This window comes from Canis lupus, chromosome 3, assembly GCF_003254725.2.
Source record: "Canis lupus dingo isolate Sandy chromosome 3, ASM325472v2, whole genome shotgun sequence".
NCBI classification, from domain to species: Eukaryota; Metazoa; Chordata; class Mammalia; order Carnivora; family Canidae; genus Canis; species Canis lupus.
Genome location: NC_064245.1, coordinates 54,180,330 through 54,233,552, shown reverse-complemented (window position 1 = coordinate 54,233,552; position 53,223 = coordinate 54,180,330). Strand labels below are relative to the sequence as shown.

Below are 53,223 nucleotides of genomic sequence, written 5' to 3'. Positions count from 1 at the left end.
CCAATACAAACTTCTTTTCTTTTTTTTCCCCAGTGTAGACTTCTGGTGACATCTCCAAATTAGGCCATTCATATAGTCATGTTAGCTGAAACAAGTTCATGAGGAGAGCCCCCCCACCAGGACTTAGTTTAAAATAATAAGTATATCTTACATGTTGATTGTTCTTACACTCAATACAGAAGAGCACAGATTCTACATATTTCAAGAAACCTAATGCATAAAAACAAGCAATCACAGTGCAATTTTTGATATTAATAAAAATGGCTTCTTATTCAATATGGGCTTTACTTGAAAATAAATCCTGTCATTAATCTTGTGAAGAACCCAATATTATAGTATATTCTGTTAAAATATGACAATATAAATCACAATCTGTGTAATCCTATTCTGGCATATTTTCACTTTCTAATATACTAAGAGCCAAGAAAAATGCCATTGGCCAGGCCACCTATGGACGCCCAAGAAGCTCTGCTGAAGATCTTTTCCCCTTCCCTCCTCTCAATGTCATGTTACTGGGAGCCACCTTCTGTCTCTGGTGGGGCCTCCCTTCCCAGCTAACCTCTTCTTGAAGGTAGATTCCAGTTCTTTAGCTCATCAGATTTGAGTTCACTGATATTCCCTTGTCTAGCTCAGAATCTGGCACATAGTAGGTGTTATAGAATGAACTGTATCCCCACCCCCACCCCAAATTTATGTTGAAGCCGTCACCTCCAACGTATTTGCAGATGGGGCCTCTGGGATGTAAGTAGAGTTACATTAGGTCATGAGGGTGGCATTCCCATGATGGGATTAGTGCCCTTATAAGAAGGAACACCAGAGAGCTCTCTGTTTCTCTCTCTCTGCCACATGAGGACACACTGATTGTGGCCATTTACAAGCTAGGAAGAGAGACATCACTAGAAATGGATCATGCTGGCACTCTGATCTTGAGTTTCTGGCCTCCAAAACTATGACAAAATCAATTTCTGTTGCTTAAGCCACCCAGTCTGTGGTATTTCGTTATGCAGCCCGAGCTAATACTGCAGGTGCTCCATTTATATTCCTTAACTGAATAAATAAGCAGTGCATAATCCTGGAGTGGACAGATCACAGATACAGGCCTCATTCTTGGAAAGGATCCTTCCCTATTTCAACACCCTTAATTTCCAGAGTCTTTTACAAAAACCCCAGCCCTTCCCAGGCCAGGGACATAAAATCAATGGCAGTTTGGGTTCTTAGTGTTTATTTCTTAGCACAGGGACAGCAAATAATTCTCTCCTGAAAAGGCACCCTGGATCACTTGGTGGTGAGCTCACCCAGCACCACACTGATGGGGATTCTGAACGCTTTTCCAGATCTAGTGTGGGGAGCTGTGATTGATTAGCAATGTCTGTCATGGCCATGGAAGGGGCAAGTACAGGTGTCTGTGCCAGTCCTGACTTAGGATCCAGTTGAGCACAGGCATCTGGCTCCAGCATCAGTGACTTCTCTGAGCAGTATATGTCTGCTATCCCACCTCAAAGGGCTCCCAATTTCTGCAGGTGCCCAATGAGGAGGAAGGAGCAGTGGGGTGGAGGGAAGGTCAATGACCAAAGAGAACTTAATCTGTGCCTGCACCCCGATCAGAGCAGAGAGCATGTGTGTGGGTCCTCAGGGTGCAGCACACACAATGGTACTGGCAGCTCTAAGAGAGCTTGCAGTTCACTTTCACCAGCATGTATTCATCACCTTTCATGGGTCCAGCCCTGTGCTGACTCTCACAGGTGGAGACAGAATCACTGGGAACCCCGTGGCCTAGGAGCTTACGATCTTCTGGGATGAGCATGCAGGAAGTCCATGGAAGGAGGGTCTCAGTCCAGGTGTGTGTGTGTGTGTGTGCTCAGGTAGCAACAGGACCCAATGGACAGGCAGGAAAGGGGCTGGGGTCTGCCACATGGAGACAGTGGTGCAGCCCACATCAGAGGGTGGCCTGTGACAGTTTGGGGGAGCTGGCACAGGGTAAGTGCTGCAGAGAGCAGGGCAAGAGCCTAGCTGTGGGGTGGGGGGTCAAGCCAAGACTCCAGTCTACAGAACGAAAGGAAAGAACTCAGGACCCGAGGAGAGCCTGTGGGGGTCCCAAGGAGCAAGGCCAGTGCCCAGGGGAACCAAACTCTATGACAGAGCAGAGTGACTGCTGACCAGCCTCAGCCCAGGGCTGGCTGCAGCTGGGAAGCCTGAGGTGACACAGGTGAGTGAGGGAGCAGCAGCTCGGTGGCCACAGGGACAGGTGCATCGCAAGTCACTCAGCCAAAGCCCCTGGGGAAGTGAGAATGAGGGAGGAGCAGCACAGGCAAAAGAGAGAGAGGGACAGGGCATGCCGGATGACAGGGACACCAGGAACAAAGGCTCAGAGGCAGGTAAAAATCAGAAGCCTGGCCCAGCAGAAGAGCAGGTGTGCGCCAGGGAGAAACAGCAGGGGGAGGAGGTCAGGGCAAGTCACCCGACCGAGTTCCTTGAATGCAGGCAGCCTAGCCAAGAGTTAAACACAGCTTGTGAAGCTGCATGACCTGGGTTCAAATCTTGCCTCTTCCTCTTCCTAGTTGTATTACTTTGGGCAAGTTACTTAACTTCTCTGGGCCTCTGATTCCTCAGCCAGGGATAATAATAGTACCTGACTTCATAAGGTTGTTGTCAAGGTTGATTAGAATGTACAAAGTACCCAGAACAGTGCCTGGCACGCAGTGCTATGTAGAGAGTCGTGAGAGTTACAGTTATGGAGTTGGATCATTAATCAGTATCTCCCAAATTGTGTTCCTCGGGGTCCTCAACTAAGAGAAGCTCCCATCAAAAAGGTTCTTATGGTGGCATAAATTTGGAAAATGTCTCCTGTAATCTCTGAATCAAGATTTGAGGAGCCCATAGTAAAACAAAAACAACCACAAAAGCAAAGCCCTTCTAAGTTTATTTAGCCCCGTGTTTTCCAAGCCTGGTGAGTCATGGAATCTTCCAAACACCTTGTGGAGACAGTGTTCCATGGGATACCAGTTTGGGAAGTGCGGTGGGCAAAGGCAGCAGGGGAACCTCCAAAGAGGGTTCCCAGGAGAACCCATCTGACCAGGGCAAGCCAGGGCAAGATTCAAGTGCCAGCAGAAGAAGGGGGAGGCAGCTGCAAAGCCCAGGGGGAGGGACCCCATAACTGGAGGGAAGGGTGCATAGGAGAGACGCACAGTGGGGAGACAGAGAAGACCAGGGTGCTGTGGGGATGTGGAGGGGAGAGAAGAGGAGGCTGAGGTGGCCCCGAGAATTCATATTTCCAGAAGGAGCAGGAAGGGGGCAAGGATTGGGGGGCATCCCTCACTTCTCACCTGCCTGCTCACCCCATCACTCCTTTCCAACTGAGTGACTGAGGGGAGTCTAAGTCCCGTGGCTTCCCCCAGGACAGGCCTGGAGAGAGAAAGGTGGGGACGGCCCCCAGAAGGCCGAAGACGGGCTGTCCCCGCTACGCACAGATCGTGTGGTTGTAAAATCGACAGCAGATGTCCAGAGCCCCTCGGCTGACCTCTGGGTTGGTGCTGAAAGGAAGCGAAGTTGGTCTGGGCTCCCGGCCCGGCTCTGCTGGCCACTGAGTGCTGTGCAGCCCTGGGAACCTTGCTCCGGGACTCCGATCCGCCCTCCTCCCCACGTCTGGTCTCCAGCCCCGTGTCAGCCACAGCCGTAACACATCTAGCCCTTGCCTCGGAGCCAGAGGCAGCCGTGGGGCACTTAGGCCTTCCGCACCCCGTCACTGTCAGGGTCCCAGACCCCCCCGGCCCAGGCCTCACCTCTGGAAGGCCTGGCGGCAGCACTGATACACCTCAAAGCTGCTGTTACTGAGGGTCGCGTTCAGGAGGGTCCTGCAATCGGCTGCAATCCCCCGGGGCACATAGAGGATCCCTGTGCACGGAAGCCAGCGGTGGCAAGGTCCGTCCCCCCGACTCCCCACCCCCGGGAACTTCCAGAGGGGTCAGAGCCCTGGTTTCTGGCCCTGGATGGAGCTAGAAAATCAGGACTCACCTGCCACGCAGGCATTCACCAGGGACACACAGGTCCCCGTGCAGAGTGCCCGGAGCACTATTTGGGAGAAGTCGCTCTTCCGTCGGGGGGCCATGGAGGCTGCAAGAGGACAGGGTGCTGAAGGCCAGGAAGCCATCTGTCCTTCTGCCCAAACTCTGCACCCCTGGGTGCATCTGCTAACTATCCCCTTCCTCTTCTGGGCAGCGAGAGGGACAGATGGTGTCCTCCTGACTGCTTACTGAGTTTGGGAGTCCTCCTTGGCCTGACCTGGGCCCCCAGGGAGTGCCCCACACCTGCCACCAGTGGAGGCAGATGTAGGAAAAGAAGGTGAGTTTGCTGTCGGGCAGACCTGGATTTAACACAGGCTCAGCCGCCAACTAGCAAGTGACTGGGGCCATCACTCCACTTCTCCAAGACTCTGTTTCTTTCTCTGTGAAATGGGATGGTTACAGCACCAGGCAGGGGGACTGGGAGGGGTGAACATGAGAGCTTGGAACTGTGCGAGGCCCTCCTCCCTAGGCCTTGTAGGGCCACCAGTCCACTGTGGGTATAGGAGCCAGCAGTCCAAGGCCTCAGGGGACAGGCCATTGCTGCACCTTCCGTCCCTCCCCAGACCCCTAAGCCAAGGTTGGCCTGCAAAGGCCACGATGCTGCCTCTGGGCCACCCCCAGCAGCAGAGAAGTCCTTTGTCTGCTCAGGGACCTCCTGAGCCATCTTGCTGAGGCCTTGCCCTGGACATACTGGGGAGTGGATCCCAGAAGTTGTTCCAGAGCCACACCCCCAACTGCCCAGGATGCTGGGGAGGCCCCCCAGGACTCACTCAGGCCTCCCAGCATGATCCCAATGGAACTGAAGTTGGCAAATCCACAGAGGGCAAAAGTTGTGAGGATTTCTGCTCTGACCTGAAGATAAAGAAGATGAGTGACAAAGGGGGTCATGGGCCCCCTTGCATGGGCGGGGCACCCCCACATCACCCTGGCTCCCGGGCCCTACTTTGACCCACTTCTAGTATGTCTTTGGACACACTTACTTTTGACTCCCCACTCACTCCTCCCCACCCCCCCGCCCCAGGCCTCCTACACCTGAACTAAGTCAGCTTAGCCTGCACCCCTGAGCAACAGCTTCCCTCCCATTGCCTTCAGCCCCCTGACTTTTTTTTTTTTTTTTTTAGATTTTACTTATTTATTCATGAGAGACACAGAGACAGAGGCAGAGACAGAGGCAGAGGGAGAAGCAGGCTTCCTGCAGGGAGCCTGATGTGGGACTCGATCTCAGGATCCGGGGATCACCCTCTGAGCCAAGGCAGATGCTCAACGACTGAGCTACACAGGCGTCCCCAGCACCAGCCTTTCCCGGTTTGATTCATGCTTGCCCTGCCCTCTGGCATTGGCCCTACTACGCTCTGTGCCCCGGGGGCACTTGGTGAATGGCCCTTCCCAACACGGCAGATCTGAGCCTGTTCCCTTCAGGGCTCTCAGGCATAGCCTCCTGAGGATAGTGAAGAACTGGGAGCCCAGCCAGCTGGGCTCCAGGCGTGTTCCCACCTATGACCAGATTGAGCAAGTCAATAGCCTTTTTCAGTGCTAGTTTCTCCATCTGCAATGTGGGAATAACAGTATCTGTCCAAGGTCACACACTCCAGGTGGAGAACCAGGCAGAGACTAGGTACTTAAGCAAAGTAATTCCCCTTCCCTTGACAATTAAACAGTCGTTTAATTTCCCAGAAAGTGGTGTTAAGAGCCAAATGGAACAATTTGGAATTAAAAAAGTGGCTTAGGTCATACCTCACACTGTAAAAAAAAAATCAATCCTAGAGCTTTGAAGCAGATAAATACTGATATTTTAAACATCAAATAATAGAAAATATAGGAAAATAGTAATTATACTGATATGGTAGCATTATTACTCTTATTTTGGAGAGAGGCAAACAGAGGGTCAGAGAGGTTAAGTAATTGAGGAAGTCCACACAGCAAGAAGGTGGCTGTGTCAGAATTGGAATTCAGTTCCGTCTGACCACAAAACTCATGCTTTTCAATATTTTATCATATTGTTCCAGGAATTTAACACTTACCAGATTTCTGGAATGGAGATAACTTTCTAAGTTTAGAAATAATAGAAGAAATCACAAAGGAAATGATTTGGTGTAAAATCTGTTAAAAGAAAAATCCCCAAATACAAAGTAAAGGGGAAAAAAGACTAGGAAATCTATATGCATAAAATATAATAGAAAAAGGTTAACGTCTTTATAACATAAAGAGTTTATACAAATGGATGGAAAAATATTAAGGTTTCTGCATCCTGCTTGCTCACCTACAATCACCCTCTACATGGCAGCTCATGTAATCTTAAAACGTCAAATGTCAAATCTTTGGGAACTTTCTATGGGTCTTCGGCCTGTGCCAGTCTCTTCCACAATTACCACCTGCTCTAACTGTGCTTCTTTCAGGTCTCCAAAGAAGTGCTTTTCAACCTCAGGGCCTTTGCACCTGTCTTTTCTTTGTCTGGAATGCTCGTCCCAGCTGCACCTGGTCCCTTCTCCTCCCTCCAGGTCTTGGCCTGTCATACCTCAGGGGGCCTTTTCTGACTAGCCTGACCAAGGAAGACTCCTCTGTTTCTTCCTCTTGTTTCCTTTGTAGAACTTAATTCAAATTGTGGTTACTTTTTCTTCCTTCACTTTCTTGTGCTTTTCAGCAGGCCTAAATTTCAGGACCCCAGGGACCATGTCTGTCTACTTTGCCTTTCAATTTCTGGTGCCTAGCAGGGTGCCTAGCCGAGTGCCTGGCACCCTAGAGATCTCAAGCAATACTTGCTACTAATATTTTTAAGAATCAAGTTCTTAAAAAGGATCCTAGAGGAGCATTCCACCCATTATCTCTAGAGGAGCAACTGAGCCTAGGGGTGAGGGCAAGGAATAAGGGGGAAATCTGTGCTTTTGATCTCACACAAACTTTTTTTAAAAAACTGAAGGCTACATTCCCTTACAATTTAAAGCATAATTTAAACGAGAAGAAAAAAAATATTTCCCCTTTAAAATACCTAGTAACCCCAGAAAGGCAAATTAAACAACAAGCTAGGGACTCCTGGGTGGCTCAGTGGTTGAGCAACTGCCTTCAGCTCAGGGCATTATCCCAGAGTCCCAGGATTGACTCCTGTGTCGGGCTCCCTGCATGGAGCCTGCTTCTCCTCCCTCTGCCTATGTCTCTGCCTCTCTCTCTGTGTATCTTGTGAATAAATGAATAAAATCTTAAAAAAAAATAAACAACGAGCTATTATTTGCCTGTGAAAGTAGCACAACTTTTTAAAAGGAGGCTGCTCAGTGCTGTTTAGTGTGTGGTGAAATCAGCGCTCACAGCACAGCCGGGGGTGATTGCAGTCCCTGCTACCCTTTGGGAAAAGTTAGTGGGATGCATGCAACCACACCAGGATGCATGCCATGTGATGCGGTCATCCCACATCTGGGAAAGCTCCCGAGGAAATGATCCGAGAGGAGGGAGAAGTTCTGTGCGCAGAGCTATTCATTTAGCAGCGTGTAAAATAGCCAAACGATGCAATTAACCCGATGAGCCCAACAGCAAGGGATTGGTTAAATATGTCAGAACTTGTACATCAAAAACAATGTTTCTGTCACTAGGTGCGGAGAAAGCTGGCTCTGATACAGGGTGGATGCCCGTGATGACAACTGGAAACTCCGTCTTAAAGAAAGAATGGGAGAAAACGCATAAAACACCTCTAGATGCTATTTTTGGATGGTGAGGGGACAGGTAATGGTTTTATTCTCAGTGATGCTATGTAGAGCTTTGATGTGTTTAGAAACATTCATTTTACAGAGCTTTTAGAGTTTTGTTTTGTTTTTTTAAGAGTGAGAGAGACAGCATACATGCTCGCAGGGTGGGGAGGTGCCTAGGGAGACAAAGAATCCCAATCAGACTCCCCGCTGAGCCAGTAGCCCAACACAGGGCTTGATCTCAGGACCCTGAGATCATGAACCAAGCAGAAACCAAGAGTCAGACCCTTAACTGATGGAGCCACCCAGGTGCCCCTAATTGTTAGAAATAGATTTTCACAGAAAAAGCCACCTCCTGAGCTGAATGCAGTATACTGGCAGTGAATGTGGTGGGGCCTCCCCATCTCGCTCCCTCGGCTCACTGGATGCTCACACGTGTCGCTCTAAGCGCAGCTGTGGCACGGATCACACTGGTTTCCAGTTAGGAGAGGCAAGGCGCCACGGCCGTCCCAAAGCCACACAGGATGGTGGCCCATCCAAAGCGAGATTGCAGGTCTCCCCAACAAACGAGGCCCTTTCCTTGCTGCTCAGCCTCCTAACAGGGCTTCGGTCTGTCTTGTCGCCCAGAGCAGTAGGACTGGGGGGCTGGGCACCACCTCGGTGTGTCCCCTGCCTATCTGGGAGCCCGGACAGCAGCCGCCAGGGGGCTCAGGAGCAGCTGCATCAAGCCCCAGGGGAAGGGACGGGGACACTCACAGAGATCCACTGCTTCTTGGGGCCGACCCACTCCTCAGCTCCAGAGAGGCGGCGCTGCTTGTACTGGGAGAGCCCCTGGTAGGCCACGAACTCGTTCAGGAACAGCTTGATTCCCAGCAGCTCAGCCACCACTGGGCAGTCCTCCCAGGCCACACCCATTAAGAAGGCCACAGGCCGCAGGGCGTAGGAGCAGATGAGCTGAGGCACAAGGCAAGGGCAGCTGCTGGGACCTAGGGCCGCCCGGGGCTCTGTGGGGTGTCCACCCACCCCACCCCACACACCCCTCAAGGGCTACAGGGGCAGCCCCGCTATACCTGGAAACTGAGCTCCTGGACACCCACCATGGCTCCCAGCCAAGAGAGGGCCGCATTGATGAAGGCCAGCAACGCCAGGAAGGCAATCAGGTTGGCTCCGATGTTGGCCACCAGCTTCACAGAGACAGCAGCTCCACTGCTGGCTGCTTCTAGGAGGTTCTGAGCATCTCTGTTTGGGGGCCAAGAAGTACCATGATTGGCCTGTCTCCACAAACAGTGGGGCTCCTCATCCCATAGGCTCAGAGAGGACCCTTGAACAAAGTGTTTCGGAGCAGAGGGTCCTTGTTTTCTTTCTGAGACCCAGGGGGAGAAGGGGGCTGGTCCCAGCACTAGGATGAGACCTGGACTGCTGGCGCGCAGCTGTGTCCACACATAGGAGCCACCAGCCACATGTGGCTTCGGAGCACTTGAAAGGTGGCTGGATTGGATGGTGTTGAAGTATTATAAGTATAAACACTGACCAGATTTCAGAGATCGAGTACCAAAAAAAAAAAAAAAAGAACATGAAATAGCTCGTTAATAATGTTTTATATTGATTACATGTTGAAATGATAGTTTGGACACACTGGATTAAAAATATTTTATTAAAATCAACCTGTTTCTTTTGACTTTTTAAAAGAACAATAGCAGGGGCCGCCTGGGTGGCTCAGTCGGTGAAGAGTCTGCCTTTAGCTCAAATTGTGATTCAGGGATCCCAGGTGGAGCCCACATGGGGGGGGGGGGTCCTTGCTCAGCAGGGTGCCTGCTTCTCCCTCTGCTCCTCCCCCACCACTCCTCTCTTTCACTTTCTCAAATAAAAAATAAATAAAATCTTTAAAAACACAACTACTAGAAAATGTACAATTATGGATGTGGCTCACATTAGAGCTCTACAGGGCAGTGCTGCTGTAGGCCTCCAGGAATTTGTGAGGTTGGAGCTACTCATCACATCCCCAAGCACATTTGTCAAAAGTGGTGCCTTTTCAACATTTCTAACGCTGTAAATGCCGCACAGTGGTTGTTAAGGCTGCGAAGAAGAGGTGTTAGCAGGTGTGTGAGATCCAGGACGGTGCTGGGTCAGCGGGGGGCCTGACACCCTGGTGGTGGGAGCTCAAGGCTCAGGGAACAGGTGGCCTGGAGCCTTCTCAGGACCCTTCCCAGGGCCCACGCAACAGGCTGCATCCCCAGCCAGGGTGTCCCCCCTGGTCCCAGACTGGAAATTAAGATGCAGGACAGGAGTCCGAGTGTTTTGTGACTGAAGCCACAAGTGGGGCAGTGAACCAGGAGAGAGCCTGGGGCTGGATAGAGAGAAGCTGCGGGAGCCGCCTGCGGGGCTCTGCTCCTGCTTCACCATCTCCTGCTCCCTCCACGCCCCCCACGGCCTTCCCCTTCCCCACCTCTCTCCCTCCCTCCCCCTCTGCTCCGCCAGACTCTCCTGCTGCTCTCCCCCAACCTCCCCCTCCCCTTCCTCTCCCCCTCCCTACTTTCCCTCCCCCTTCCCCTCCCTCCCCCGCCCTTCTGTTTCCCCCTTCCCCCTCCCCCTTCTACTGTCCCCCTCCCCCCCATCCCCCTCCTCCCCCCCCACAGGCCGCAGCCCGCGGTGCTCACCCGCAGGTCAGTTCCACCCCTTCGGGGCTCCTGAACTTGGACTCCTCTACCTCGGGGTAGACCAGCTTGGAGAGGGCCAGGGCGCAAGGGGCAGCCATGACGGAGGCGGCAATCAGGGAGGCGGCATCGATCTGCAGGGCGGGAACAGGCCTCCTTACCCTCCCCTCCCGAGCCCAGGGCAGGGGGGCCTGGGGCTCCGCCCCTGCGCGGGGTCCTCGGTACCGCGGGGCTGTGTCCCCTGACCACGGTCAGAATAACCTCTGCGGAAAGGGTCACGGGCTGTGCGCTGGGCACCTCGTGTTTCCCTCCAGCACCTTCTGTAAGTGAGCAGAGCAAGCAGTGTTCCCCCACAGGGGTGAGTGTGACCTGCCCGAAGTGAAGACAGAGAAGGAATTAGAGTCTTTGGGCTCCAAGGCCGAAGTCCTTCCTTCCCTCCTGGGCTGCCTCTGTCGCGGGTCATCTGGAGGCTGGTCCACCAGCGGCCAAAGGGTTTGTGATGGTTCCAGACAAAGCTCACAAAACAAGGGTTGGGATGGAGCCCAGACGTGGCCTAATTTGACCTCATAATATAGGAATGTCTTTCCTCTATAGGATTCCTGCCTTGAACACTTACTGTGACAGGGAGCTCACCACTTCAAGGCAGCCCATCATCCCTCTCCTGTGGTCAGAGAGCTCTTAGGAAATCTGCTGCCTAGGACAGCCATCCTCTGGCCCTGGGTCCGTCTCTGGGAGCCATGCTGTAGAAGACCCTCCCAGCAGAGGACACAGCAACCTAGGTGAGCCCCTGGAACTCTTCCTTCCTGAATTTTTTTTTTAAGATTTTATTTATTTATTTATTTATTTATTTATTTATTTATTTATTTATTTATTTATATTTATGATAGTCACACACACACAGAGAGAGAGAGAGAGGCAGAGACACAGGCAGAGGGAGAAGCAGGCTCCATGCACCGGGAGCCCGACGTGGGGTTCGATCCTGGGTCTCCAGGATCGCGCCCTGGGCCAAAGGCAGGCGCTAAACCGCTGTGCCACCCAGGATTTTATTTATTTTATTTGACAGAGAGAACAAGAGAGCACAAGCAAGTGGAGTAGCAGAGGGGGAGGGAAAAGCAGGCTCCCGGATGAGCGGGGAGCCAACATGGGGCTCCATCCCAGGACCCTGGGATCATGACTTGAGCCAAAGGCAGACGCTTCATGGACTGAGCCACCCAGGCGTACCCCCCCTTCCTGAATTTTTATCCTCACTGTGGCCTCAAACCCTTTGCTTCCCTGTTTTCTTCCCCAGAGATAGATAGGACATTTTCCAACACCATCTTATTTATCAAGGGGAAAAATTAGAACCAACCCAAACATTTAACAAGAGAACAGCTAAGCATTGTCACACTGTCATCCAAAATGATGATCACCAAGGCTTTGTGATAACGTGGGGGTCTATTCACAAAATTACATATAGAGCATAAACACAATGATAGGGAAGGGGGAGAAAACCCCCTCCAAAAACTATGCATGAGAAGACCAGAAAGAAACACACCAAAATGTCAACCAGTTGTCTGTCCCTGGATCATGGGACCAGGGTGATTTTCTCTTCTTTCTGCTCTTTGGTGTAATTCTAAATGTTCACAATACTATTGTCACTATTATTATAGGCAGAAAAATAAAATAGACTTTTTCCTCCCTAAAGTTTGTAACAAATCAACTATAGTTCTTTAATTTTATCTAAAAAGGGGGAAAAAAGGAGAGGAGTTAAGTTAAAGCTACATGTTCAGGCTAATAAAAGCAGAGAGCCAAAGAAGCCTGTGGAGGTGCCAGGGACTGATGATGAGGATCCAGGCCTGGGAGACCCTCTAAGGCTCTGAAACAGTGTGATGTCTGTCCTCCTTCCTGTTCTTTTCAACTTTGTTTCTTCTCAATGGGGAGTAGACACTCCTAAATATGAGTATCAGCACCAACAACCGCCTCCTGCACACCCCATCCCAGATCCTGGGTGGGAGGCTCTGCTCATTGTGGGAAGAGACTAGCCAGAGGGCTGGTGTCCTCTCTGGATGTTCTGGGCTGGGCTTTGGGACATCACTGGCCTCCTCGGGGCTGCCCAGTCCCCACATGGGACTGTGCCATACCTGGAATCTTGGGCTTTCCTCCTCTGTCAGGCAAGACCCTCCCCCTTCCTCTGCTTTGGAGGTTTGCCAACTTGAGCAGGGAATGCATCCTGCAGTTGTCACATTCCTGAGCACCATATGAGTGGGCCAGTCATGGCCATAGCCTCAGATGTTCCAGCTGGTCACTTCAGCTTGTAAGGGGCTGAGTTCTGCCCAGGCTGGCTTCCCTGGGGTGCTGGGTCAGTCCACACACACCTTCTCACTGCCAGCTACTCCTCAGGCCGTGACACCCCCGGTCCTGCTTACAGGCATACAGTCAGGAATGCCTTCTGTCCCAGTATTGGGACATTGGGCTATTGCTGCTCTACCCAAAGGTGTGCCACGTGGAGAGGGATAGAGGGTGTGAGCCCTCCATCAAAAACAATTTTACTGGGGCACCTGGGTGGCTCAGTGGTTGAGCGTCTGCCTTTGGCTCAGGTCGTGATCCTGGAATCCTGGGATGAAGTCCCACATTGTGCTCCCCTCAGGGAGCCTGCTTCTCCCTCTGCCTATGTCTCTCTGTGTGTGTCTCTCATGAATAAATAAAAAAAATAAAATCTTAAAAAAAAAAAACCTTTACGGAAAAAGGAAGAAGAAATCCATACAACTACAAAGCATAAAATGGACCAGTTTCAGAAGGATGGATTTCAGATCCTAATATGTCAGAGAAAGAACTCCCACTTTTTCAACACTGTGCTCTTTCCTCTTACTGCATTTAATTCTTAAACTGCCATGAGGTGGGCAGTAATTCTGCCCATTTTACAGATGTGGAAACTAAGTAGTAGACTCTCGGGTGGCTCTGCTCAGAACCTCACAGACCCTATCCTAGGGGCCCTTGCTCTTGCCCTATTTGAATAGCATCAGTGGCTGATTCCCTCAGTGTGACCCTGCCTAGCCGGTGTTCACAGCTCCTCTCACAAGGGCCCCTGAGCCAAAGGGATGGGTAGAGAGACCAGTTTCTGGGGTTAGTGGAGAGGGCTGGGGCCTGCTTTAGAGTTTTGGGGAACTATGGTGAAAAGGCCGATGTATATGGAGATCACAGTGAAAGAATTCAGTGGAGCCCCGAGGCCTCAGAGCAGGGGAGGTCGAGACCAGTGTTATCCAATACAAATATAATGAGAACCATGTCTATGACTTTAAATTCTCTAGTAGCCAACTAAAATAGTAAAGAGAAACAGGTGAAATTATTTTTGGTAATGCGTTTTACTTAACATATCCAAAACATTATCTTTCCACTCATGTAATCGATATAAAACTTATTAATGAAATATACCCATTTTCTTCCATACGAAGTCTCATAGCACATCTCATTTCAGACTAGATATATTTCCAGGGCTCAGTAGCCACACATGGCTAGTGGTCACTGCATTGGACAGTACAGGTCTAGAAATATCCAGCAGGAGGAGTGCAGGGCAAAGGGAGCCGGTTGAGCAACAAAGAGGAGTGTGCAAGAGGGATATTTCTGGAATTCAAGGGCTGAGGGCTGAGTCAGAGGTACAGTGAGGAGCTGCCTGAGGGAAGGAGTAAAAGGAAGGGGAGAGAGTGGGAAACCCCCCCATTGTCCCCGAGAGCCCTGGGGCTGCTGCAGTGGCAGCCAATAGCCAGGTGGGGGCAGAAGAGAGCTTCTCTGATACCAGATTAAAGGCCAGGGAGGGAAGGAGGGAAGGAAGGTCTTTAGGGTGCTTTTCACCTGGGTGGGCCATGGGGGGGGGGGGGGGGCATGGGGACTGGAGCTTTGTACCAGAGCCTGTGCATGGAGATCTGGTGGCTTCTGCACATTCTGTTGAGCTAAAGGGAAGTGGGCACCAAGGTCCTTCAAGGGAGGCCTGACTACCTGGCCTGGCTGGGCCTGGACTCTGGCGTGAGACAAGAAGGAAAGGAAGCTAAGTTGCAAGGCAAATTGTGGAATAGGGAGAGTTTGCCCAGGATTTGATTTGATATTTTATTTTATTTTTTATTTATTTTATTTTTTACTATTTTTTTTTCCTCCCAGGATTTTACTCTTAAGTAATGGTACCAAGGCTTATGCAGTGGAGTGAATACCATTCTTTAAACTGGCTGTGGAGGGGCACCTGGGTGGCTCAGTGGTTGAGTATCTGCCTTGGGCTCAGGTCATGATCCTGGGGATCCTAGGATCAAGTCCCACATTGGGGTCCCTGCAGAGAACCTGCTTCTCCCTCTGTGTATGTCCCTGCCTTTCTCTCTGTGTTTCGAATGAATGAATGAATAAATAAATAAATAAAATCTTTAAAAAAAAAAATAAACTGAGCAACCAGAGCAATGTCAAGACATGTAAAGGTGCTAAGTCCCAACAACACTATGGGACCTCTTCCCCCAACACACCACCATGAAAAAAGTTTCAGGAACAGAGTTTTGAGTTTCTGTTTTTGAAATATCAAATTCCTTCCAAAATCAATTTGGGGTGGGGGTGGGGGCTGAGGCGGGGCACCAGCCCTGATGGGCTCTCTCCATGCCTTCGTGGTACAAGTGGGAACCAGATGATCTCTAAAATTCTGGTTGGGGGAATGCCAAGTGGAGAAGACCCAGAGCAGGAGGGGCCTTTTGGAAAAGTCACACAGCATCCACTCTGCTGGGGCCTGAGCAGCTCTGTATGTATCTGCAGCTGAGCTTAGCTGTGTGACCCCTGTGCTGAAGGAAGAAGGGACTTAGGGCAGGTTGGCTCAACTCCTTGCCCACTCCTGAGAACAGAAATGAAAAAGACAGGTAGGATTTGGGACCAGAGGAGGGGACAGTGTGGGTTATTCTAGCATCACTCCCCCCTACGCACACACAGGTGCGTGCACACACACACACACACACACACACACACAGAGCATCCCTCAGGAGACCCTGCAGACAGTGGAAGACAGTCCTCATTCTCCATCTGACCAAGGAGGCCCACCTCACTCTAGAGGGTGAGTGATGGTGCATGATATGGATGTTACTTAGGTTGTTGCTCTTTCTTTCCTTTTTTGTTTGTTATTGCAAATAATGTTGGAATTTAACATTTTTTGACCACTTATAAAAATATTTCTTTTTTAAACAATATTTTATTTATTTGACACAGAGAGCAAGAGCACAGGCAGGGGGAGCAGCAGGCAGAGGCAGAGGGAGAAGCAGACTCCCCACTGAGCAGGGAGCCCTAGGTGGGACTTGATCCCAGGACCCTGAGATCATGACCTGATCTGAAGGCAAACACCCAACTGACTGAGCCACCCAGGTGCCCCTGAAAATATTTCTGGGGATCCCTGGGTGGCGCAGCGGTTTGGCGCCTGCCTTTGGCCCAGGGCGCGATCCTGGAGACCTGGGATCGAGTCCCACGTCGGGCTCCCGGTGCATGGAGCCTGCTTCTCCCTCTGCCTGTGTCTCTGCGCCTCTCTCTCTCTGTGACTATCATAAATAAATAAAAATTAAAAAAAAAAAAGAAAATATTTCTGTATCATAATATTCCTAACTGGATCAAAGGGAAAGAGTTTTGTTTTTTTAAAGATTTTCTTTTATCAACTTGAAAGAGAGAAGAGCACAACCTGGGGTGGGGGGTGGGGGGAGGGTGCAGGAGGAGGAGGAGAAGCAGGCTCCCTGCCAAGCAGGAGAACCAGTCCTGGGACCCCAGGATCACGACCTGAACCAAAGTTAGATGCTTAATTGACTGAGCCAGTGGATCCCTGGGTGGCTCAGCGGTTTGGCACCTGCCTTTGGCCCAGGGCGCAATCCTGGAGTCCTGGGATCGAGTCCCGTGTTGGGCTCCCGGCATGGAGCCTGCTTCTCCCTCCTCCTGTGTCTCTGCCCCTCTCTCTCTCTCTGTCTCATAAAAAAAATATATTTTAAAAAAATCTTTAATTGACTGAGCCACCCAGATGCCCTGGGAAACAGTATTTTAAAACTGACAGACGTTCTCCCAAAAGGTGACACGCATTACACTCCTGTCAAGAGTGCCCCCATAGCCTTGCCATTTAGTGGCATATAAAATAATGCATATCTTCTAGAAGAAACAGAAGTCACTATTGTTTTAGTTTCTTTGAACTATCCGTGAGCTGGAATATCTTTTTATGATTTATGAACTATTTTCACCTGATCTCAATCATTTAAACTTATTAAAAATTGTGACTTTCACCATACAGATGTTTTTAATTTTTATTAGTAACTCTGTCAACCTTTTCCTTATACTTCTGGATTTTGTGCCATGCTCAGAATTTTGCAAGAAAAAGGCAAACTGCCTAAAAGCATTGGTAGAATTATCTCATTTTGAGTAAAAAAGCAAAAGCAAATATGTGTGTATTCAGGTACATATACTTAAATGACTACACAGAAAAATCAAGAATGATGTATTTTAAGTCAGTGGTTCTCATCTGAAGGGTTGTTGTAATACAGGATATGGGCCCCATCCCCAGCATTTCGGATTCAGCCAGTTTAGGGTGGGGCCCAAGAATTTGCATTTCTAACAAGGTCCCAGTTAGAGACCTGCCATTCTAATCTTCTAATCTGGTAAAAGCAGTTCCCTTGAGAAGTGGATTTGAAGTGTTTTTTTTTCTTTTTACTTTCTTCACTTCTGCAAGAAGCAAATATTTCTTTGATAGTTAAGAAAAACAGTAAGGTCTTTAAAGATTTGCATGTGAAAGTACAAAAAAGTACAGAGGCTATTACCAGGCGCTCTGCAGGGGACACATTGGGACACATGCAGATTCATCTCTGCTTGCCACGCAGTATTGGAATTGGTGTAAGGGCTCGAGTCACACCATTGGAATTTGACCTAGAAATGTATTGCGCTCAAAAGCTGCACAAGCAATAATTTTGGAACTGAGGGCGGATTTGTACCCAGCAAAGGCGTGGGGAAGAGGAGGGTAGAAGGAGTAGGACAGAGCTTCAGGAACAGCCCAGATGAGCGACTGTGTGTGTGAGTCTTGCAGTCAGACAGATGTGGGCTCGAATCCTGGCTGGGGCATCTCACTTGTTCTCTGAGCCTCAACTTCCTCATCTGTAAAATGTGGATGCTGAGATACGAAGCAGTTTCCTGGTCCATGAGAAGTGTTCAGTAGGTGGAACACTGGGAACCCTTGCCCCCACTGGCCCACATGAGAACCCCGAAGGGTCCAGCCCACCTGGCCGGCCTTATTCTGGAGCATCACCACAGCCCAGGTTCCAGACAACCCAGGAGAGAAGACTCTAGGCTGCCTCTAGCCATGGACTATGTGGGGCTCCCACAAAGGAGGGTTATGGGTTCTTGAGGTTTTCAGCAAGCAAAGGGAGAGCTCTCCATACCCCAAAGGAGATGTAGGCACCCAGCAGACTCCCAGCAATGGTGGCGTAGCCTCCGGTCATGACAGCATGGATTTCAGAGAGCGTCATGTCTGCCAAGTAGGGCTGGATCAGCAGAGGAGCCTCAGTCTGCAAACAGGAAAGATATTAGACAACCAGAGCTGGCCAGGCCAGTGCGGGCACCAGAGTGTCCTCCCTCCCCCCAGGAGTGGGCACGTCACTGTGGGTCCTGGGGATCTCAGGGGCAGGGACAGCAAGGTGGGTTTGGGACCGTGGTCTGTACTTAGTTGGGCCTCCCTGAACCTCGGCATTCATCTGCCTCTATGGAAGGACCCACAGCCCTTCCTGTTGGCCTGATGATGCTCCCCTGTGTCAAATACTCACTACATCCTAGCACCCCCACGAAGTACCCTGCATTCATCACTCATGACCTTCTGAGAAAGAAGTGGTCACCCCCATTTCCCAGGAGAGCAAACAGAATTAGAGAGGTTCAGAGAATCACTCTTGTTCACGCAAAGGGCCAGAAGCAGATGTAACTCTGGGCCTGAGCTTCCAGTAAAGCCATAGGTTTGCCAGAAAGGGAATGGGCATTAGGTGATGTGTTTACTCCAGGGCATCTGAGGAAGCCTGGAGCCACTCATTTATCCACTTAATAAAGTTATTGAGCACCTCCTGTGTTCCAGAATGTTCTATGGAATAGAGATGGTGGGGGTAAACAAGACAGAGCCCCTGTCCTCAAGGAGTTTTTATCCTGGGTGCTGTGGAGGACGGTGGGTTGTAGGAAGAAACAGATAATCAACAGGAACCAAGTAGATAAATAGCATATCTTTGTGCTAAAAGCTATGGAGATATGTGTAGGCGAATACCTAGTGGTTGCAAGGTATTTAGAACTGAGTAACAAGCAAAGACCTTCCTAGGAGGTGACATTAGAGCTGAGACCACAGGCGCCAGCTGTTGAGTTTGGTAGCACAGCAAGGGCCCTGTGGCAGATTTGAGCTGGGCAGTTTTGAGGACCTGGGAGCAGGTCAGTATGGGGTATGGCTGGAGCTGGGGGAGGAAGGGCAGGTGGGCCAGCCAGGGTAGGGAGTGCCCTTGCCTGGGAAGGAGTGGCATGATCTGGCTTGTGGGTTTTTAAAAACTTATTTATTTATATTATAAAATCCTTTTTTATTTGACAGAGAGAGAGAGAGAGCCCAAGCAGGGGGAGCAGCAGAGGGAGAGAGAAGCAGACTCCCTGCTGAGCAGGGAGCCCAATGCAGGGCTTGATCCCAGGACCCTGGAATCATGACCTGAGCCAAAGGCAGATACTTAACCACTGAGGCACCCAGGTGCCCCTCTTTTGCCTCATTTTAAACATCATAAGGGATTCAAGACAATTTATCTAAGAGCACATCTGTCTTAAATGGCTTCAAAAAAAAAAAAAAACCCTTTGAAAGCAACACACTGGTACTATAGCCAAAAAAGATGTAAATTTTCTCCAGTTTCCAAAACTGTCCAGTGAAATACGGCATCCCTGGGGCAAGGATGTCTTTTGATGACTCCAGTGTTGGTCCCATGGGCTAGGTCCCTGGAATGGGCTTGGGAGTCTCACCCCCAGGAGGGCTGGGCCTTCTGAAAGGGGCTCAGGACTGACAGGTGCCTTCAGAGTCACATTTGCTTTGGAAAGTACATTTCAGAAAGAGGCGGGGAAAAAAAGAAGATAAAATGATGTCGTGTAAGGAACTCCGACCAGGAAGGGGAAAAGCTGGATTCTGAGTCCAGGCTTACATTTTGGGGTCCTGGCAAGTTCCTCCTGCCCTCAAGCCTGTTTCTACGGGAAGGGAGGAAGGTGGGCGCCACCTATAGGATTTATGAGTCTCTAAGCTGACCAGACCTCCGAGGCCTAGAGCCGTAGGAGGCACCACACAGAGGCCCGTCCTCCCTGGCATGTCCCAAGCAGACAGTGCACCCCCACACAGAGCATCCCCGGTAGCCACCTTTGGTGATCCTGGCAGAATGTCTAAGCATCTCTTCCACAGACTGAATCAGAGCTCCGGGGACCCAGAACACCCGCCCTCCCTGGGGCTGCTGCTGAGAGCAGGAGGGCAGGAAGCCGCAGTACCCACCTGGCTCACAAAGATGTTCCCTGCCACACTCAGGGTCTCAGTGGCCGTGGTGCCCATGGTGGTCTGCATCAGCCAGCTGATCTAGGAGGCAGAGTGGGATCAGCAGACCCCGAGTTGGAGAGGGTCGGAGTGGGTTGCAAGTACTTGATAATCTTCCTTCCAACTTCCAGCCCAGCAGAGGAAACCCTCGCCTATGTGTCTCCTTCCACACCTCTATTCATGGGGGTTTACCACGTCCCAAAGGCCACCCACTCCGCCTTAGGGTAGCTCTATTCATTATAACAGCGCCTCTAAAATAGCACGTCCTCTGTTTCCATACAGAGGAATTCCAAAGGATTCCCTAGCCCAGTATACTTGAGAATTGCTGTACACACACCTCGGAGGTTACCAAATACTTATCAGCTTAGTAAAGGCTCTGAGAAGCCCTGCACACACACAAAAAATTGTTTAAATTTGTCTAGCCCAGCTTCACAAAGCTATTTGACCACAGGATCCCTTTACCTAGTAACATGTGTTAACCCACTATGGAGCTGGAGTTTTGTGAAAAAGGCTTTGGGAAACATTGTATTAGAAAGTTCATCATTTCAATCAAGATGAAGTCAGCTTCCCTGGAATTTTTCCCCACTGCAGGAATGTCTCTAGCTGCCCTTTCGCTAACCTTCCTTCTATACAAATTTGGAGACAGCTCTCCTACCCTAACCTCCTCTGCCCTAGCCTTCTTTTCCAGGCTCGCCAGCCCTCCTTCCTCCAACCATTCTGTGGAGAGCATGGTGTCTGGGCCTGTCACTGTTCCCCTGGTGCCTCAGTTGTCATAGCCCCTGGGCTAAACACATCCTCCAGATTTGGTGAGAGCTGCCTCCCTCCTGCCCTGCACTGTGCACTCTCACCATAACACAGGTGGTTTTTGCATTTCTGGCAGCCACCCGCTGCTTCTGGGTTATTCTGAGCTCAATCAGCTAAAACCTGACTCACTCACTGCCAGGTCCAGTTGGCATCCAGTGCTGCCTCCTGCATCTTGGATTTGTGTGGCGGAGTTTTATGAACATAAGCACAGGGTTTGACATTTATACCAGCTAAGTCTAGCCAACGTGGCCCACTGATCCAGTCTCTCAAGATCTTTCTGGTATAAGTGATTTCTTTCCCTGACATTCCTTCTCAAGGCAACCTCATTTCTGCAAACTTCCCTCACACAAACACCACATTGGATTTGGTGCCATTTCTCCTGAGTTTCGTGACAAGAGACGCTGCGAAAGATGTTTGGCTAATGGTAGACTCTGAGTGGGAGGGTGTGGGCCTTTGTAGCAGGGTTCTGGGAAGGTGCAGGCTCTAGGGGCCAGGGTGTTAGGGAGGGTTCGGGCTCTGGGTCCAAGGCCTCTGGGAGAGCACAAACCCCATGAGGAGGTAGGTCCTGGAGAGCCCAGGCCATGGCTTTGGGGACTCACCTTCTGAATCACCCACTGCATGAGGCCCACATAGTACAGAACTGACATGACACAGCTGAAGAAGATGACAATGGGCAGAACCTGCCAGGGGGGAGAGCACAGGCGCTGGGGTTAGAGGCAGATCCCCGCATGGGACTCAGGGCCTAGGGGTCCTCAGGCAATCCACTTTGTCCATGGCCTTGCCACTTGGAGATCTGACAGGGTCAAGGAAAAAGCTTCTCATTTCTCAGGACCAATGAGCCAAGAACTAGACTCACAGGGGGCCTGTGGTCCTGTTACCCCGCTTCCAGTTACCAGGCTCGTCTCTGCCTCCTCCAGGCCTCATCTGTTCTTCCTTCATAACTTCCTTCATGTCCCTTCGCTCCCCACCAGTGCCCTGGCACCACCCCACTGCATCTCTGCTGCAGTCTGATTTATAATAGCAAGGATTGCCAACCCAGGGATGTCTGTCGGCAGAGGACTGGTTTCATAACCGCATGACCATGCAGCAGGGGACCAAGAGTCTGGAAACAAGAATGAGGAGGCTCTCCATGGGCAGTTAGGGAAGAATTTCCAAGACAGCATCTCATATGAGAAAGCGGAAGGTGTAAACAGGGTGTACGCTGTGCTGTTCTATGTGTAAGGAAGGCAGGGGGTGGCACTGTGCGTGTGCTTGTGCTGCACACAGTATCATTGAAGTATATGCAAAGGAGGGAGTTGCCTTGGGGAGGGAATAGGTGTTGGTAGGGGAGGCAGACTTGCTTTTAACTACATCCTCTTTTATACTGTTAGAATGCGTTATCTGTTCCAAACTTTTTTTTTTAATTTTTATGTTTTTAAAGAATTTATTTATTTGAGAGAGAGAGCGAGCACCAGCAGGGGAGCAGCAGGCAGAGGGAGAGGAGGAAGCAGGCTCCCTGATAAGCAGGGAGCCCAATGCAGGACTGGATCCCAGGACCTGGGATCAGGACCCGAGCCAAAGGCAGCTGCTTCACCGACTGAGCCACCAGGTGCCCATCCAGTTTTAAAATAAGTTATGCAGAATCAATAATAGCAGGTGTATCCTTAAGCTAAAATATTAAGTGGGGAAACTAGATATTAAAAGAATAGAAAGGCTGGAAGTCAGTACCTCCAAACAGTGAGTAGCTGCTGTGTGTGCTGGGACTATGGAAATTTGTTTTTTTTTTTCTCTGTATTTCCAATTTCTCATCTGCTCCTATCATTTTCTGTAATAGATGGACACCTCTCAAGGGAAGGGAACATGGGTAGAGAGGAGGTTTGGGGAAGTTCATCAGTTGGGTTTTGAACTTGCTGGGTGTGAGATGCCTGGGGAACAGCCAGGGGGAGTTCTCAGTGGGCAGGCCGATAAAAGGGTCAGGAGCTCAGAGGAGAGGTCTGGGCCAGGCCTGGGTTGGGTTGGGACTCTTGTGCACGAAAGCGTAGATTGGAGACCTTGGGACAGATGTACCTCTCCGAGGGAATCGCCCTGAGTGAGCAGAGCAGTGAGGAAGGACAGGGCCCTGGGGTCATGTCACTGAAGGCTAAGAGGGGAAGGTGGGGCATAGGGAGGGGACAGAGAAGATACAGAGAGGTGGGAGGACACCCAGGCCAGCAGTGTGATGGAAACTGAGGACAGCTCTTCAAGTAGGAGGGCGAGTCAGCAGTGCCAGATGCATCAGAGCATTCCAGAAAGGTGAGGAGTGATATGGACCCCTGACAGCTAGGAAATCAGGGGTCCCTGGTGGAGACAACAGGAACAGGCAGCTCCTTGGAGAAGCTTAGCTCTGCCAGAAGGTTACCTCAGGAGACGTAAGGGGTGATGGAAGAGCTGTTTTTGTGTTTAATAAGGGGAGTCTTGAGTGATCCCATTCAGGCTCCCCTTCAAAATGGATTGGGGCTGCAGGATGGCCCCAGACGACGACAGAGCCTCTGACCCAGGCAGCGCCACCAGGGAGGAGAAGCAGGCCCTGCTGGGGTGTTTCCCGTCCCTGCCCAGCTGGACACCGCGGCTTCATGTGGACTGGCTCCGCTCCACGTCCCTGACCGCCCCCCCCCCCAAGCCTCCCTGCGGGGGGTGGGGGTGCTGCGGGGAGAAGCCCTCCTCCTGCCCCGTGACTGCGCTGGCTGCCTGGCGCCGGCACGCCCCCAACACGAGGTGCTGACGTCATCCGCCCTCCCTCGCAGCGAGACCCAGGGACAATCACGTACTGTCTAGACGGCTTGTCCAATTTATCACGAGAGGCACTGCCCGGCGGCGGCCTGACAGGGCTGCAGACATGGCCCAGACCCGGGAGCAGAGAGCCCCGGCCGGCGGGACCTGGCTGCAGATCTGGGACTTTCTCCTGGCAGCAGAGAGAGTTTCTACCCGTGAGACGCAGGTTTTTGGTGCAAGGGAACCTGTGTTTTGCATTAAAGGGTGACTGTCTTGGGAGGGAAGATAGATGGAAGACAAGTGACCTCCAGTTTTCTAATGTGGGACATTTCATGCTAATAAGGTCCCTGAGGCCCACATGATCTCCCAGCCTGAGAAACAACTCCCAGGCTTATGGCACGAGCGATGGCAAAAGACAGGAGAGGCAGCTGAAGGCAGTGTTGCTGTAGTCGGGGAAAAGGATGCACCATTAAGTCCTACTATGTGTCTATATGCAGTCCTGTGTGCGATGTGCCAGGTGCAGTGCCCAGAGTGTGGCAACTCATCGATCCTCAAATCAACTGAGGTAAATGTAAATCCCCTTCACCAGTGGGAACACTGAGAGTGTGAGGTGTTGCTTACCTGCTCAAGGTCACACACCTGCCAAAAGACAGAGCGCTTCCTAGTTGCTGTGCAGGTTGCCAAGACCCTGCCATGACCCTAAAGAGGTTTGCCCTGTTGCCAGTCCTGGACAGGCATTTCTCTGTCTGCGGAGAAGCATTCATCTCCTACAGAAGTGAGCTTCCAGCTGGGAGCAGCCCTAAGTAAGTCCGGACCATTGCACTTCAGAACTTTAGAGCTGGCTGGTCCTTCTAGTACGGATACTCATCAATAACTGTAGGAAGAGGGAATTTCTAGCTTGTCTAGGCCAATGGTTCTCAAAGTATAGTGCCTGGACCAGTAATACCACCTAAGAATTTGCTAGAAATGCAAATGTTGAGCCCCACACCCAGAGTTTCAGATTCAGGAGGTCTGGGGCAGGCCTGAGAATTTGGGCCTTAGAATTGCCAGATGCTGCTGGTGCTGCTGGTCTGGATGCCACACTCTTAGAACCACTGCTCTAGAGTTTAGACCATATAGTTACTCTGAGCGAATGTCAACTTTTTACCAGGAAACAGGCTCTAAAAGGCAGGACCAAACCCACTGAGGATGTGGCCCTGATGCTTCCTCTTCATGGAGGAAGCTGAGCCAGCTTTTAATGACTTCCTGATGAAGAACTCCCACACGCCAAGCCCCAAAGGCCTAAGCACTCCAGAAAGGGCCCTGTCACCAGCCCCACAAAACCCCATAAAAATTCCAAACCACAAACTCCAAAGTTGGTCAACAGTACACTAAAAGGATCATACACCATCATCATTGGGGATTTATTCTAGGGAAGCAGGGATGGTTCAACATCCATGAGTCAATCAACTTGATATAGACATTAAAAAACAAATGATAAAAACACATGGTAATCTCAAAGATGGACAGAAAGCATTTGACAAAATTCAACATCCATTCATGATAAGAACTCTCAGCAAAGTGGATGTAGAAGAGATGCACCTCAATATAATAAAGGCCACATATGACAAACCCATAGCTAACATCATACTCATTAATGAAAGGACGAGAACTTTTCCTCTGAGATGAGGAACAAGACAAGGATGTCTACTCTCACAACTTCTATTCAATATACTATTGGAAGTCCTAGTCAGAACAATTAGTCAAGAAAAAAAATAAAAGGTATCCAAATTAGAAAGGAAGAAGTAAAATTGTCATTCTTTGCAGATAACACGATACTGTATATTTAAAAAAATCTAAATCTAAAGACTCTGCTGAACAATCACTAGAAATAATAAATGAATCAGTAAAGTTGCAGGATACAAAATTAACATACATAAATCAGCTGTGTTTCTATACACTAATGAGTTATCAGAAAGAGAAATTAAGGGAAAACATCCCATTTACAATTGCATCAAAAGAATAAAATACCTAGGAATAAATTTAATCAAGGAGGTGAAAGACCTGTACTCTGAAAATTATAAACACTAGTGAGATGAGGCACTTGGGTGACTCAGTTGGCGAAGTGTCTGCCTTCGGCTCAGGTCATGATCCCAGGGTCCTGGGATTGAGCCCTGTGTTGGGTTCCTTACTCAGTGGGGAATCTGCTTCTTCCTCTCCCTTAATCCCTCTCCCCAGTTTGTGCTTGATCACTCTGCCTCTCTCAAATAAACTTTTTTAAAAAAGGCATTGGTGAAAGAAATTAAAGGTGACACAAATAAAAGATATCCCATGCACATGGATTGGAAGAATTAATATTATTAAAATGTCCATACTACCCAAAGCATCAGAATATCAGTGGAATTTTTCATGGAACCAAAACAAATAATCCTAAAACTTATGTAGAACCACAGAAGACCCTGAATAGTCAAAGCAGTCTTGAGAAAGAAGAACAAAGCTGGAAGTACCATGCTTCCTGATTTCAAGCTATACTACAAACCTATAGTTATTACAACAGTGTGGTATTGCTACGAAAACAGACACATAGATCAAAGGAATAGAATAGAGAGCCAGAAATAAGCCCATGTTTGTATGATCAGTTAATTTACAACAAGGAGGCAAAAATGTCCAATGGGAAAAAGACCATCTCTTCAGTAAATGGTGCTGAAAAAACTGGAGAGTTACATGCAGAAGAATGAAACTGGACCACTTTCTTACACCATACACAAAAATATATTCCAATGGATTAAAGACTTGAATGTAAAACCTGAAACCATAAACTCCTAGGAGAAAACGTAGGCAATGAGCTCTCTGACATAGGTGTTAGCGATGTTTTTTTGGATCAGTCCCCTCAGGCAAGGGCGACAAAAGCTAAAATAAACAAATGTGATTACATCCAATTAAAAAGCTTCTGTGCAGTGAAGGAAACCAACAACAAAACAAAGGGACAACCCACTGAATGGGAGAAGATATTTGCTAATCATATATCTGTTAAGGTGTTAACATCAAAAATATATAAAGAACTTAAATAACTAATATCCCCCAAAGGAACTCGATTAACAAATGGGCAGAGGACCATTTTCCCAAAAAAGACATGCAGATGGCCAACAGATACATGAAAAGATGCTCAACATACAGATCACCAGGGAAATGCAAATCAAAACCACAATCAGAGATCACCTCACATTGGTCAGTTTGACTATTATCAAAACCACAAAGGGGATGCCTGGATGGGTCAGTTGGTTTAGCATCTGACTCTTGATCTCAGCTCAGTCACGATCTCAGGGTCACGAGATAGGGCCCCACATTGGGCTCCACAATGGGTGTGGAACCTGCTTGAAATAAATAGATAAATAAATAAAAATTTTAAAAATTTCAAAAAGTAAATAAGTCACAGGAATGCAATGTTCAGCATAGGGAATACAGTTGATAATATTGTAATAACTTTGTACAGCAACAGATGACTTATAAGAAGACTTATTGTGGGGATCATTTCATAATGTCTAAGAATATCGAAGCACTATGATATATACCTGGAACTAATAGGATATTATGTTGGCTATATTTCAATAAAAATAAAGGGGAAAAAAAGGAGGAAAAAAGAGAGCATGTATGTGTGATACTAACCAAACAGGCACACAAAGCTGGAAGATCCCTCTGGGGGGGGGGTGCCACAATGCCTACTCCACCACTCCCCTTACAGAAAGGCTGAGGGCACTTATTCCAAGGCCATGCCAAGGCCTCCTGACTTCCTGCTGCCACCACCCCTTGCCCTCAGTGCTCTAACCACTCTGCTTCTCATGCCCAACTGCCTGTCAAAGTCTCCTTCAGAGACCTTTGCAGGAATAGAGGGGAAAGGAGAAAAAATGAGTGGGAAATATCAGAAAGGGAGACAGAACATGAGAAACTCCTAACTCTGGGAAACAAACAAGGGGTAGTGGAAAGGGAGGTGGGCGGAGGGTGGGGGTGACTGGGTGACGGGCACTGAGGGGGGCACTTGATGGGATGAGCACTGGGTGTCATGCTATTTGTTGGCAAATTGAACACCAATAAAAAATAAATAAGAAAAAAAAAAGAGACCTTTGCAGATGCCAGGTTCTCACAAGATCTCTCCCAGTCCAATTGCCCTATCCCTCTTCTCCTAGCACCCCACCCTGGTTTCCACTTACTTCCCACACCTTGGTTTCCACTTCCCACACCCTTCCCTGAAAATCCCACTCACTGAGGTTACCAGGGACCCCTTGATTCTTAAATCAACCATGTGCCTTTTAGCCCTTTTCTTATTTGCCTTTTATTTTTGGTCAAATGTGGCATTGCCAACCATGGGGATGGCTGAGGCTGCAACAGGCAGACACACTGAAACCCTTGGGAGATGAAAACATTTTCTTTCAGCTAGGTGGTCTTCAGGGAGAGAACATTGAGCAGTGCTGCTGAGCTTCGTATGTGGGTGCATGTTCCAGAGGCTGGAGCCATGGTGAAGGAACAAGTGAGCATGCGCCACCAGGCCAGCCAGGTCCAGGAAGGATGCAGGAACCTCAGGGGAGGTGACTATGTGGGTGGGAAATTACCAGAAGGGAGATGGAGCCAAGGTGGAATGATTACTCAAGAAGACACAGTCAAGAGGTGGCTGCCACGTCGACGGCGCTGGACTCCAGGGCAGGAGAGGTGGAGGGACAGAGAAGCCCCAGGCAGAGACTCAATTTCCTGGAGAAGTGATGAGCTGGACATGGCCCAGCAGGAAGCAGCTTGGATTTTGAAAATCCGAGTGAGCTCAGAGGAGACTTCCCCAGGCCATCAAGAGCCAAAGGCCTTGGACTCCATCCATGTGATCCATGGAAAGAAAGCAAAGAAAGCTCCTGAGTCTTCCATTCGACTTGGCGCCAACAAAACCACTCCCATCTTGAGGACCAGTCCCAAGCTTAGCAAGTGCCTGTGTGTGTGTGTGTGTGTGTGCATGTGTGAATGTGTGTGTGATGCAGGGAGGGGCGTGGTGCGGGAGAAGCTAATAGGCAAGGGGGTGAGTGAAATTTTGTGATTAATGAATCTTGTGAAGAAGGAAATTCCAGGACCATGGGGCATTTGAGTCCTCCCTGATCTGGTCTGTCTTAGGGAAGGAGGCCACCATCTAATACACTAACCATGAATTTGACCAGAGGACAAGGCCTCCCAGGGGCCAAAAAAAAAAAAAACAGGTTAGCATTTGACTGGGAAATGCTGAGTCTGGCTAATGATAAACTCACCTCCCTTCTTTTTTCTCTCTTGGCTGAATATTCAAACTCAAAGTCTTTAGCAACCATTTAATAGGTTTTAAATTTAACATTAAATTAAGGTTACCTTTTGATTAAGGTTACCTTTTGAATTTGGAAGGGAGAGGTGATGTCCCTGACTTCAACTTACAGTATGAGAAGAAAACACCGCTTGGCTGGTAGTTCAAACACCCTCTCCTAGCCCTCACTCTGCCCTAACTCACTGGGTGCCTGAGCCCAGGCCACTGTTCCTCTGGAGTGTGGTTTGACCATCTGTAATTTCGGTGTGGGGGGCAAAGATCAATGAGCTCCCTTCCAGCCCAACAGTCTTTGAAGCCATGCTTGTACAGGGTGATTTAGGGAGATAGGCAGGTAGCAAGTGTGCACATGTTCTTCCAGAAAGGGAGAAAAGATGGGAAGACACACAACTAACTTTCATGAGATGATGGACACAGCAGCAAGCCAGGGGATCGTTTCAGTGCTGGAATGGGAGAGAAGCAGGGTAGGGACATCCATGGACTGCTGCTTGGCCTGCCCCCGCACCCCTTCCCCTGCTGCTTTTGGTGACAAAGCCTTAGTTTTCCTTTGGGAAACCACCCCCTCCTCCACTCTCACCCAATCGGCTCCAGGTTTGGTGGACCAAAGCCATTTACCCTCCATGGCTCCAATTCAGAGATGGCTTGTACTCCAAGCCAGACCAAGAATAGTCCACTCCTGGATTTCATGCTAGAATTGGTGAAAATCAGGTATGCTCTCTCTCTTTCCCTCCCTCTAGGTAAGGTTGCTCAGTTGTTTGGACGTAAGCCTGGTATCTCTTTGCCACCAGCTCAAGGGAGCCTACCCGAGACCAAGACTGAGGCCAACATCAAGAACATAGAACCAGGACATGGAGCAGGTGGATCCCAGGGGATGCTCAATACGTGGATCCAGCAGGATCTGAGGCCCCTGGATTTCTCAGTTACAGAACTTAATCTTGATTTTTTTAGTTCTGTTTTATTTTGGATTTTTTTTGGCTTAAGTCAATTTGAGTTGTGTTTCTGTCACTTACCACTAAGTCAGGAGCTAAGCACCTGACTGGTCAGGAAGTACGGCCTAGACTCTCAAATATGGCCCTGAGTTGTGGCCAAGAGGGACTGTCATTGCTGTTTCCCCCAACAGGAATGTTAGCTGTCATCTGGGCCCTGCTCCTGTACCAGACCACAAACACTCACTTGGAACACAAGTGCACCCTGGAAATGCAGCAAATCACAGGTCCTATAGGACCTTCTATCACAGAGGAACAGTACTGCCTCTCCTGGGCAATGCTCCTTGGAATGATAAGCTTCTTAGGGCAGCTACCACTCAATCAGAGCACCTGACTCCCTGGCTTTGGGTGGGAGCACAAGACCCCAGTTTTTCCCACTGTAGCATCCCATGCACTGGACTTAGCGTTTGGTCCAGAAATGGTCACATGACCTAAGGCAGAGCAATCTGAAGCTTGTCCCAGGGTTTTCTAACTTGGGTTGGCAGAGAAGAGTTTCCCTCATTCTGGGAGAACATGCTGTAAGAATGAGCACCTGATGTTGCTGGGGGCCAGGGGAAGATCTGGTATGCAAGAGTGAAGCTAATGTCCTGACATATGCAGAAGTATGGGGCTGGGGGCCATGAACCTGACAGCCCAGGGTCCAGCCTGCACTAGCTGTACCTTGCCTTCCAGTAGGCAAGGCAAGAAACAGCCCTCCCTCTCTCCTCCCTTTAAAGCAAGTGTTAAATGGGTTTCTGTCACTTGCAACCAAGCAATCCTAAAGAATATTCTTTTCTTCAAAAACAAAGGAAAAACAAACATCTAAGGTCTGGGCCCCTTTGTTACCACTGTCTATCAAGGAAAATGCTTTGATATCAAGGCACAGAAACTAATAAACAAGAGCTTTGGACCTGGGTTCCAATCTGGATCCCAGCACTCATTAGCTTTGTGGCTTTGTGCAAGTAACAACCACTCTGAACCTCAGTATCCTCCTCTGTGAAAAAGAGGATAATGATAGCATTTCCCTCATGGGTGGTTGTGGAGGCAAAGTGAGTGCCAAGCACATGGTTCTTGCTCCACACCTAGGAGCTGTTATTATTTCCTTCTCCCTGTGCTTTTCTTCTCTGCTCCATCAAGATCTCAGATCTAGAGGTGGACAAAAGGGTTTCTGGTGGCCCTGGAACTTGCTGCAAAGACGCTGTGTAGCTCTTGGCTCCAGAGGGTTGGGAAGCTATGGGCTCTGCTGGGGAGGTTTGGAGAAAGAAGAGTTCAGCGCTGGTCTTGGGCCAAAGGGAAAGCTGCTCAGGACCACACAGTCATGGGAATGGCGGCCCAGCCAGGAGAAGGATCCCAACCCACAGCCGTGGCTCACAGAGTCAGACCTTCCCAGCAGGCACAGAGGGACTTCCCACTTGCAGACACAGAAGAACCACCATTTGTTCCTCAAAGAGCAGTGTCCAGGCGCTGGGCGGGGGTTTGTAGGGCTCAGGGTCAGTTAAGGGACACAAGGATGAGTAAGACCAAGGCCCTGCCCTCAAATGGCTAAATGCAAACACAGCTACAAGATGCGGAACTAAACAATGTGCTTCCTGCAGGCCCCCTTGGCCTCCATTCCCCACAGTGACCTCTCTCCTGCACTGTGGCAGCCTGGTGGCCCCAGGTCACCACATGGGTATGGGGCAGCCTCCTCTGGCACTCTATTCCAAACATCCCAGCTACAGCCCATCCTACCCACTATTGACATGATTACCGTCCCAAAGCTCCAAACAGTCCTTCCCTGCTCAAAAAATCTTCAATAGCTTCCATTTCCTGGGGACAAAACCCAGGTGCCCCCTCCCGGCATTAGGGCCCTTCCAGGTACTGTCCCACCAAACTTCTGGGTTGAGCCCTAGCCTGTGCCTTCCTGCAAATAACTCCCATGCCACCAAAAGGAACTTCGCCCTGTACCTGAGACACACCTGTGCTTTCTTACCTGGGTGCTTATCCCATGAACTTCCTCCTCTCGCCTATCTGCGCATCCAAATCTCTCCTTTCCTGCACATCCTGCAGCCCCACGTCAAACACCGCCTCCTTGGGGAGTCCTCCTCGCTGCCCCTGGCTTAAGCCATGCCTCCCTGCATAGACTCCCCCAGCACTTTCCGTTGTGCCCACTGGACTTGAAACGACAGCCTGGGGAGGTCAAACCACAGAGTGTTGTATGTTTGTCTCTAAAGGAATGAGAAGATGCTGGCTGCTGTCTCTCTGGCGAGCACAAGAAGTCATGCTGGAGCTGGTCTTCCCTGCGTCTCCCTGGAACCTTGGGTGGCCCCCTCTTGCAAATGCCAATGTGAAGGGAGCAGCCCTCCCCCACCCTACAGGGATGGTGTCAGGAGACCTTCGGAGGGGGCTGGCAGAGGCTGCCCCTCCAGGTCCCTCCTCTACACAGAGCTGGTCTGAGAAACATGATGGACAAGCTCATCCCAGGGCACAAGACCCCTGAGAGGACAGGTCCCCTCCTTCATTCGTCCTAGGATTGACATTATTAGAATGCCTTGGATAAAGTAGAAGTTTTCCCAAGAGTTGCTGGCACAGACACTGTGACGCCAAGAGGACCTCACCACAAGCTGGTGGCAGGGGAAGTGGAGCTGGAGATGTCTAGACTCATAATCCAGCTCAACATCAGCCCAGAAATGTGCAGCCAAGCCTATGGCTCAGGCTGGAAGCCTCTGGGGCCCAACACCCACCGTGGGATGGGAAGGCTCTAGAAATAATGGCCAGAGTAATAAAGAACAGAAACCTCCTGAACCTACATGTGGGATCCCGCACAGCAGCCCCGTGGTAACAGTGGTCTAGGGTGTCCTCCAGGAGGCAGCATGAGTTCCTGTCCATGGTGCCACGGCCACAGTGGCAGGAAGTCTCTCTCTCTGCTTGGCATCAGAAGTGGAGCTTATGCCTGGAGGGGGCTTCAGGTTCAGGGTCCTTAGACAGCTTGGGTCAGGGAGGAGGCAGAAGGGAGCCATGCCAGAGGCTCCTTCCTTAGGGAAGGAGGCACGTGGGTGCTCAGGCCACCACCAACCGGACAAAGAAGAAATGCAGCTGCACTTCCACTCAGAACAGTGGACAGGCTGCACCATGGCAAACTCAGCGCAGGCTGCCCGTTAAAGTCAGGGTAGGGGCCCCGCCACACGCAATAAGGCCTTGGGGTCGTCAGTTTCCCCCATAGCATTTGCACTGCAGGAGGCACATTAACAACTGGTTGGTTACTGGAAGGAGAGAAGGACAGAGGGAGGGAAGGAGGGGCTGCAGGCCCAGAAGAGTCCAGAGGAGAGTCATAGCTTGCAGCTGGCCAGCTTCCTGCAGGGGTGGCCCGAGAGGCCCTGGAAGTAGAAGCAGCCTGAGAAGGCCACTTAGGACTAAGGTTCCCTGCAGCATGGTGGGGGCTAAGGCGAAAGCAGGTGCCGGCCCCCTGTCCCCCGCTTCTAGTCCTCAGCCTCACGTGATTCTATCATCTGGGGGTTGACTTTTAAGGAAAAGAATACAGACATATCTTACTTGGCAAATTTTACAAAATACACTGAAAACAGCGGCAGAGGAAAACACTGTGGGCCCCCCACCCCGGCTCAGCACCCCGAGGCTTGTTCTTCCCCAGCATCCAGGCCGTGGCTCCCTCAGCAGGAGTCCTCCTGGCCCACCTGTTTGCCCAGACACCCCCCCACCCCAGCTGGAGGCGCCCAGTGACCCCAGCTACAGGCCTCATGGGCCAAGAGTCGAGCTGACCTGAAATGCGAAGACACCCTTGACCATCGCCTCCCCAAACACGAAGCTGGAACCGACATCCGTGTAGCTCAGGAAGATCTGAAAGCAAAACACAAAACAAAGTAAAAATGGAGGGAGACCAGGAAGCTGGGCCGGGTGAGCTGGGGGGACCTTGCTGGCCACAGGGCTGTCCAGCAGCCCGGGGGTCGGGGAGAGGGACCGCGGGCCTCCAGGGCGTCACAGGGCCTGGGTACCACCTGGCACTGCACTCTGTGAAAGCACACTCACGGGTGCTTGCTCCCCTGAGCATATGCTCCCCAAGAGATCTTTTTCCAGCCACTTCACGGGAACACTTGGGGATGGGACCTTGGGAACAGCCCTAAAGAGGCAGTGGAGGAGGAACTCCCAAGCCAGACGCACCTGAGGGCTCTCCTAGGTGGTGGCTTGTGTGCCTGCCCACTTCCCTCTGACCAATGACCTATCCCATCCCATCCCAGGCTGGTGGCCTCATGTCCCTGTGCGACCACCCTTCTGCCAGAGCTGATTTTAGGTCTTGAACTTGCATTGTGACTACAGGGACAAGTCAGTGCTCTTGTCCAGACTCTGTGTTCCCATCTATAAAATGACAGTCATGACCAGAGCAGCAACGCTGTCTTTTCCCCCACAACCCACATGCAAGTGCCCTTGGTGTGGGTCGGGGGTCAGGGGAGAGGGACCGCGGGCCTCCTGGGCATCACAGGGCCTGGGTACCATCTGGCACTGCACTCTGTGAAAGCACACTCATGAGTGCTTGCTCCCCTGAGCATATGCTCCCCAAGAGATCTTTTTCTTGGGGCAGGAAGACGGCAGAGCCATGGGAGTGACATGGGATTTCTCGGCTCCACCCTCAACTTCCCACCAGACAGCACATGGAAATTCCAGACAGTGAGACCGGGGTGAGTGGAGGACTAACCATGTGCCCTCGATAACTTCTATTTTAAGAAGTGACTCATGACAGTTGCACAACAGTGTGAATGAACTTCATGACACTTAAAAATCGTGAATATGGTAAATTTTGTGCCATGTGTATTTACTACAATAAACAATGGAATAAAAAACATGATTCAGGAAACTGAACATTATTTGTAAGCATGCATGTACACAAAGTAAATCATTTGTATTTTTTTTCTAGCACTTTTAACTATTATAAGTCCCATGTAACTTGTGACTGCCTAGGGCCACATGCCTTGTACCCGGGTATCCCAAGAAGCTTCCTGTCCTGAAATTCCCTTCCACATCATACCAGCCTCTGAAAGGACAGCTCCATCTGGGTAGGTGGTCCCAGGCCTGAGGGACATAGCAGCCACACTGCTTGGCCCCCAGCTGCTCACCCGGTCTGGGACCCAGGGCACACCCACTGTTCTGGTCCCAATCCCCCTCTACGGCCTCACCTCTATTTTCTGGCAACTCAAGACACCCTGGGCAGCTGGATCCTATGCACACACCTGGATCTGGTTGCCCATCCACTGAAATGCAATAAATCCTGGTTCTGTTCTGATGACGAAGAGTCCAAGCACAAACTGTAGTCCAAGGCCCCAGAACACAGCCCTCCAGGACACCTGCCACCGAACAGAAAGGTGCTGGCGAGTTCAGCTCGTTAGGGGACCCACAGGAAACTGCATGGGGTAAAGGCAGAGATCATGGTGCTACTGAGGGGAGGTGGGAGGTTTGGCCCATCTGGAGGAATGAGACTGAACCCAGCCAGAACTCTGGGCCAATGGTAACAGCCCCCTGGAGTCGTAATAGGACACACACTAGCAGAAACAGGCCTGGGGCCGTGGGCAGTGGTGGGGTGAGGTCTAAGGACCCATGCAGGACACCAGCAGTCTCCAGCCTGCCATGGCACTGGGTCCTGGTCATCACTGGGCGGGCATTGTGGCCTCAGGCTCTGGCTTTAGTGTAACCTCCATCTGCCTGGCCCTTCCCCTGCCCACCTCCCTGGGCAGGGCTCCCGACTGCCCCAACCCCACTCCCTTGGGGCCCACATTCCCAACAGAGGGTCACTGATGCCTCTCAGGTGTGCATGAGGATCTCCAGGCTTGACTGGAGGCTGTGGGGAGATGTTAACCACACAGTGAAACAGGGAGGGACCCTGGCTTCAGGGGGTGGTGGCCCTGTCCAGGCCTGACAACTAAGTACTCACTGCATAGTGATGCTTCGAGCAGGCAAAGAGGAGACCGATGAACACGCAAATTCCTGCAAAGGACACTAGCTGCTCAGGTCGCTGGGATGTGTCCAGAATCAGCCACAGGATCAAACCCAGGAAAGCAGTGAGGGCCAGACCCCTGAAGGAGAGAGACAGAAATCTGCCACTCTCAGCATTTCCTCCACCTGCTTCCCACGTCCACGATAGCACCCAGGGCCCCAGGGAAATAGTACTTGGGGCTGGTGGGAGGAGAGAGAGCCATGTGACCTCACAGACTACCTAGGCTTTCTGAGTTTAGTGCCCCCATTTGGGAAAATGAAGCCAAAGATCTGCATGTCTCCAGGCTGCCAAGAGGACTAAATGGGGGAATGTGCGTGCTCAGCTTTACACAGTGCCAAGAACACAGCTCCAGCAAGGGGCAGGAACTCCCACAGCTTTTGGTGATGCTCAGCTCAGCCTCTGACCTTGTCAGGGTGAGGTGGGGCCTGGGTGGCCCAGGACACAGCAGTTGGGACCGTGGGCTCTGATTCCCAGAGCAATAATGTCACTCTAGGCAGGTGAGCCAAGCGCCTGAGATTGAGGCCTGGAAGAAAGCTTCGAGGCCATGCTTCCTTCTCTGAGGCTGGAATTGGCTTATCCAGGAGGTTTGGGCATTGGGTGCTCAAGGTCTACCCCCAACCTGGTCATCAACTCATCCGGAACAACTGATGACAGCTAATGTTCACTGAAAATCTATCTATTACATGCCAGGAACTACACTGGATGCTGAGAGACATATGGTCACTGCCCTCACTATAGAAGCAAAGAAACTGAGGCACAGTGAGTTTCAATGACTTGCCCATGGCCATCTATTTGAACAGTAGCAGATCTGAGATTTTAACCCAGGCACCCGGGCAGCAAGCATATCCTCTTAACTAGCTCCATGCATGGCCAGCAGCTGGTAAGAGGCAGATCCAGGACCAGAGCTCACATCTAGAGTTCACCACTTACTTCGGCCCGTGTCTCCAAGCACCTAACACCCCTGGTCCACGGGCACAGTTTCCACCTTGTCTCTGTACCACTCGCCTTACTGTTTCTCTGGACATTAACTCACTTTATAGACACTTAAGTGCAGGGACACCTAGCTGTCTTAGTCTGTAGAACCTGTAACTGTTAGTCTCAGGGTCATGAGTTCAAGCCTCACACTGGGTGTGGAAACTACTTAAGACAAAATAAAAATAACAAGTAAGTACATGTTTGGGGCTGGGTTTTTGTTGTTGTCATTTGTTTTTAACAGCATTGGAGAGGTACAATTGACATATAACAAATAGAATATGTTGAAATATACAATTTACAAAATTTAAAAAAAAGAAGGGCATCTGGGTGGCTCAGTCGATTGACATTCAACTCTTGATTTTGGCTCAGATCATTATCTCAGGGTTATGAAATTGAGCCCCGTGTTTGGCTCTGCACTGGGCATGGAGACTGCTTAAGATTCTCTCTCTCCCTCTCCCTCTGCTCCTCAACACCCCGCTTGCACACATGTGTATTCTCTCTAAAAAAAAAAAAAGCATATAATTTGATAAGTTTTGATGTATGTAGGCACCTTGAAACCATCACTACAATTAAGAATTGAACTTATCGGGCAGCCCTGGTGGCGCAGCGGTTTAGCACCACCTGCAGCCCAGGGTGTGATCCTGGAGACCCAGGATTGAGTCCCACGTTGGGCTCCCTGCATGGAGCCTGCTTCTCCCTCTGCCTGTATCTCTGCCTCCCTGTGTATCTCTCATGAATAAATAAATAAAATATTCTTTTAAAAAAAGAATTGAACTTATCATATCCATGGCTCCTCAGTAATTCCCGGCTTCCCTCCTTGTCCCCAGGCAACAACTGACCTGCTCTCTGTCACTAGATTAGTTTGCATTTTCTAAAATTTTATATAAATGAGATCATACCATACATATCCTTTATCTGACTTCTTTCACTCAGCATAACTATTTTTGAGATTCCTCCATGTTTTTGCACGTATCAGTAACTCATTTATTGCTGAACAGTATTCCCTTGCATGGATGCACCACAATTGGCTTATCCTTTTGCCTGCTGATGGACATTAAGGTTGTTTCCAGTGATGGCTATGACAGATAAAGCTGCTGTGAACATTGAAACATTCATGTGCAAGTTTTTGTGTGGCTACACACTTTCATTTTCCTTGGGTCAATACTACCTGGGTAATACTTGGGTAAGTGGAATGGGTGGTCATGTGGTAGGTCTAACTTTTTAGGAGACTGCCAAACTGTTTTCCAAAGTGACTGTACAATTTTACACTCCCAACAGCGTTCCAGTTCCTCTACATCTTTGCCACACTTCATATGGTCAATCTTTCAAATTCTAGTAATCTAATAGACATGCAGTAGTATTTCTTTGTGGTTTGCATTTCCCTAATAACTAATGATGTTGAGCATCTTTTCATGTGCTTATTCACCACCTGCATTTCTTCTTTAATGAAATGTCTGTTCACATCTTGAGCCCATTCTTCAATTGGGTTGTTTTTCTTATTATTGAGTTTTGAGAGAGCTTAATATACTTTGGATACAAGCTCTTTGTCAAATGTGTGATTTGTAAAACTTTTCTCATAGCCATGCCTTGTTTTTTTTATTCTCTTAACCATGTCTTTTGAAGAGAAGTTCTTAAATCTGCTGAAATTCAATTTGTCCAATTTTTTAATGGATTTTGATTTTGGTTTTGTATCTAAGAAATTTACTTAACTCAAGGTCACAAAGATTTTCTCCTACATTTTCTTATAGACGTTTTATAGTTTTAAGCTTTCAATTTACATTTATGATCTATTTTCAGTTAATTTTCTATAGTGGAAAATTATATATAATTTTATAATTTAAATTATAATTTATAATTATAATTTATAACTATAATTATATGAGGCATGAATTATTATACTATTTTGTTTCTCTTCTTCCTTTTGACAATGAATATACCATTGTTTTAACATAATATGTTGAGATGATTATTTCTCCATTGAATGGCTTTAGCACTCTTGTCAAAAGTCAATTGGAGATATATGTGTGTATGTGTTTTTATATATATATAAAAATTCTGGGCTCTCTATTCAATTCTATTTATCTATTTGTCTTTTTTAATGCTGATACCATATTGTCTTGATTACTATAGCTTCACAGTAAGTCTTAAAGACAGATAGTATAAATTAATCATTTGAATTTTAGAATCATCTCATCAGTTTATACCCCAAAAGTCTGCTATAATTTTGACTGAGCTATTGTAAGAATCAATAGATTAATTTGAGGAGAATTGATATATTGACAATACTGAGGCTTTTGATCCAGGAAACTGATTATTGTCCCACTATTTAAGTTTTAATTTCTCTCAGCAGTGTTTTTGCAAGTTTCAATGTACAAGTTTGCATATCTTTTGTCAGATTTTACTTTAAGTATTTTATGTTTCATGCTATTCTAAATGGCATTTACAATTTTAACTTATTACTGCTTATTCTTAGTATATTTAAATATATTTTTTGCCTGTTGATCTTGTATCCTGCAGCTTGTTAAACCCACTTATCAGTTCTATTAGCTTTTGGGGGTAGATTCCATAGGATTTTCTATGTAGACAATCATGTTGTCTGTGAATAAAGACAATTTGACTTCTTCTTTTTCAACCTACATGTCTTTCATTTCTTTTTCTTACCTTATCACACAAGCTAGAACCTCTAGTACAGTGTTGAATAAAAGTGGTGAGAAGGGATATTCATTATATTCTTGATCTCAGTGGAAAATTATTCAGTTTTTCACAGTTCGGTATGACGTTAGCTGTAGATTTTGCTGTTGTTATTCCTACTCTGCTCAGAATTCTTATCAGGAATAAATGCTGAATTATGTCAAATGCTTTCTCTGAAGTCTATTGGCATGATCATATGTTTTCTTTTTAGTCTATTAATATGACCTATGACACTTTTTAAATATTAAACCAACTTTGGGTTCCTGGGATAAACCCCATTCACTCATATATTATCCCCTTTGTATACTATTGCACTTGGTTTTCTAATATTTTGTTAATAATTTTTACATCTTTATTCATGAAAGATACTGGTCTGTACACTTAATGTGATTACTGGTTCTGGAGAAAGGTTGTGTCTACCATCTTGCTATTTATTTTCTATTTGTCCCATCTGTTCTTAATTTCTCTTTTCCTATTTTTCTACCTTCTTTCAGACTATTTAAAAATGATTCTCCTTTATCTCTCTTACCTTTTTTTAAACTTGTTAGCTACAACACCCTTTCATGTTATTTTAGTAGTTGCTTTAGCATTTATAATATACATCTTTAACTTATCACAATCTACCTTTAAGTGATATTATACTACTTCATGCTCAGTATAAAAACTTTACAGCAATATAATTTCATTTCTTCCCTCCCAACTCTTGTTCTTCACTTCTACATATAAATTCCACAATATAATGTTATTCTTGCTTTATATATGGATTACCTTTGAAAGAGATTTAAATAAAAATAGTCATTATATTTACCCATTCAATGCTCTTTACTCTTGTATAGATCTAGATTTCCCCCTCATATCAGTTTTTTTCTGGTTGAAGAATTTCCTTCAACATTTCTTGTAGTGCAGGTCTGCTTTTTATGTCTGAAAACTTCTTCCAGCTTTTGTATATCTAAAATAGTCCTGTTTCACCTTTTTGGAAGGATGTTTCACTGGTAAAGAACTCTAGATTTACACACTTTTGTTTTTATTGTTCCATTGCCTTTTCATTTGTATTGTTTTTAAGAAGAAATCTACTGTCATCTGTATCTTTGTTCCTCTGCATAGGTTTTCTTCTCTAGTTGTTTTTAGAATTTTCTGTTTTATCACCAGTTTTAAGCAATTTGGTTATGATGTGTTTTTCTTCTTGTTTCTTGTACTGGAGGTCTGTGGAGTTTCTTTGGATTTATAATTTGCAACAAATTTGGTGTTTTTTGGACATAAGTTCTTCAAGTATTTTTTTCTTCCCTCTTTCTCCTCTGGAGACTTCAGGTACATATACCAACTTAAAGTTTGGCCATGATTAATTGACATTCTGTTTGACTCTTTCAAGTTTTTTTTTTCAAGATTTGCTATGCAGAGTCTGAGGAGGTTTTATTCTATGGTTAGTTTTTCCCTACTATTGACCCAAGATCTTTAGTACTCTAAATAATGCCCTGTGAAGTTATGAAGTTTCCACTCTGTTGAGAATAAACACTATTTCTGGTCCCGTGTAGTTTCCAGGCACCGTTCCCTCTAATCCTTTCAGACGGGTCTTTCCTATGCCTTGGATGGTTTTCTCATTTACATTCACTGATCAAAACTCAATTACATAGTGAAAGAGGACCCTCTGTGAATTTCTGGAGTTTTCTCTCTCTGCCAACATTTTCTCTCATACTCTGCATTGTGAACGCTCACCACTTTGGCTTCCCTGCTTTCCAGCTCTATATTCTCAAGCTAGGAAATCCACTGGCCCACGTTGGCTCCCTTCCCCTGCACTGCAGCCTGGAAACTCTCAATGTGGTATGGGGGATGGCAACCATAGGGCTCATCTCCTTTGTTTCCTGTTTCTCCAGGATCACTGTCTTCTGGTACCTGATGTCAAATATTTTAAGAGCTACTGTTTCAAAAATTTATTCCAGTTCTTTAGCTGTTTCAGGTGGTCTCTGTTACCCCATCTTGACTGGAAGCCAATATCAAATAATGTATTTTTTAAATCGAGACAAAATTCACTACCATACATTTGCCCATTTAAAGTATACAGTGTAATGATCCTCAGTATATTCACAGATGTGTGTGACCATCACTATAATCAATTTTAGAATATCTGCCAGTCCAAAGAATAACCTAGCACCTCTAGCCATCACCCCCAGTCTTGCCATCTTCTCCCCTCAATCTTAGTTAATCACTAATCTACTGTCTCTATAGATTTGCCAATTTGGACATTTCATATAAATGGTTCTTTGTGGCCGGTTTCTTTCACTTAGCATAATGTTTTCTTTTTTTTTTTTTTCATTTTAAACAAGAAGTTTATTTAAACAACAAGACACTTGACTTGAAGGGAAAACTATCTAGGATTCATTTATTTTAGAGTAATTTATCCCTCCTTAAAGACAGGTTGCCCTACGTGTAACAGCTATGTACAAAAAAGCATAATGTTTTTAAGCTTTGTTATTATTGTAATATGTAGCTTTCCTTTTTGTGACCAAATAGGATTCCATTATATGGATATACATATTTAAGTTATTCTCTTATCAGTTCATGGACACTTGGGTTGTTTCCACTTTTTGGCTATTATAAATAATGTTACTATGAACATTTGTGTACAAGTTTTTGAATGGACATATGTTTTCTTTTCTCTTAAGTATATATACTTCAGAGTGGAATTGCTATGTATGGTAACACCAGTTACTATGTAGTAACTCCATGTATAGTATTTTGAGGAACTGTTTTCTTTTTAAAGACTTATGAGAGAGAAAGAGAACACAAGGGGGGTGAGAGGGAAAGGGCAGAGGGAGAAGAAGACTCTCTGCTGAGCAGGAAGCCTGATGTGGAGCTCGATCCCAGGACCCCAGGATCATGACCTGAGCTGAAGGCAGCCATGTAACTGAGCCACCTATGCCCCCCCGGAACTAACATTTCTAAAGCAACTGCACCATTGCACATTTCTACCTACAGTGGATGAGCGCTTCAAGTCTTCCACATCTGAGCCAAGTCTTGTTATCATCTATCTTTTTTGCTATTATCCCTGTAAATGTGAAGTAGTATCTCATGTGGTTTCGATTTGCATTTTTATGATGGCTAATGATGTTAAGCATGTTTTCATGTACTTACTGGCTATTCATATATCTTTGGAGAAATGTCTATTCAAACCCTTTTCCCATTCTTCAATTGAGTTGTCTTTTAATTGTTGAGTTGTAATTCTAGAAGCAAGTCCTTTATCAAAATAAATAAATATTTTCTCCCATTCTGTGGGTTTTCTTTTTACTTTCTTGATGGTGTCCTTTGAATCAAAAAGTTTGCTTTTCAAAAAAAAAAAAAAGTTTGCTTTTCATAAAGCCTAATTAATCTGCATATGTTTTTTAAAGGAAACTTTGTATCAATACCTCAAAGGAAAGCCAGTATCAATGATTTGTCACAAATAGATTATTGTAAAAATAAATCCTTTTACAAATCTATTTAATTCTTTTTCTACTATTTAAGTGACACACTTTTATGGGTTTTGTTTTGTTTTTTTTTTTGTTTTTTTTTTTAGTTTCTTAGCTGCTCCAGGGATTACAACGTGCATTTTATCATATCACAATCTACTTAGGCTACTAATCTACTTAATACTGTGCTAGTTTAATAAAAATCTAGCTGCAAAAAAAAAAACTATTTATAAATTTAATTACAAATTATAAATTTTTGGGCAGCCCCAGTGGCCCAGCAGTTTAGCGACAACTTCAGCCCAGGGTGTGATCCTGGAGACCTGGGATCGAGTCCCACGTCAGGCTCCCTACATGGAGCCTGCTTCTCCCTCTGACTATGTCTCTGCCTCTCTCTCCCTCTCTCTGTGTCTGTCATGAATAAATAAATAAAATCTAAAAAAAAAAGGCCCTGCCTTTCAAAAAAATTATAAATTTTTAAATCTTACTCAAAGTTTATGTAATTTATTTTAAATTTTTTATTCAATGTATTTAAAATTATAAATTATAATTATGAATAATTATTCATTATATATTTATTTATAAATAAAATGAAAACAACGTGCTCACACATAGGCCTGCTCAAATCATTTTGCTGTGGTACCTCCCTAGCTCAGTCACTGGATATCCTTGAGCATCAGTTTCTTTATCAACAAAACGGAGTCCTGAAATAGACAGGGGGTCTTCAGAACTTTTTTAAGGCACAGAAACCTTTTTTTTTTCCTCAGCTAATTGTTTATTTTAATTTTAATTTTTTGCAAACCTCAGTTTATAAAACAGATACAATAGAGCTTCCTGGTTGGGAAGGATTTGGGGCAGGGTTTCTGATGCTCCCCCTCCAATCCCTCTCTCCTGCCCTATGGCACCTCCAAGGTTTCCAGACCTCTAAGGAAGCCAGTTTGAAAACCAGGGAATCACAAACTGTTGTCCAGGAACACGGCTGGCTGCACGAGAATCCCCTAGGGGCTACCTAATGCATGGACACCTGGCCCCCAATGTGGCCTGCTGACTGAGTGCAGGGGTGGTCTGTCCCCTGTAACTGTCTGTCTCTCATACCCCAGGTGATCTGATAGGAGGCACTGACACAGGTCCTCCCTGTCTGAATGGGCTGGAACCTCTGAGCTCAGGAAACTGAGCTGTGGAGTCCTGTTCTCAGATCATAGACACCTCCTATCACTGGGGCAGAGAACCAGACATAGCTGTGGCCATCCAAGCCACCTGCCCCGGGGTTCCCGAGAGGCAAGCAGAGGGGAGTGGGTCCCACAGCCCAGGAACCCCCTGGTGGGACAGGAACAGAGGCCTTCCTCACCCAGGCCTGGTGGGGACCCTGGAGCTGACTCGGAGGCCTCCGCCGATGGCCTCCCCACCCTGCCTGGGGCTGTAAGTTCACTCACCTCTCAACCCAGAAGCTCAGGCGGCAGTGCCCCAGGGGCTTGACACACCTCAGCAGTCGGGGCCCTAGCAGCCTCCTCAGCAGGCTATGGGCCAGGAAGGTAAGGACCACACAGGTAAGGACAAAGAGAGCCAGGGCCCTCTGGAAATCCAGGAGGCCGGCAGTCAGCAGGAAGGCAGCGAACGCTGGGAGTGGGTGGGAATGAAACACAGAAAAGGGGTCACTAACAATGACAGGGGCCTGCCTCCCTGGCCTCCAGCTCCACCTTGTCCCATCCAAAGCACAGAGGATAGGACTGTTACTCAACCTCTCTGAGCCTCAACTTCTTCCTCTGGAGCTGTGGACAGTCATCCCTACTGTGCTGGAGGGTCGTTCTGGCATAACAAGGAAGGTGTGCAGAGGGGCTTTGCACATCGTGGATGCACTGACCGGCTGTGAGGGATGAGGGTGTGGAGGAGGGGGCCAGACAACGGGAGTCTCTGAGCATCGGCACAGGGCCTGCTATGTCCCAGACGGCACAAGGTTCCATGGCAGGTGGAGGTGGACAGATCAGTCACTCCAGGGAGGAGTTCACTCTTGTGTGCAGGATCCTACTCTGAAAATACGGACCATTCTCTCCCTAGAATCTCTTTCTCCCCGCCTCCTCCTCTCCTCTTCGAGCAGCTGAGCCAATCTGCGTTCTGCCTCAAGAAAGGAATATGACCGTGGATAGCAGAGGGGGTAATGTCTCTCCCTGCCTCGTGAACTTCAGAAGCCAGGGCCCTTGAAGGATGGAAAGGACTTACAGCTTTTCCACTGGGTAAAAATGTGGGCTGTGACACTGAACAAGTGAAAGTCCTACCCTACCCCTCTGCTGTCAGACTAGTTAGAGGATACTCATTGGAGGACAGACTAACTGGAGGACAGACTAACTGAAAGACACGGGTGGGTTCCTGGGAACAGAGGAGCCTGGCCCCGGGAGGCAGCAAGATTTCAGACAGGAACACCCGGGCACTTTGGGCAGGCAGAGCCACAGGAAGTTTCTGAGGTTCTACATACCAAAGCAGGCACTGAGGTGACAGGCGTGATCTCTGTGAGTATCTGGGAAGAAGATGGGGGAAGGGGAGCAGAATGAGGGGCCTCCATGGTGACCTGCCAGGATGGAGAACGGGGGCACCCACAGAAGCGGGAAGGTGGGTACACTGCTGAGAATGGGGAGTGGACAAGCCCCCTTGGGGACACTGGGAAAAAGGGTGATGGGTTGTTCTCTATTGACAGAAACTCAGTCCCTATCACTCTTGGGCTGATGAAATTGAAAAAGGATATGAGTGGAGTTATATGAAATCAAGCTACTTTTCTCTCCCACATAAGTCTCAGGCTGGCGTCCCAGAGGCATGCAGGGTGGCTCTGCAGGGCAGGGACCATGACACAGGCACAGGGCGCAGGAGGGGTGCTGTGCGGGAGGGGTGCTGTGCTCAGCACCTCTCAGCCCCGGTGGGGTTATTGCTCAGACCACCCACAGCTGGGTCTGTGCTGATCCCCATCTAGAGATGAGGCACCTGAGGCCAGCGAAGCACGATGACTCACAATGAGAGGAAATTGAGCTAAAATCCCTACCCACATGTGTCTCTCCGGGGCCAGATTCAGGAGGTACTGGCACACGGTGCAGGAGAGGAGGCAGTGTGGACACGTCCCCCAGACGGGGCGTGGAGAAACGTGTCTTGGGAATGATTTGTGTTCTTTGAGGATCTGTCCACCCCTCTGGTGACTGGACTTGTCTATTCCTTTTGGGGAACCTGCCACTCTCAACCCATAGGGTCCTGCAGTATACGGCCCACTTTAGCAGTGATAGGCACATGACCCAATCAAAGACCTCCCGCAACTTGGCCAGAAATATGGGTCTTCTTCTGAGACTGGGGACACCAAGGCCCTCTGCTGGTCAGTGGCCAGGGTGATTTTTGCACCCTCGGAGAAAGGCCAAGTAAGGTGAGGACACCATTGCTACAGCTCAGGCACAAAGTGCTGAGAATGTGGGCTTTATTTCTCTACTGTGCCTACTCCCAGAAGCACATGAGGGGTCTCCCCATAGGAGACATGAAAGGAAAAGTTAGCAAAGAGCTGAAGGAGGGGGCTCAGTCAGTTAAGCATCTGCCTTTGGCTCAGGTCATGATCCTACCATCCTGGGATCGAGCCCTATGTTAGGCTCCCTGTTGAGCAGGGAGCCTGCTTCTCCCTCTGCCTGCTTGTGCTCTCTATCAAATAAATAATATATTTTTTAAAAGAGCTGAAGGAAAGCAAGATCATGCAAACATGGAGAAAATGGAGATTGGCCATTATAAAGGATAAATGACTGACTGACATGGATGATTTACACCATGACAAAGTTGGAGATAGGATGAGATAGGTAATTTTCATGATCTATTGCAATCATTTCTTTTTGTTTTTAAGATTTATTTGAGAGAGAGAGAAAGTGGGCAAGATGGGCAGAGGGAGAGGGAGAATCTCAAGTGGACTCCGCATTGAGTGCTGAGTAGGACACGGGGCTCAATCTCACGACCCTGAGATCATGAGCAGAGCTGGAACCAAGCCTGAGCCGCCCAGGTGCTCCTACTTCAATCACTTCTTCAGGAGAAATCGGTCTGAGTCTGAGTGAGGGGGAAGCACAGGGGCACGGAGAAGGCCCGGGCTCAGAACCTGCCAAAGGACTACTTCAGTGTCTCAGGCATCTCTGGATGGCAGCAGCTCCGAGGGCCCTGAACCAGCCCATTGCAGCAGACCACCCGCTGCTTTCACTTTCCACGTGGAGACCGGGGCCGTTGCCATCACCGTCCTCTCCCTGCCTGGCCCCGCGGGGCAGGGTGCTCTGCAGCCACAGCCACACCCCCCTCATCCCTCCCTCTCGTACCTGCAGGAGGAGGACCCGCCCCTCCCCCTGGCCCTTTGCCCCCCTTTCTCTGGCCTCCTCTGCCTCCTCATCGTTCTCCTTCTTCTTTCCGTAACCCCCACGCCCTACCTCAGCTCACAAACATGGCCCAAGTGCTCCTGTCAGCAGCACACCCCTTCCTTGACACTGTCACACCCTCCTGGTTAATATTCCCACCTGTCCTCATAAAAATTCCCTCCAAAGAGCTGTCTACACTTGCTGTCTATACTGCCTCACCTCCCATTCAGTCCAATCCAGCCCCCCACCCCCAGGCCCTAGTGATGTTTGTCACTAAATCCCCTGTTCCACGGTTCCCCTCACTGCAGAGATGCTGTTACCTCTCTTGAACCCCCTGCTCCCCCAATCTCCCGCCCCCACCATCTCCATGCCTCCTTGGGTTCACTCTGCCGCTTCCTCTGCCAGCACCCTCTGTGCAGCTGGTCCCAGGCTGCTGTCACTGAACCCACTTCTCAAATCATTCTTGGGGTGTCCCCGGGAACCCTCCTCCCCTCCTCAACGGCCTGGCTGTGGTACCTCCACCACCTTGTCCCAAACAACTGGCCATCCCCTCTCTCTCCCAAGGCCTCCTCCTCCTGTGCTCCCTAGCCATGGAGGCCCCATCATGCACCCTAAGCAGAGCCCCGAGGCACCCCGGATTCCAGGGTGTCCTTCCTCCTATACACTCGCTGGGCTCCCAAGTTTGTGGGAGAAGTTTCCCGAAGGTCTCTCCTATCTGTGCCTTTCCGTTCCCTACACTTTGTCTCTTCACACGTGTACTGCCACCCTCACCATCTCCTTGTCATCCTGCCTGCCCCCCCCCCTCCGCCCCCAGGCTTCCACAATGTTCATTCAGCCCCAACGCTTGCCTGTTAAATCCTCCAATAGCTCTCTCCGGCTTTGAGGGTAAAATTCCAGTCCCTGAGCTGCCTGCCCACATCTGCACCATGCCAGCTTCACCTTTACTCCTGGGGTTCCTGCATGGAGTTCCTTCTCACCCCTTATTGTCGTGCTGCTTTACCTGGCTAGCTCCTGCTCGACCTATGAGGCCTGAATGTCACCTCCTCCTGGAAGTCCTCCCTGATCACTCCCATCCTTCCTTGGTGTTCCTAGATGGCCGGCTGCATCGTGTGGGAATACTAGGTCTCCTCTCTTACTGCTCAGAGACTGTCTTGGGGATAAGACCTGATCTGGCTTCATTCTGATGTTCTAGCTTCTGGCACGGAGCTGGCCCTGAGTCGGTTGTTGAATCATTGGATATGTGAATGCCCTGAGACACGGATGGCTGGGGTGGAGGTGGTTGGGGGGAGGGGATGGCACGCTGGGGTGGGAACAGCTGTCTCCCAGGTGGGGCTGGACCCCCGGCTCACCAGTAGAGAGCAGGCCTGTGCAGATCCATTGAAATAGCTGTGCGTGCTCCCTGCAGAAGCGTCTGGTGGCCCTCAGGGCTGGCTGCAGGCTCCTCCTGTGGAGAGTACCAGCCTGGTCCATGAGTGGCCCCAGATTCCCACTGTCAACACGTCAGGTAGAAGCCATTCAGGTGCATCCCCAGGAAAATGGAGACATGGGGCAAGCCCGGCACTGGCCCTGACACCACAGGACTGGGCAACCCCAAGCCAGAGCAGGCTAAGTGGCTCGGGCCCGCCAGGCCTGGAGCAGCACCACCACCCTCCTGATACTTCTGTTCTCGGGCCTGGGAAGCAGTTAATTGAGCCGATAAGGAGGAGCCTGTGCCCGCACAGAGCGCCAACCCTGCCCCCCCCCATCCACCTCCCCCTGTCTGCGGAGCCAGGTGCAGAGGCTCCCAGCTCTGCATGCTTCCCCGGAACGAGACTCACCCGCCAAGCCAGCAGCCCCTCCCGGCTTGTGGACAGCCCGCCCCACGCCCACAGCACCCCCCTTCCCGCCCCACGCAGATGCCACTTCTCACCCGGCCGTCGGGCCACGTGCCTATCCCTGGAGGAAAAGCTGGCACCAGGACAGCCTCGGGGGCCCCATGGGCTCAGCACGTAGGAGGTGCTCACTGGGCGCAGATCCAGCCACCGGCTGTTTTAGGGCGCCCCTCCCCTCGAGGTCCCCCCTCTTGCTTCCCATGGGAGGCATTCTTCCCCAACCTCCCACCCAAGGCAGACAGATGGACTCCCTCGCCTCCATCAGCCCTACTCTTCATGCTCTCGTGGCTCAGGATCTGGCCAGTGGGGCCCCGGTGAGCCCAGCCGTCAAGAGACCGAGTTCTAGGCTCATACTTGCTGCCTGTGTGACCAGGGCCTCTCTTCCTCTGGGGGCTTCAGCCTCCCCGTGGGAAATGAGGGGACCACCGCAGTCCAGGGGTTTTCAAACTCAGCCTCGAGGTTCCCTGGGGTGCCCCCAGAGACTGAAAGGGGTAGAAGGCAGATGGGGAAGTTGAGGGAGGGTCAGGCTTATTCAGTCAGAACAGCCCCACAGTAAATACTGAGGTTCCTGAGGGATTTCGTTTTGGCCACTTCAGAGCAGGTGGGAACCCCTGGCCTGGCTCAGCCCCAGGGTAGCACCCAACAGTGCCCATTTGTGGGCTAAAGCATATCTGCTCCTTTCTTCCACAAGAGAGGCCCCTACCCCTTGTCAGGAGGCCCGGTTCCCTGTCCCTGCTCCCCACTGTGGCCTCCTCCCCAGGCCAACCCTCGTCCCTGCTGGAGACCACCTACCATCCGGAGAAGGGCTCTGGGCTGGCCTCGTTCCGGTTGTCCCCACCCTCTTCGGGGCCTGAGTCATGGCCAGGGATCCGGCCTTCCTCCTATAGCCACCAGAGAGTGACCAGAGTGTGAGTGGAGAGAGACCCCAGCTGCCAGCTGTGTGCACAGGCAGTAACTAGAGGACAACTTCATTACATTCTGCAAAGCACACCTGGAATGCCCACTGTGTGCGGGACTCAGTGCTAGACGCATCCTGCCCTCGGGGAGCTCATGGTCTGTGGGTGGAAGAGACACTGAGCCTCCGCTGTGACTGTTTGGGGGAGCTCGTTGTATGGCTCCAGGACACCACTTGCCCTCCATCTGTCCGTGGAGTTGTGTTTCAGTGGCTGAGGGATGGTTGTTCTTGCAGATGGCAGTGTGAAAGGCACATCCCGGGGTTGGGCAGTGAGGTGAAGGGGCAGGGGGCTTTGTCAGGGAAGGTTGGGAGGGCAAAGGATGTCATATCAGGCTCCAAAGTTCTGATTGCTGGGCGTCTACTTGGCCATCCCAGAGCAAGGACAGGATGGCCAGCTCCTTAAAGGCTGAGACTTCCCCAGAGATCCGCCCCCATCCACCTCCAATCACTCCCTCTCTCCTTGTTTTTCAGATCTCGGCCTTTCTGACTAGGGGAGGCTATCGTGGCTCATCATAGGTGCCCAACACATGGTTAAGGAGCGAAATAAAGGGGCTGCTCTGCATTGAGGAGGCCACATGTTGGGGAGTTTCCTAATTTTTCAAGCAAAGGGATAGGGAGGGTGCAGGAAGATGGTGAACGAAGGGCCCTCCCCCCAGGGGGCCAAAATGGGGAACTGACCAGGCTTTCCAAGAGCTCAACCCCCTTGTTCTCCAGACCATTGGCCACAAATGTGAGAGAGATGGACTCTCTTCGTCTGGGTGCGTCGTCCTCCATGTGCTGCACCTTCCGGCTGAAAGACAGAGTCAGAGCCCAAAGCTGAAAGCAGAAGGTGAGGCAGGACCCAGGCGAGGGGCCCGGAGAGGGCTAGAAGCGGGGAGCAGACCCTGGCACAGTTTTCGTCATTCCAGGACTCAACCCTCCTTGTGCCTGGGGGCCACGGAGGAAGGTGCCACTTCCTGCACTCACTTCTGAATTTGTGGGACGCAAGTCCCTGCAATTCTGGGAGGCCAGCAGGAACAGGGCAAATTCTACCCACCTCAGAGGGAGGGCAAGAGAGGGAACTATGTACAGCATGTGTATGTGTCTCATAGAGGCATTTTTCTTAAAAGAGGCTCTAGCTTTCATCATTCCCATAGCAGGTTAAAGCCATTGCTACTAAGTGATACCTTCACTGTGTTATAATTTCCCAACTCTGAAAGAGGGAGAAACAATATCCCAAAGACTCTTCAGTCTCTGGATCCAACTAGACCTGAAGCCAGTCCTGCCCCTGGACTGTTCAATTCTGAGAACCAATATAGTCCTTTTTTTGCTAAAGTTCATAGGCCTAGCTCATCTGAATAAGAGCCCTAAGACCCCATCTCTCCCCACTCCTGTTACTTCTCTGCTTCTTTACCTTGGGGAGCACCCTACTCTATCCAGACTTGGCCTGGCTAAGCTCACATGTTCAGCGGCAGATACACGTGTGCACATGGGAGCAAGGAGACGTGTAGCAGTGCACACACGGGCAGAGCCCAGGAATGCCTGGCTACCTGTGCGCACACACACACACACACAACTGCACAGAGTGAGGCGGGACCCCCTTCTTACTCACATCTTTGTGGTGAACGAGTTACTCTCGGAGATGGACAGAAGCGTGTTGTTTCCACGGGGACCGAATGAATTCAACCTGCTTGCCCTTTGGCCTGTCTTCTCTTTTTAGTGCAAATTCCTGGGCAGAGTCCAGAGCCCGAGTAGGCTGGGCTTCCCCCCTCCAGCTCCGTCCAGCGCCCCTTCTAGAGTCCAGGACCACAGCCGGCACAGGGACCCCAACTCCTCTCAGGGAAAACAGGGCCAGTGGGCTCCTGCCTTAAAATGGGCCTTCCTCCTCCGAGAAGCCCTCCTCTCTCTTCTCCCCTGCTCCTACACGGGCCCACCTCTTCCAGGAAGCCCGTCTTTACTATTCTTACCCTATGTTACCCCCACCCCGGCCTCGCCCTGGAGGCTCCCCAGGCTCTAGGATCATTTTGCATCTTACCAGCCTCCCTGCCTCATGGAATCAGTGATTATGACAGCAACCTGTTTTCCCCGCGCTGGAAGGTAAGGAAAGCAGACTAGCTGTCATGAACCGCCACGGCCTTTCAAGTCTAAGCCTCGATAAAGTCAGAACAACAGAATAAAATCACCAGGTCTGCCTCCCTTCCTTCCTCCCTCCCTCCCTTCCTTCCTGCCTCTCTTTCTTTCCTTTTTTCTTTCTTCCATTTATCTTTTTATTTCAAGGTTTTGTTTAAATTCCACTTAGTTAACATACCGTGTAATAGTTTTTTTTTTATTATTTTTTTAACCGACACCTAAGCAACAGTGTGCAAAGTCAAGGGACAAATACTTGAAAGTTTCACTCCTCCAACTAAACATTAAACTATTCTGACAGGGTGGACGACAACTCTTTAATAATTAATCACACGCGCTCAGGACAAAACCCCGAATGATGCATAAACATTTCTTGGGAACACAGGCTGTGGGATTACCTGCGTACACTGGTTGTTCTAGAAGTTTGGAGAGGTTGATGGAGAGTGGGGGTGCCCTTCGCCCTTGAAAACTTTTTTTGTCCATACCTCTGATTACGAAAGCGTTACACCTGCTTCCTGAAACATTGTGTACAGATACACAGAACACTTCGAGTTAAAAACCCCTCTGGGGGATCCCTGGGTGGCTCAGTGGTTTCGCACCTGCCTTTGGCCCAGGGTGCGATCCTGGAGTTCCGGGATCGAGTTCCGCATCAGGCTCCCGGCATGGAGTCTGCTTCTCCCTCTGCCTGTGTCTCTGCCTCTCTCTCTATGCCTATCATTAAATAAATGAATGAATGAATGAATGAATGAATGAATGAATAAATAAATCTGTAAAAAAACAAAACAAAACCCTCTGGATGGCGCCCCCGGGAGTCAAGCACTGAGTTTGCGGACTGTTCCACAGACTTTTCCTTATGTTACACGTTTTACAAAGGAGGCTCGTGCTACACCAGCTTTTTTGCAATCTGGCACCCTGCACCGCTCACTCTGCCGGGACCCTATGCTTCCTTGATGGTAAACTCAACGTCGGTCCGTGGTGTCACCTGGCTTATCCTAAGGGATGGCCCACCTCTGTGGGCAGCCCCCTCCTCCACCCAGGGGTGGGCTTGGAGCCGTCCTGGCAGAGGGCCTTGTCAAGCCGCAGTGAGGTTGCACCTGCTTCTCTGCTTTTGCCCGCTCCTAGTCT

General features: G+C 49.3%; 1 protein-coding gene across 7 annotated transcripts; it reads right to left on the bottom strand.

Moving 5' to 3' along the window:
• Positions 1 to 2,902: 2,902 nt before the first annotated feature.
• Positions 2,903 to 52,199, bottom strand: SLC28A1 (solute carrier family 28 member 1). 7 transcript variants are annotated; one of them, XM_049108487.1, is made up of 19 exons: positions 51,584 to 52,199; positions 50,671 to 50,782; positions 49,830 to 49,918; positions 48,516 to 48,610; positions 45,285 to 45,326; positions 44,248 to 44,431; positions 35,646 to 35,787; positions 34,948 to 35,061; positions 33,485 to 33,562; positions 21,331 to 21,411; positions 19,889 to 19,969; positions 17,787 to 17,912; positions 10,393 to 10,523; positions 8,833 to 8,974; positions 8,492 to 8,689; positions 4,832 to 4,913; positions 4,012 to 4,110; positions 3,780 to 3,891; positions 2,903 to 3,530 (listed from the first exon to the last, which is right to left on the bottom strand). In XM_049108487.1, exons 2-19 carry the CDS (start codon positions 50,764 to 50,766, stop codon positions 3,458 to 3,460), a joined length of 1,965 nt encoding a protein of 654 aa, XP_048964444.1. In that variant the 5' UTR covers positions 50,767 to 50,782; positions 51,584 to 52,199; the 3' UTR covers positions 2,903 to 3,457. The 7 variants fall into 7 exon arrangements, with proteins under 7 accessions (XP_048964444.1, XP_048964443.1, XP_048964445.1 ...); XM_049108486.1 differs by having other exon boundaries at positions 8,806 to 8,974; positions 51,584 to 52,198; XM_049108488.1 differs by lacking the exon at positions 49,830 to 49,918 and having other exon boundaries at positions 8,806 to 8,974.
• Positions 52,200 to 53,223: the final 1,024 nt, after the last annotated feature.

Excerpts from the sequence above, each read along its gene's own strand:
- SLC28A1 (XM_049108486.1), bottom strand. The coding sequence starts at position 50,766 with ATGGAGGACGACGCACCCAGACGAAGAGAGTCCATCTCTCTCACATTT. Across the intron at positions 10,524-17,786 it reads GTGCCTACATCTCCTTTGGG|ATCGATGCCGCCTCCCTGAT; the intron begins GTATGGAGAGCT and ends CCCGCCCTGCAG. Across the intron at positions 4,111-4,831 it reads GATCATGCTGGGAGGCCTGA|CCTCCATGGCCCCCCGACGG; the intron begins GTGAGTCCTGGG and ends GTCCTCTTGCAG.